At 38.7% G+C, this 72,089-nt stretch overlaps 1 protein-coding gene across 2 annotated transcripts; it reads left to right on the forward strand.

Annotated features, from left to right (window-relative positions):
• Positions 1-28,893: 28,893 nt before the first annotated feature.
• LOC113282189 (pentatricopeptide repeat-containing protein At5g24830-like) lies at positions 28,894-38,997 on the forward strand. 2 transcript variants are annotated; one of them, XM_026531153.1, is made up of 8 exons: positions 28,894-29,114; positions 30,439-30,537; positions 33,504-33,532; positions 34,309-34,380; positions 34,476-34,618; positions 34,923-35,111; positions 35,541-37,395; positions 38,614-38,997. In XM_026531153.1, the coding sequence occupies exons 4-7, from the start codon at positions 34,375-34,377 to the stop codon at positions 37,042-37,044; spliced, it is 1,842 nt and encodes a 613-aa protein (XP_026386938.1). In that variant the 5' UTR covers positions 28,894-29,114; positions 30,439-30,537; positions 33,504-33,532; positions 34,309-34,374; the 3' UTR covers positions 37,045-37,395; positions 38,614-38,997. The 2 variants fall into 2 exon arrangements, with proteins under 2 accessions (XP_026386938.1, XP_026386939.1); XM_026531154.1 differs by lacking the exon at positions 28,894-29,114 and having other exon boundaries at positions 30,436-30,537; positions 33,504-33,578.
• Positions 38,998-72,089: the final 33,092 nt, after the last annotated feature.

Here is a 72,089-nt window from a genome sequence, read left to right on the forward strand (position 1 = left end):
GATCTCTGGTCGATGATTATGTCTGAAAACCATCAGTTTTGTTCTTCTTAGGAGTTATTTTATTTTGTCTACGAAACTTCTTATGAGAATTTATTCTTGTGTTTTATGAAGGATAACTAGGGTTTGGAATAGCAGTTATTGTGAGTACACATAGCTGTTTCCAACGATTTTCATCTTGCAATGTTTTTAGATTTATTTATTTAAATTCTAAAGTTTATTTGGAAGATGATTTTGCAGTATTAATCTTTATTGGTCTTATATATTGCAAAAATTATTATGGGATATGTATGTTTGCGTCCATGAACTATGATTTTCCCATATATGTTAAAAGTTAAGCCTATTATGTCATTATGCAGATATTGATGGAAGACACGATGAACTTTTGATTGCAAACATTAAATCTATTATATGTCTTTATGTAAATATTGATGAAAAATAGAATAAATCTTTGAATATTCCGCAGTATTAATCTTTCCCTGATCCACTTTTATGAGAAAGTACTGTGTGGCTCCGTAAGTTCTCTTATGTTGGGCATTTCCGATGTTATTAATCATGGGTTCTCTTGTGGTTAATTTAATTGAGTTTTCTGGATACAAATTCATGTGTCATGTAATTTGTTAATGTCTAAAGAAAACCTTTTTTTCTTGCAAAAGTAAGGTCGCTCTTGTTGTCCTTTCGGGAATGACATTATATGGGGGAGAGTTCTTAATTGAACTTGTGCTTAATTGCCAAATCTTTGTGGGGAGTGCGGTTGTGGAATATTGTAGGAGTTTTCTTGTATCTTTATAAAATCCTTAACGAATACACTAAGTTTCGACTATGTGAAATCATCGAAACAAAGTTGATATGTTCTCTTTTAGTGATGAATTATCTCTATGAGAATTTCATTATGATCCCACTAGTTTTCGTACCTTTGCCAATTTATATTGACAAAAGGGGGGAGAATTAACGTGTAGTTCACACTACAAATACATATGGTTTACGGATCATTATGTAAGGGGGAGTGGTTTTCATGTGAGATGAAGTATTGACTAAGGGGGAGCGATACATATCACCATAGTATTGTTGTCAAAGTTGTGATACAATTGAACTTTAATAATGTGTAATAATACTATAACACTTTATAACAATGATTGAGAGATATTGTTTTCTCATTGTTATAGCTACGGATCTTCAACAACTATGATGCCGAGTTGAACACGTTCAGAATCACTAGAGTACTTGGAAGTGACGCAAATTTCGAGTAATGTTGAAGAACCAAGGAAATCAAGCATTTGGATGAGAAGCTACAAACTTGGTTTATTTTGTAATCTATATGTATTGATAGTTTTGTCACTAAAATTGACAAAGGGGGAGATTGTTAGAGCACTGCTCGGTCGAACTCGCAAGCGTTGCTATCTCAAGCTTGTTTGTCAAGTTTAGTTGCCAAAACTATAAGTCTTGATTTCTAATCTACTTATAGCTAAGTCTCGGATTAGGATAGAAAGTGTAGTTGAGCATTAGACATCACGGCGTTCATCGATTGAAGACGAAGAACTACTAAGGGGAGCTTGTGGAACTTCGTCAACAAAAGGTATATGAAGACTTGAACTCATCTATCGCTCAAAAGTATATCTACTCTATCTCCTATTTGAGACAAAATTCATATAACTATATAGAATTCAATTATACACATTTGATATTTTAAGTTGAATTTAACTCGCTTACATATTTCTCGAAATATGTGTTGGTAAGATTTCGCTTTAACCAAGTTCATATTATATTCTTGACGAAAGTCAAAAGATGATCATGTGAAAATCGCCTTGTAAAATCTTACATGATTTGTGTGAGACAGTCATTTGATGTAGACTCGGAATGTTTCGTATTGATCATTCGATCACTTGAAAATTTCTTTGAAGCTAATAATGTGTGTGAGACAGCTATTGTCGTCTTCCAAGAATGTTTCAATGATTGGAATGGAAGTTGAGAACAAAGAACCATGATTGGATATAACACAGTATGCGTACTTGTATGCTAACTGTTGCAAGTTATTCCAAGTCCGGGAACCATAGTATGCATGCACGTATGCGTACTGGTTGGTTAATGAAAGTCCGGGAACTTAGTATGCATACCAGTATGCGTACTGGCGTGAGTTTCAAGTTTCGGAAATTCAACTGAGTTTGGAAGGTGTGCGTACCATTCGTACACTTGCGAACCCTAACTTAGTCCGACCACTTAAGTATGCGTACCCGTTCGCATACTTGAGTAGTTTATGTTCTAAAATCGGTTTGTTCATGAACTAATACATTTATATAATAAGGAATGCAATCTTTTGCAAACCGTGGCTATAATGTTCATGAATTGATTTGAGTGAATCAAAATCGATTTTTCTTCAATTGTGTCTTGTATACTTCTATGAGAATATAAACAATTGAAAAACTCTATAACTAGTTTCATTTGATTCATTTTAACTAGTTATGGTTAAGATCAATATGGTTGATATGAAAGTGTTCGTATGGCTAACTTCGGTTAACTATTGTTGAGCCAACAAAGGTGTACACGTTTAGGTACGGTTACTCATACCTAAATGAAGTCACTTTTCATTTTTGTGTAACAAGCTAAGTTCGATCTAACGGTTGAAAGATATTAGCTTGAGTCTAATCAGGTTTTCATCTAACGGTGAATATTGAATGCTTTGTTACAAAGTTAACATTGATTGAAAACCCTGATTTGAAGACTGTATAAAGGAGAACTCTAGCAATTATGAAACCTAATACCCACACCTCCTGTGTGATACTAGTTGCGACTAGAGTTGATTCTCCTTTAACCTTAGGTTTTTCCAAAACTTCGTACGCCAACGACTTGAAGACTTCATTGGGATTGTGAATACAGATCCAACTATTTTCTTTGTAGTTGTGTGTTCTGATCTTGCTGTTTTCTATCGTGTTGAGTACTACATTCTCTAAGATTTTCTCGAGATTTAGTCTCCGATAGGCAAGATAAAAAGTAGTCACAAACATCTCCGTCTCATCGTTTGTGATTCCATAATATCTTGTTTCGCTACCATACGATTAAGATTGTTGTGAGGTGATTGATATTACTAGGCTGTTCTTCGGGAATATAAGTCTGGTGTATCAATTGGTTCATGTTCACCTTGATTTATCAAAATACGAAACAAAACTCATAGGTATATCTGTGGGAGACAGATTTATCTATTCAATAAACTTTTTTGTGTGAGACAGATTGGTTTATCAAGTCTTCGACTTTGGTTCGTAGCAACTCTTAGTTGTGGGTGAGATCAGCTAAGTGAATCAAGTGCGTAGAGTTCTGCTGGGATTCAGAGGCGTAAGGAACGTGACTGTACCTTGATCAGTGTAAGATTGGTTAGGGCTCAACTACATTCCAGTCTGAAGTTAACTTGGAGTGGGATAGTGTCTTTAGCGGCTTAATACAGTGTGGTGTTTAAATCTGGACTAGGTCCCGGAGTTTTTCTGCATTTTCGGTTTCCTCGTTAACAATTTTTTTGGTGTCTGTGTTATTTCTTTTACGTATTATATTTGTTTATATAATTGAAATATCACATGTTGTGCGTAAGTTCAGTCATTTGTGAATCCAACCTTTGGTTATTGATTAAATTGATTGACACTTGGATATTGGTTTTTGATACCGTCTAAGTTATTTCTTATATTCAATTGGGCTCGCAAATTCCTATTTGTTTGATTGCAGATTGAATTAAGAAATCGAGATATAACTCTTGGATATACTTTTCTTAAGATTGAGTATGACTGTCTAGTTGATTCTCTTGAAATTATATTGAAGTTGGTCCATACAGATTGCTAAGCGAAATATTGGGTGTGGTTGTTAGACCCCCGCTTTTTCATGACCGATCAAAAAAAAAATTTTCCATCGTTAACATGAGTTGTGGTTGATGAACCAATATTTGAAAGGATGAATAGAGCTATGTTTAATAAATTATCAGAAAAATAAAGTTTAATTTGTTGAATTTAAGGAGATTTATTATAGAACATATTAATCTTACAAATAACGTGTAAAGGAAACAAGAGAAATAGGAAGTTATCTCTAAACGTACACGTGTAGTACTGATAGTAAGAGAAGAATAACATAATACAATTATTACCAATTCAGAACAAACCTGATTGATACAAACTTGGGTGTTATTACCCTCCCTCAAACCAGAGTGGATTGGAGAATACACTTTGAGTTTATTGCGCAAAGTAGCAAATCTTAGACCAAGAATACCTTTGTAAAGACATTGCAACAGGACATCTGCAGAGCTTTGGATTGAATCAATTCACAAACAAAATTGAAACCAACTGTAAGGTGCTTCATCCGGGTATGAAGGACTGGATTAGAAGCAAAATATATGGAGCTCACATTGTCGCAATACATTTGTGGAGGAATTGGAAGAAATATGTTAGGCCCTTAAGTAGTGCCTATATTCAGCCTCAGTAGAACTGAGTGCCACTGTTGGTTGTTTCTTTGATGACCAAGAAATTGTATTTGGACTAAAAAAGATGTTAAAGCCACTGGTTGATCGTTTATCATCAGGGGAACTAGCCCAACCTGCATCACTGTAGCCATACACACAAACAAGACCTTTGGAAAAGTGAATGCCATAATCAATAGTGTGTTTGATGTACCTGAGAATGCATTTGGCAACAAGCAGATGAGAAGTTGTTGGACTCTACATATGTTGGCAGACTTGGTTCACTGAAAAAGAAATCTCAGGCGTTGTCCATGTTAAATACTGCAGCACACCAACAATAGATCGATACTCTTTGTTAGAGCATAGCTCGGTCGACCTCGCATGCGTCGCTATCTCAAGCATGTTTGTCAATGTTAGTGATCAAAACTATGAGTCTTGATTTCTAGTCTACATAGCTAAGTCTCGGAATAGGATAGAAAAGTGTAATTGAGCTCAAGGACTTCATGGCGATTCATCATACAACGACGAAGATCTACTCAAGGAATCGTGGAACTTCATCAACAAAAAGGTATGTGGAGACTTGAACTTATCTATCACTCAAAAGTCTATCTTTTCTATCTCCTACTTCTTATGAGACAAAAGTCGTATGCTATATAGATTGGATCATACACATTTGATATTTCAATCCGAATATATCTCGCCTATCTATATCTCGAAATCATGTATTTGTAAAGCGTTTCGCTTTGATTGTGTTTATCTTCACCTAATTACAAAAGTCATAATGTTTCAATCACTTTGAAAATCGCTTTGACGAGAAATAGTGTAAAAACTATATAACATCCTCTAAGAATGTTTCAATAGTTGGAATGAGAGTTTAGGTCTATATAACCAATGATGGATATAAGCATTGTGTGGAAACACATAGTGCATAAGTCCTATTCCTTAATCCGAAGTTTGCGAACTTTGTTGATTGAGAGAAACCGGAGGAATTGGCTTTGCCAAGTTCGCGAACTCAGTTTGCGAACTCAGTCCGCGAACTGACGAAAGTTCTCTTGCCGAGAATTTTTGCTGGGATTTTCCAAAAACAAGTTTGCGTGTTTAGTCCGCGAACTGGCGGAAGTCTCCTTGCCGAGATTTTCTGCTGAGTTTGGAAAACTCTGCCGGTTGTCTTAAGTCCGCGAACTTGTTTGCATACTTGAGTGGGTTATGATCTAAAGATGTGCTCTGAACATGAAACTTAAATTACTAAAGAATGCAGTATGCAAACTGTGGCTATAAAGTTCATGAGCCGATTCAATCGAATTGAATCATATTTGTTTCAATTGTGTCTTGTGTAGTTACATAAGATCTCATAGCAATTGAACAACTCTCTAACTAGTTCATTTGAGTCAATTGAACTAGTTATGGTGAAGAAGAACAAGGTTAATATGAAATGCTCATATGGTTGACCTTTTGGGTTACTATGTTGAACCAACATACACGTACATGTTTGGGCACGATTTTCACAAACCCAGTAAACGTATATCTCAAGTGTGTGTGACAAGATAAGTTTTCGATCTAATGGTTGAGAAATATTAGCTTGAATCTAAATCAGGTTTTCATCTAACGGTGAATATTGATTGCTTTGCAACTAAGGAAAAACCCTGAGTTGAAGACTATATATAGGAGACATCGAGCATTGGGCAAAACTAATCCCCACACGTCTGTGTAATACTAGTGCGCTCGCTAGAGTCGATTCTCCTCTAACCTTTGGTTTTCTTCTCTAAAACCAGGTTAACGACTTAAAGACTTCATTGGGATTGTGAAGCCAGACCGATACTACTTTTATCGTAGTTGTGTGATCTGATCTTGCATCTTCTATCGTACGAGTACAATCTTTGATTGGCTTGAGATCGTGAGAGTTCTCTGATAGGAAAGATAAAGAAGTCACAAACATCTTCGTCTCATTGTTTGTGATTCCTCGACGTCCTCTTGTGTATTCAAGTAAGACTGTTGAGAGGTGATTGATTAATCTAGGCTGTTCTTCGGGAATATAAGACCGGATTATCAATAGGTTCCTGTTCACCTTGATTTCATATCTTAAGACGGAACAAAAACCTAGGGTTTTTCTGTGGGAGACAGATTTATCCTTTGATAGACTTTTCTGTGTGAGACAGATTTGTTTAGTATCAAGTCTGCGATTTTGGGTTGCATCAACTCTTGGTTGTGGGTGAGATCAGCTAAGGGAATCAAGTGCGGAGTATCCTGCTGGGATCAGAGGCGTAGGAGTACAACTGTACCTTGAATTAGTAGGAGACTTATTGGGGTTCAACTATAGTCCAGTCCGAAGTTGGCTTGGAGTAGTCTAGTGTCTGTAGCGGCTTAATACATTGTGTATTCAATCCGGACTAGGTCTCGGGGTTTTTCTGCATTTGCGGTTTCCTCGTTAGCAAAATTTATGGTATCTGTGTTATTTCATTTTGCGCATTATATTGTTTATCTTTATAATTGAAATAATACAGGTTGTGCGTTAAAGTTTAATCGATTAGAGATCTGACCTTGTGGTTGTTGATTTCATTGATTAACACTTGGACATTGGTCTTTGGTACCGTCCAAGTATTCCTTGTATTTGATAAAGACTCGCTATTGTTTTTAGCTTGAGTAAAAATCAAATCAAGAGAGAGATATTAACTCCTTGAGATACTTTTATCTGGATTGAGTCTGATTGTCTAGTTGATTCTCTATCAAAGTATTTCGGAGTTAGTCCATATAGATTGCTAAGCGAAATATTGGGTGGTGTTTTTAGACCCCCGTCTTTTCACTCTGTTTGATTAGATAAGAGTTCACCGTCATCCTTGCTAAGTTTGAAGTTGGCTAGTGTTGGAGTCGAGCAAGGTTTAGCACCAATTGTTCCAGTTTTATAAAGAAAGTCAGTGGCATACTTAGTTTGAGAGAGAAATATTCCTGCAGAATTCCTCTCAACTTCCAATCCCAATAAGTAATGTAAAGAACCCAAATTCTTGACTGGAAACTGAAGTTGTAGTTAATCTATAATATGAGAACAAAAAGAAGCAAAACTCTCAGTTATGCGAATGTCGTCAACATACACTCGAGTAATTGTAATACCATCTTTATTCTTGTGAACAAACATAGAAGTGTCTTCCAAAGAAGTAGTAAAACCCAGAAAAAGTAGAGCCTTATGCAACTTATTGTACCAGGCTCTAGGAGCCCGTTTCAATCCATATAAGTACTTGTGGAGCTTATAAACATAGTTAGGGTAAAATGGGTCCACAAAACCAGGAGGTTGAGACATGTGGACTTATTCACTTAGGTCACTATGCAGGAAAGCATTACTCACATCTAATTGAGTAATTTACCAATTGAATTGAACAATAAGAGATAGAATTACCTTGATAATAGTAGGTTCTACTAACGGGCTAAAAGTTTCGTTGTAATCTAACCCTTATTGCTAATAAAATCCTTTTGCAACAACTCTTGCCTTGTACTTGTTCAAAGTGCCATCTGCATTCTGTTTTATCCTAAAAACCCATTTGCAACCAAGAAGATTCTGAGACGAGTCAGGTGGAACCATACTCCATGTACCAGCTGATCATGGGGCAGTGTATTCATTAACTAAGTAAATTTTTCATTTTGGATCCTTTGTAGTGGTATACACATACAAATGACTTATTCATCACATTCAGGTGATAAACAGAGATAGATTCGAATTGAAAGGAGGAGAATAAGAGTTGCAGGGGAAGAAGATAAGAATTACTCAAAGAAGAAAGTAGTTGAAGATAACAAGAGAGAGAGACTTTTTTCTGCTAATAATTCATGAGTATCTAACGGAGTGCTGACAAGATATTAAATACACAGTATTCATGTGAACAACTATAAGGACACCTGAAATCTAACTAACGACAACTTCGGTGGCCCTTAAGAGAGTATGTCATGACTAGCGTTATAACAAATACCCTCTACTCCACAGGATTCTTGACCTCAAGAATCAACTTAGGAAATCTCTGTTGCATAAGAGCAGTACATCCCATGTAGCTTCAGCAGCTGTGGAGTGTGCCCAATGAACCAAAACTTGATGAACTAGCTGCATGTTCTTCTTAATAACAAGAGAATCAATTACTTACTATCGCTGAACCTTCAAGCTTCCATTAGAATGCAGAGTAGTTAAAGTAGTCTGAGGATCAGAGCCAAGTCCCAGTTTTGGTTTAAGTTGAGAAACATGGAATACTGGGTGGATTTTAGAGCCAGAAGGAAGCTGTAGTTAGTATGCCATTGTACCAATCTTAGCAATCACCTGATATGGCCCAAAGAACTTTGTTGTCAGCTTTAAATTTATGCGCAACTGTACTGAAGTTTGTCTATAAGGCTGGAGTCTGAGATAAACCCGATCACCTACTTCAAAAAACCTCTTAGTTCATTTTTTTATCTGCCCGTTGTTTAATCCTGTGTTGGGATTCCTCCAAGGTAGACTTAATAAAAATTCCCATAGCTTGCCTTTGCTGCAAATTGTCTTCAGTAGCAGGCTGATGAGCAAAAAGACCAAACTGTGGTGGAGAATACGAATACAAGGCTTGGAAAGGGGTGAATTTAATATTGGTGTGGTAATTGGTATTAAAAAACCATTCTACAAGAGCTGACCCATTTAGTTGGCCTATAACTGGTCATACTTCTTAGATAAGACTCCAAACAAGAGTTCACCCTTTCAGTTTGGCCATCAGAATGTGGATGATAGGCTGTACTCATGTGCAGAGAAGTGCCCACTTTAGTAAACAATTCTTGCCAAAAACTTCTTAGGAAAAAGCTATCTCTGTCAGAAACTATGGACTTGGGCAACCCATGCAGCTTGAAAATGTGATCCATGAACATCTTAGCTACAGAAAAAGCAGTAAAATGATGGATACGAGCTATGAAATAACTGAATTTGGTGAACCTATCAACCACTGCTAGTATGACTTCTCTGCCTTCAGATTTAGGCAACCCACTGATGAAATCCATGCTAATGTGTTGCCATGCTTGGTCAGGAATTGGTAATGGATGTAAGAGATCGGCTGGTAAGGAACTGGTCCCCTTATGTTGTTGACAAATGTCACATTCTTTTATGAACTTAAATAATTCATTTTTCATGCCCACCCAATAAAAATAAAACTTTGCCTTTTGGTAACTAGCCTGAGTGCCAGAATGACCACCAATAGAAGAAGAGTGAAGTGCAGTCTTAACTTAGTGTCTTAAGCTACCACCAGAACCAATATAAATTTTATTATTGTATCTAAGAATACTCTGTGAATATGAATAAGGTGGTTGAGCTGTAGGACTTACCATCAATTTTGGATTAAAGAAGTGGCCAAAGAGTCTGTGGCATAATTCTTAACAACTTCTTCTAGCCAAACTGGTTGTACATTTGAGATCAGGTGACAACTAGGCCGTGGCATTCTAGAAAGATCATCATCAACCTTGTTCTCAGAGCCCTTCTTATAAACTACTGCATAGTCATAACCTAATAACTTGGAGAGCCACATTTGTTGTAGCATAGAATGAAGTCTTTGCTCCATAAAAAATTTGAGACTCTGATGGTCAGTAAAAATGGTGAAGTGATTATCCAATAAATATGTCCTTCATTTGTTTACTGCTAAAACAATGGCCATTAGCTCCTTCTCATAAGCTGATTTAGATGAAAACCTTGAACACAAACCTTCACTAAAATAAGTTATTGGCTTCTTCTCTTGCATAAGCATTGCCCCTACTCCCACATCACAAACATCAGTTTCAAGGTCAAAGAGTTTGGAGAAATCTGGTAAACTCAGGACTGGGGTGGAAGTAACAACAACTTTGAGTTGATCAAAAGCAGACTGAGCAGTTGAATTCCATCCAAAACAGTTTTTCTTCAATAGAGCAGTAAGTGGCTTGCAAATGATACCATAATTCTGAAGTTAGTTTGTAGTATGCTAGTGCCTGTAGGGCTTAATACAATGTGTGTTCAATCTGGACTAGGTCCTGGGGTTTTTCTGCATTTACGGTTTCCTCGTTAACAAAACTTCTGGTGTCTGTGTTATTTCTTTTCCGCATTATATTTTGTTATATAATTGAAATATCACAGGTTGTGCGTTGAATCGATCAATTGGGAAATCCAACCTTTGGTTGTTGATTGAAATTTATTGATTGAACATTGGTCTTTGGTACCGTTCAAGCGATTTCTCTTGTATTCAATTAGACTCGCAGATTTCTATTTGCTTGAGTAAGTATTGAATCGAGAAAGTGAGATATAACTCTTTGATATACTTTTATTAAGTTTGAGTCTGACTGTCTAGTTGATTCTCTTAAAAGTATATTGGAGTTTGTCCATACAGATTGCTAAGCAAAATATTGGGTGTGGTTGTTAGACCCCCGCCTTTTCACTTTCTATAATACCTAGTGTGACCCAAAAATCCCCTTAACTCCTTCAATGAAGTTGGAGGTGTCCATTTAAGCATAAAATCAATCTTTGTAGGATCAACAGCTACCCCCTCACCACTGATAATGTGTCCTAAGTACTCAATTTAAGGTTGGCAAAAAATACACTTGCTGATCTTGGCAAATAAGGAATGTGTTGTAGAAGGGAAAGAACAATATCCAAATGGTGTAGATGAGAAGTCATGTCAGGACTGTAGATTAATATATCATCAAAGAAGACCAAGATAATTTCCTCAAATAAGGTGCAAAAACATCATTCATGAGGGTTTGAAAAGATGTCGGTGTATTAGTTAGCCCGAAGGGCATAACCAAAAATTCATAGTGACCTTGGTGAGTCCTAAAAGCAGTTTTGTGAGTATCAGGAGGATAAACCAGAATTTGGTGGTGAAAAAGCGGGGGTCTAACAACACCACCCAATATTTCGCTTAGCAATCTGTATGGACTAACTCCGAAATACTTTGCTAGAGAATCAACTAGACAGTCAGACTCAATCTAGATAAACGTATCTCAAGGAGTTAAAATCTCTCTCTTGATTTTATTTTTACTCAAGATAAAAACAATAGCGAGTCTTTATCAAATACAAGGAATACTTGGACGGTACCAAAGACCAATGTCCAAGGATCAATCAATATCAATCAACAACCAAAGGTTGGATTTCCAATTGATGATCACGAAGGCACAACTTGTATTATTTCAATTATATAAAATATAACGCGGAAAAGAAATACACAAACACCAGAAATTTTGTTAACGAGGAAACCGCAAATGCAGAAAAACCCCGGGACCTAGTCCAGATTGAATACACATTGTATTAAGCCGCTACAGAAACTAGCCTACTGCAAACTAGCTTCGGACTGGACTATAGTTGAATCCCAATCAGTCTCCCACCGATCCAAGGTACAGTTGTACTCCTACGCCTCTGATCCCAGCAGGATACTGCGCACTTGATTCCCGTAGCTGATCTCACCCACAACCAAGAGTTACTGTAACCTAAAATCACAGACTTGATAATAAACAAATCTATTCACACAGAAAAGTCTATAAAAGGATAAATTTGTCTCCCACAGATAAACCCTAGGTTTCGTTCCGTCTTAAAATATAAAATCAAGGTGAACATGAACCAATTGATAATCCGGTCTTATATTCCCAAAGAACAGCCTAGATTAATCAATCACCTCTCTAAAATCCTTCCTGACTACACAGGCGGTTTGTCGAGGAATCACAAACAGTGAGACGAAGATGTTTGTGACTTCTTTATCTTTCCTATCGGAGAACTCTCACAATCTCAAGCCAATCAATCGATTGTACTCGTACGATAGAAGATGCATGATCAGATCACACAACTACGATAAAGTAGTATCGGTCTGGCTTCACAATCCCAATGAAGTCTTTAAGTCGTTAACCTGATTTTAGAGAAGAAAATCAAAGGTTAATGGAGATCGACTCTAGCGGGCGCACTAGTAGCACACAGACGTGTGGGGATTAGTTTTGCACAATGCTAGATGTCTCCTTTATATAGCCTTTAAATCATGGTTTTGCCTTAGTTACAAAGCAATACTTATTCACTGTTAGATGAAAACTTGATTTAGATTCAAGCTAATATTTCTCAACCGTTAGATCGAAAACTTAGCTTGTCACACACACTTGGGTAGACGTTTACTGGGTTCGTGAAAACCATGCCCAAACGTGTACGTGTATGTTGGTTCAACATAGTAACCCAAAAGGTTAACCATATGAGCATTTCATATTAATCTTGTTCTTCTTCACCATAACTAGTTCAATTGACTCAAATGAACTAGTTAAAGAGTTGTTCAATTGCTATGAGATCTTATGTAACTAAACAAGACACAATTGAAACAAAGATGATTCGATTCGATTGAATTGGCTCATGAACATTATAGCCACGGTTTGCATAAAGCATTCCTTGGTAATTTAATGTTTCATGTTCAGAGCACATATTTAGATCATAACCTCTTAAGTTCACAAACAAGTTCGCGGACTTAAGTTAATCGGTTGAGTTTTCCAAACTCAGCAGAAATTCTCAGAAAGAGAACTTCCGCCAGTTCGCGGACTAAGCACACAAACGAGTTTCGGAAAATCCCAGCAGAAATTCTCGGTCGAGAACTTCCGACAGTTCGCGGACTTGGAAAGCCAATTCCACAAGCCTCCCGATTTCTCTTGATCAACAAAGTTTAAAAACTTCGGTTCAAGGAATACATGGTTATGTAATCTAAACTCTCATTTCAATCATTGAGACATTCTCAGAGGACGCTATGTAGCCGTTATTCACAGACCGATTCACGTCAGAGCAATTCTCAAAGTGATTGAAACTTTTCATGACTTTCGTCACTAGGTGAAGATAAACTTGATCAAAGCGAAACGCTTTACCAACACACGATTCCGAGATAAAAGATAAGCAATGAATGCTCATCTCGAAATGTCAAATGTGTATGATCTAGTCTATATAACATACGACTTTTGTCTCATAAGAAGTAGGAGATAGAAGAGATAGACTTTGGAGTGATAGATAAGTTCAAGTCTCCACATACCTTTTTGTTGATGAAGTTCCACGGTTCCTTGTATAGATCTTCGTCGTTGTATGATGAATCGCCATGAAGTCCTTGAGCTCAACTACACTTTTCTATCCTAGTACGAGACTTAGATATGTAGGATAGAAATCAAGACTTATAGTTTTGATCATTAACATTGAAAAACATGCTTGAGATAGCAACGCATGCAAGGTTGACCGAGCTATGCTCTAACAATCTCACCCTTTGTCAATTTTAGTGACAAAACTATTAATACATATGGAATACAAAAAAGATAAACTTTAGTGGCTCCTATTCCATAGTCTAATCTTCAACGTTCCTTGAAATCTTCGTCCTTCCAAGTACTCCAATGATCCCAAAGATTGTAAGTTTAGCACCATCGTTGTTGAAGATCCGTAGCTATAACAATGAGAGAAATCGAGATTCTAGATCATTATTATACAATGTCATAGTATTATTATATAATATCAAAGTCCAATTGCATCAAGACTTTAACAATAATACTACAGTGATATGTATCACTCCCCCTTAGTCAATACTCCATCTCGATCATGGAAACCACTCCCCCTTACACAATGATCCGAAAACCATATGTATTTGTAGTGTGAACTACAATATTTCTCCCCCTTTTTGTCAATAAAATTGGTAAAGGTACAAGAATGGTATCATAATGAAATTTCCACAAGAGACATTTCATGAACAAAAGAAAAATACATACCATCTTAATTTAGATGCAATCTAATAGCCGAAGCTAACAACATTCATCAAGGAGTTTTAAGATACAAGATAACCCCTATAAAATTCCACAGCCGCACTCCCCGCAAGATATTACCATTAAGCACAAGTTCAAAAGAACTCTCCCCCATTTGATGTCATTCCCGAGAGAACAACAAGAGCGACCTTAATTTCCAAATAAAAGAAGGATTTTTTATTGGACACCAAAAATCATAGGAATGATTTTTTATATCCAAAGCTCAACCAAATTAACCACAAGTAAACCCATTATTAATTCAATTGGAATACGCAACTAAATCAAACCACAAAAGTGATCAATTTAATTGAAAGTGCTCAACATAAGTAAACTCACGGAGCTACGACTAAGTCACTCATATGGAAATGACTAACTTAACCGTTTAAATACTCAACATAAGGAAAACCTTACGGAATATATGACTACATTAACCAAAGAACATGATAGTGTAGCCTTTTATATACTCAACACAAGAACTTGTGGAATATATGAAAACTCAACTAGATTAATTACAAGAGAACCTATAATTAATCTAATTGAAATACAAACAACCAAACTAATCACCGAAGTAATCAATTTAATTATTTTGGGCTCAACATAAGAGAACTTATGGAACCCCGACTAAGTTCATCATAGAATATGACAACCTTAACCGTACATGTACTCAACATAAGAAAGAAGACTTATGGAGTACTAACTAAATAACCAAACTAGTTGATTAATTTAGTTCCTAATGCTCGACATATAGCATCTAATAGAACGACCAACAAAGCCAAGGTAAATCGACTTAGTTGTAAGGTGCTCAACATAAGACACACAATGGAGCCTTCACGGTAAAACACAATAAAATGGATAACATACAAGGATCTATTCTATTTTCCATCATAACGACATAATAGACTTTATCCTTGTTGAATAAAAGATTTTATCCTATTTTCCATCAAATACATGACTTCATAGGCATAACTTTTGTATATGTCAAAAGTCCATTCGTCCTTTCATCAATACGAGTACCGACTCATGAACGACTTTATTTTTGACTGCAATATGGGACCTTCAAGTTCACGGACGTAAATAATACATATCCCATAAAAATATTGCAATATCACAAACCATTAAAATACTGTAATAAACATCATCCAAATTCAACAATTCTCATCTCCATTTTGAAGGGAATTCAATAAGGAAGAGAATGCAAAAAGAATGAGGTAAATCCGAGTTCGGACGAAGAATTTACGGCCAAAACAAGTTTACCGAATATCGACGTCAAGTATGCATACGGGTTTGCGAACTTAAACCCCTGGATTTTGATTTTGAATGTTGTTATGCACACTTGGTATGTGTATTATGTATCCAAACATCCCGAACTATTATTTTCGAACCTAAACATTTAAGAACCTTAAACACAGATCAAGTTAGGTTGAAATGAACGATAAGCAAGATTATTATAAGTATTCTAAGCACATAAAAGTACAAATCTTGCTCAAGTTTATAGACATACATTTTTAGATGAATCCAATCGAGTTCTACCGCCTTGCCGAACATAATCTGTGTGCCCCAATTCTTGTGCTTCCCTCACCGTATACAAAGCAGGGCATTCTTTGGTGAGGATGCACTTCCAACACAATCAAGTTGCGTTGGGGTGAACAAAGTCTTGCTCACCACAAGTGACTTTTGGATTATCATGAAGGAGATCGCTTTTAGAACCTTTCACATCCAAATTCATCTTCCCAAAGAACTCTTTAAGTTCCAGCATCATGGATAGTGCTTTCTCCATAGTCATGGAACTTTCTGCGAGATCATTCCTTTTCACACTCAAAACATCATTGACTTTCTTTGGTATCCACTTTTGAGTGCGTTTAGGAACGACCGAAACCTTCTTCCCATTACTCTCTTCAAGATTTTCCGGAAGAGAATTGGATTGACTATTCTTTTGCAAGTTAGTCTTTCTCCAATTGGGAGCATCAGATCTTGTCTTCGTCTTTACGAAGTTATCCTTTTGATAACCATTACGATTGTGAAAAGGCTTCGTATGACATTTATAGGAAAATATAGGATTATCACAGCACTGATTCTTTTGCCTAAAGGTTGGACGTTTACAACCCCTAATTTCAAGAGTGTTAGCCTTAACATATGATCCCGGTTTAATAACTTCTTTTGACACCCAAACAAGAATGTCATGAAGTTTTTCATTCCTTATATGAAAATGACATCTCCTTTCCAGGTTACCTTTGTTTCCACAATAATGAAAAATATAAGGAACGTTCTTACCCGGATTCATGTGTGCTGGTTTTGGAGGTTGATATACTTTGCTCTTTTGAACCTTAACTGCGGGTGAAGGTATTTCACTTTTACCATCAATGGAAACCTTTTGTTGAGAAGAATCACTAGCCTTGACAAATTTTACCTCTTTGCTAATACTTGGAGCATCTATTCCCTTATAGCCCAATCGTCGTGTATCACGATGATTTTTACTTGCTCCTAGCATAGTGGTTAATTTGCTTGAACTAGTATTGAACTTTTTCAAGTCATCTTCCAACATCTTGATTTTATCAAGAGCATCAGCTAAATCAGCCTCAAGGCGTTTTTCTCGAGTGAGATAAGCGCTTTCTCTGTCATCAAAACTTGTTTGCTGAGAGTTAAACCTTGCTTCAGATTTGACAAGTTTATTTTCCAACAAAAAGTAATTTTGATAAAGATTATCACATTGAAGTGACTTCATACGTAGGTTTTCCTCAGAATCCTTGAGGATCGATTCGCAAGAACGATTCGAAAAATAAACACCTGCGTAACATCTTCTCAATTTCTTGTTTTCTCGACAGAGAGGAGTCAGAAGAGGTGAGACATGAGAAGTTGTAATCTTCTTCATCTTCCACGAATCCAAAAACTTAACATACACTGAGACTTCCTCATCAACATCTCTATCAATATCTGAATCACCTTCATCAGAAAGTTTATCCAACTGTTCTTCTAGGAGAGTTTCCCAATCAAGCTTAGATGTGACAGTTCTCTCAGGTGAATCCAAGCTTTCAGAATCATCTGGTAATTTCTGAACTGGTACGTTATTAGAGATAGACTCGTCCATAATCAGATCGCTACAAACACAGACTTGTAAGGTCTTTAATATGTTTGCCTTCTCAAATACCAATTGAAAAAGCGGGGGTCTAACAACACCACCCAATATTTCGCTTAGAAATCTATATGGACTAACTCCGAAATACTTTGCTAGAGAATCAACTAGACAGTCAGACTCAATCTAGATAAAAGTATCTCAAGGAGTTAATATCTCTCTCTTGATTTGATTTTTACTCAAGCTAAAAACAATAGCGAGTCTTTATCAAATACAAAGAATACTATGACGGTACCAAAGACCAATGTCCAAGGATCAATCAATATCAATCAACAACCAAAGGTTGGATTTCCAATTGATGATCACGAACGCACAACCTGTATTATTTCAATTATATAAAATATAATGCGGAAAAGAAATAACACAGACACCAGAAATTTTGTTAACGAAGAAACCGCAAATGCAGAAAAACCCCGGGACCTAGTCCAGATTGAATACACACTGTATTAAGCCGCTACAAACACTATCCTACTGCAAACTAACTTTGGACTGGACTATAGTTGAACCCCAATCAGTCTCCCACCGATCCAAGGTACAGTTGTAATCCTAAGCCACTGATCCCAGCAGGATACTGCGCACTTCATTCCCTTAGCTGATCTCTCCCACAACCAAGAGTTGTTGTAACCCAAAATCACAGACTTGATAATAAACAGATCTGTCTCACACAGAAAAGTCTATAAAAGGATAAATCTGTCTCCCACAGATAAACCCTAGATTTTGTTCCGTCTTAAGATATAAAATCAAGGTGAACAGGAACCAATTCATAATCCGATCTTATATTCCCGAAGAAAAACCTAGATTAATCAATCACCTCTCTACAATCCTTCCTGACTACACAGGCGGTTTGTCGAGGAATCACAAACAGTGAGACGAAGATGTTTGTGACTTCTTTATCTTGCATATCAGAGAACTCTCACGATATCAAGCCAATCAATCAATTGTATTCGTACGATAAAAGATGCAAGATCAGATCACACAACTACGATAAAGTAGTATCGGTCTGGCTTCACAATCCCAATGAAGTCTTTAAGTCGTTAACCTGATTTTAGAGAAGAAAATCAAAGGTTAATGGAGATCGACTTTAGCGGGCGCACTAGTAGCACACAGACGTGTGGGGATTAGTTTTGCACAATGCCATATGTCTCGTTTATATAGTCTTCAAATCAGGGTTTTTCCTTAGTTACAAAGCAATCCTTATTCACCGTTAGATGAAAACCTGATTTGAATTCAAGCTAATATTTCTTAACCGTTAGATTGAAAACTTAGCTTGTCACACACACTTGGGTAGACGTTTACTCGGTTCGTGAAAACCATGCCCAAACGTGTACGTGTATGTTGGTTCAACATAGTAACCCAAAAGGTAAACTATATGAGCATTTCATATTAACCTTGTTGTTCTTCACCATAACTATTTCAATTGACTCAAATGAACTAGTTAAAGAGTTATTCAATTGCTATGAGATCTTATGTAACTACACAAGACACAATTGAAACAAAGATGATTCGATTGAATCGGCTCATGAACATTATAGCCACGGTTTGCATAAAGCATTCCTTGGTAATTTAATGTTTCATGTTCAGAGCACATTTTTAGATCATAACCTCTTAAGTTCACAAACAAGTTCGCGGACTTAAGTTAATCGGTTGAGTTTTCCAAACTCAGCAGAAATTCTCAGAAAGAGAACTTCCGCCAGTTCGCCGACTGAGTTCGCGGACTTAGCACACAAACGAGTTTCAGAAAATCCAGCAGAAATTCTCGGTCGAGAACTTCCGACAGTTCGTGGACTTGGCAAGCCAATTCCACAATCCTCCCGATTTCTCTTGATCAACAAAGTTCGAAAACTTCGGTTCAAGGAATACATGGTTATGTAATCTAAACTCTTATTTCAATCATTGAGACATTCTCAGAGGACGCTATGTAGCCATTATTCACAGACCGATTCACGTCAGAGCAATTCTCAAAGTGATTGAAACTTTTCATGACTTTCGTCACTAGGTGAAGATAAACTTGATCAAAGCGAAACGCTTTACCAACACACGATTTCGAGATAAAAGATAAGCAATGAATGCTCAGCTCGAAACATCAAATGTGTATGATCTAGTCTATATAGCATACGACTTTTGTCTCATAAGAAGTAGGAGATAGAAGAGATAGACTTTTGAGTGATAGATAAGTTCAAGTCTCCACATACCCTTTTGTTGATGAAGTTCCACGGTTCCTTGTATAGATCTTCGTTCTTGTATGATGAATCTCCATGAAGTCCTTGATCTCAACTACACTTTTCTATCCTAGTCCGAGACTTAGCTATGTAGGCTAGAAATCAAGACTTATAGTTTTGATCACTAACATTGACAAACATGCTTGAGATAGCAACGCATGCGAGGTTGACCGAGCTATGCTCTAACAGGTGGTAACCAGACCTTAAGTCTATCTTGGAAAATATGGTATCCCACTTTAACTCATCCAAAAGCTCTTCTATGACAGGAATTGAATATTTATCCTTGATGGCAATATCATTGAGCTTCCTATAATCCACACAAAATCTCCAACTCCCATCTTTTTTCTTGACAAGTAATATTGGTGAAGAAAAAGGAAAATGACTAGGTTTAATAACACCAGGTGATAACATTTTTTGTACTAGTATTTCCACTAATTCCTTTTGTACATAAGGAATTCTGTAGGGTCTTTGATTTGGAGGTAATGAAAACGTCTTAAGAGGAATGTGGTGGTTATGTGATCTTGTAGGAGGAAGTGATATGGGCTCTTGAAAAATGGACGCATAAAAATCAAGTAACTGTTGAATGGGTGTTGGTATTATAGTTGGTGGAGGTTCAACAGAAATAGAAAATAGATGTCCTACCAACCCATGCTTATTCTTCTGAAAAGCTTTTAAAAGTCAGTCTCAGACATACAAGATAATCTTGTTGAGTCAGGTTGAACTTGTAGAAGAATGCTAGCACTATTAGTGGTGAAGGAAACAATGAGATTTTTAAAATAAAAAATAACAGGAATGTTCTCCTTCATCCAGTCTACACCCAACACCATGACACAACCACCTAATTTCAACAGTCTCATATCAAACTGAAAGGTATGATCCTGCATCTTCCACTGGAAGTCATGGAATTTAGCATCACTAACCAAATTGTTACCATCAGCTACAACAACTTGTAAGGCAGCAGTGGGTAGTATTGTGGCACCACACAAATTAGCAGCCTTAGGGTCTAAAAAACTATGTGTACTAACACTATCTACAAGTATAGTCAACCATTGTTTCTTAACTGTACCATGAATTTTAATTGTGGAATGAGAAAAATTACCAAAGATGGCATGTACCGAGACTTCTACCTCCTCTTTTGTTTCATGGTCCAATTGTAAGCGTGTAGCTGGAGATCTAACTTCAGGTGTAGTACCTTCCTCTTCATCAACTGCTAACATGAACAACTGTTTCTTGACACACTTGTGACAAGATGAGAACACATCATCACAATTGTAACAAATCCCTTTTTCCCTTCTAGCTCTCATTTCTGCATAGGAAAGTTTCTTGATGGGAGGTATTACAGACTACTTTCCTGTGCTGTTTGTGGAAATTGGTTTGACATGAACTCTGGGTTAGTGTTAGAATAATTTTTTTTTGCTAGAGGCAGTGTGGGATGGAACATATAGTGGTGGTGGTTTATGAGTTCCTCGACTTTTTATAGAAGCATTTTCCAATACTGCTTCTTGCATCTTAGCCAAATACATAACATGATCTAATGTTGTTGGAGAAAACATTTGTACATGCATTCTTAGATCTTCCTTAAGACCACTAATGAAACTTGAAGTAAAATATGCTTCATTCAAGTAACGGTTCTTGGCTAACATAAGAACTTTTAATTCTTCAAAAATTTCCAGGTAGTCGTTAACAGTACCAACCTGACAGAGTTTGTTAAATTTTCCTACAATATCATCATGTCCAAGCTCTTGAAAACGTTTACAAATATCCCTAAGAAATTATTCCCATATAACCACTGGTTTATAAGCTTGATAGTCTTGAAACCGTACGTCATCCTTGCCATCTAAATAAAAAGAGGAAAGATTTACCTTTTGGTCATCGTCCATAGGGTGGATCTGGAAAAAAATGTCACTTCCTGGTCCAAACTAATAGTGACATTACATAGATCTCGGAAAGTTAGATTATTTGAACGCATCAATCGGACACCATATGAGAAAGATATCACACTCGGAAATTCAGATATCAAAATTTGACTAAAGTCAACCGGAGTTGACTTGACCATTGACCATCTGACCTTTCCATTGATTTCTATTGACCAAACCTATTTTTGATTGAACCTCTGATTAGAAGAAATTTCCCCTTAGTGTTAGCTAGAGATGAAATAGTAAGTTAAATTATAGTTTTTTAAAACAAAGAGCAATGTTGTCCCGCGCAGCTGCGCGGGACGTCAAGGTAAGCAAGCTGGTTAATCACCGTTGAATTTTCTTATGTACGATTGGATGAAGTTGAGTTTATCTTTCCTTGAAATGAACGGCTGGGAAACTATTGATATTATAACTAGGTCCTTTATTTATAAAATATAATAAAACTAATCCTCACTTACATATTTATTTTTTTGAGAAGTATCATCGAAAAGTCGATGATTTCTTGCTTGAAAAAAACAGTTCCTTTGTTCACGGTAGTTTTGATAAAGACCCAATACAGAAAAATGTGGATAGTTGAAGCTCATCAATCACACATAGATATGTTTAGGAAATGATCGAGTTACATATGATAATGAAGATTTTTTTTTTGTGTGCATATAAGATGATAATGATCAGATTTTCTGGCTCTTTCATTTGTTGTGTACGTATGTCATTTAAATTAAGGAAATCTGATTAGATCATAATCTGATCTTGGGGATATCGGGATACATTAATTTTATCATTATGTAAAAACTTAAAAAGCAGATAAATTAGGAAAAAATTGGCGAGATCCGGTTATGTTGCTGTATAATTCTGTTTTTTCTTTTTTTTAGTTGTTCAAAATCATGTATCAATCTTTTACTTTCTAGGCAAGAATATAAATCTGCTCTCACTGTTAATGTTTGCCTCCTTCAATCATATACTGTAAGTCCATGGCATAATGTATGTTCGATATGATAATCAAAAGGTTACTGCATTTTTGATCAGTTAATGAGACGATAATCGTTGAATCTATTGGATTTCAAAAAAATTATCACTGACACTGCTTCTCTAGGTTGACCGCATCTTACTAGACAAAAATATATATTCAGCATCACCAAATCAAGGAAAATCAAACAAAACAAAAACAGTCTGACGTATTAAAGAATCGTGGGAAATCACTTAAGAGGAGAAGGAGAAGAAAGAAATGGTTTTCTTTTTTCTAGCAGGTCTGTATCTAAGTAGAAGAAGATCCCATCATTTTTTTCCTTCAGATATACCAAGGATTAATAAACAAAAAAAATGAAGATTAAAGCAAAAAGGATATAAAAAAATGAAAATAAACTCTAGGGATTTATCTCTAATATTAATAGTTTGACATCTGTTCATTTCAAGGAATGATAAACTCAACTTCATCCAGCCGTACATAAGAAACTTCAATGGTGATTAACCTGCTTGCTTACCTTGACGTCCCGTGCAGCTGCGTGGGATAGCACTGCTCTAAAACAAAACCCATTGGAATTCTTAACTTCCTCACGTGAATGAAGGTGGTGGCGGGAAGTTATGGGAGAAACAGAGAGATGGTGATGTAGTTGATAAGATTTGGAACTCATTTTTAATGAGAAAATTTGGAAGATTAAACGTATTAGTAGAGAGACTTGAGAGAGGGATAAAAAGTGATGGAAATAAATGAGAGGAAGATTAGTTGTTGTTGTTGATAATGATTATTTTGAGAGTTTATGATTAAGAGAGAGTTCTTATAAAATCAGTTGAGGGTTTCTTTGTTGAGAGTGAATCATTTTGTATGATGCATGAGAAGCATGATGATGAGAGTTGGTGAAGTTCTTATTAATGGTGACGAAAAAGATGATGATAATGTTAATTATAAGGATGATGATGGAAACACCTTTAGATGATTTAGGTAACCTTACTAAATGATTCTAGTATGTGTTTGAAGAATTGGGTATGCGTTTTATATGTATAATATTATTAAACCAATCCATGATAGATTAATAAGAATCATGAATTTATGCGGTGTTATGTTCACTGGCCATAATCTAGAGATTGTTATAGGTGCCTTAAAGAACGAACTAGACTTAGCTCTACAAACATAATTTGTAGCACGCTGGGTGAGGATTTCGAGGATATGAATTTTGTTCAATTTGGTCAAGAAACGGGTGAGATATCGAGGATCGAAAACTAATCGACGCAGCAAATACCATGTGTAAACAGTCACGATGATCAATAAGTTAGAGCTTTTCTAGATATGTTAGATCCTTATTTGGAAAGCATTCATTAAGCAAAGGTTGTATATGATGTTTTCGTGGTTCTAGTGGATATTATTTGTTCTATTTGGATTTATATCGAGTAAACTAGAGAACTTCGAAGTAGACCACATGAGCTGTTTTCTAGTGAAACAATTATAATATTTTCTGAGTTTTTGGTGAACAAGATGACTGAGTCAGACAACCGACTCAGTTTATCCGTCTGACTCGTTACGAGTTAGACAAGCTCGTGGGGTTAGGGTTATCAGGTTGGTCAACGGTCCAGTTAGCGGTTTGGTTAGAGTCAGACCACGGGTTAGCGGGCCGATCTGGCAGGCTGGGTTATGTGAAACCGCGGGTTAGGGTTAGGGCAAGTTTAGCTATTTTGCGTTTTTGGACCACTCTTGGTCCGAATTAGCTTTCGGTTACTTCTGCAAAGTTGTAGGGTTTTTCGAGGGCTTTCCAATGACACCCAAGCTGACTATATTTGGATAAGTAGATATAGTTTTAAGGTAAGATCACTAAAAACCAGGTTATAGAACAATTGATAAAGCTAGAACCGTTAGTTACACTTAGCCCATAACTGGAAACTTGTATGATATTGTGCTATGAATGTTTTGTGAATATTTTAGCTAAATCCTTAGAGTGCTTGTGTGATTAACAGTTAATCTGTTTTAACAACGATCGATTCAAAGGAAGATCATGTGGATCGCGAATGTCGAGGTAGGCGTGGATTTTCATCAATATAGGTGGGAATCGATAACGAACTCTCTTTTACTCATTATTGTGAGTTTTACGTGGTCATATTTTCTTGTATGCTGGTAGTTCCTCAATATTACGGGTGTGCGCGACCCGATATATAGGCCTTATATATACTTTAGGGACTTCCTTATGTTTGCCGGTGCAGAATGGTGCCGAGGCCCGGGTTTTCCGGGTAGTATTTATTATTTTTATTATCTAGAGGAACTTCTAACATATGAGTGAATGTGTTTTCTCGGTTTTCATCCGACATGTATTATCACTTTTGTGAATGTTTGAAAGTTTGTTATATATTTTTTCTGAGCACCCCTTTTGGGGATGATGTGCTCATTCGTTCCCACTCTAGTTTCAGATAACATTCATGTTAGCGCTCTCAAAAATGATCAAGATTGGATGATTCTGCTTTATTTATTTATATGTATATACTTTGTTTGAGAAACAAAACACTATTACATATGTATCATTGGAGAGTGATTCAATATTATTCAGAGGGGGTTTAGATTCGGTTTGTCTTATTTTAGAACTTCTTATTTATTTCTTAATTACATATTTTAGATCCTTGATGCCTCAGATTGTCTAATGTTAGCTTATATTTCTAAGTAGGTGGACTTAGAGGCGTTACATTCCGGATTGTGAGGTTTGACAACTTTGTCTATTGCAAACAGTAGATGAAGATTGGTATCAAAAGTCTCCACATAGGTTGAAGCAACTCTCAGGTGATGACTGTCGTAAGTGCAATCAAATTGAATAACTTATTTCCACACAATTAACTAGTAATATAATGGAAATAAGGATCGTTCCAACGAAGAGCAGTGAGTTTTAGTTGTCAAAGTGTCACAAATGGGGGTTTGTTTTATATTTTGAATTAAGTACATAAAAGCAATTGAAAATATTAAGTTGTAAGCAATACATAGAGATATGATCGAGGAATCCTTCTTCGTTAATAAACTGTCAATGAGTTCATATATTCATTTATTCATCATTAATCATAGATTATCACCAACTGTAGAATAACAAGTACGCTTAGCTATTCTCAAAATTCCTTAAATCACTGGATAACATGTACGTTTAGTCATCAGATTCTATCTGTCTGAGCCACCTTGAGGTACGCTTACAAGATGTAATTCAATCGAATGCTTTAGGGTTTGTGAATTCAGGTTTGATCCTAGTAGTTAGACTCAGTACGCTCGGTCTACTTGCTAGGGTTGTGTCTACACGCGATTGCTTTACAGAATCCCTCTGCAAGGTTTCACGTTCTCTACTTGTGTAAGGAATTATTCAACAATTAAGGATATCCCATCCCTTACTAGCAATAGATTAAATAAATAAATATATTCAGTTATCCACCTAAACAATTTATCAACCAATCATAAGTACTTTAATAGTAAACACAAACGATAATCTTATGAAGAAATCAAAATAGATTCATATATTAAATCAAATCAAGTTTACAACTTAGAATTCATTCTCAATCAATAGGTGTTTAGATACTCATGGATGTAAAAAAACCCATGATATACAAGTTAAGAGAGATCGTTACGATTGATGAACCGCTCCGAAACCGTAGCTTTCGCTCCGTGTGTTGTTTCTTCTCTCCAAAACTTACAATTTCGTGAATCCTTGATGTCCCCTTTCACATGACCTAATACCCATTTATATAGGTTTACATTGCTTGACCTTCAAGTATCTAAGTCATTTAAGGAACCCGACCCTAAGTTATGAAAGAAAGACCTTAAAAATAGTTCGGTAATTTTGGCTCTCATGGTTCGCGAACACAGTTTGCTAACTATTCTACAAATAAAATTCAGGGACTTTTGTTCCCGAACACTGTTCCCGAACTGGTCAGTTCACAAAATCCAGGTATGCCCGTTCCAAAACACTGTTCCCGAACTGGTCAGTTCACAAAATCCAGGTATGCCCGTTCCCGAACACTGTTCCCGAACTGGCCCGTAGACGTCGGTTTTTGATAACTTGTTTTGGCCGTAACTTCTTCGTCCGAACTCGGAATGACTTCATTCTTTTTGAATTATTTTTGTAATTGAATTCTCTTCAAGATGGTGATAAGAAATCCTGAATTTGAATGAGTTAAGCTTTGTATTTGGCCCGTGTCTTTATTTTGAGCATTTTTGCTCCGTTTCGTCACACTTCTTCCACTTCTCTTGGACTTGGTCACTTGGATACTTGGAGTACTTCTCTTATTAGCTCTTTTCAGTACTTTGAAGCTACTTTTTGGATAATTCACCTAATAGAAACAAATAAGAGAAAACAAGAGTAATAATACGAAAATATGCAGGAATAATAGCTAAAACAAGTATGGAATGCACACTAAAATCTTATGAATTATGCACTTATCATCAGGCTCTGTAAAGGACGTCAGCTAAGGGAATCAATTGCATAGAGCCTTGTGAGGTTCAAGAGATGTAAGGAGCGCGACTGTAACTGAATCACTTGGAGGGTGGATTCGGTCTCAACTACATTCCAGTCCGAAGTCTGATAGTAAGCTAGTGTATGTACCGACTTAACATAGTTCGGTGTCCAAATATGGACGAGGTCCCGGGTTTTTCTACTATTGCAGTTTCCTCGTTAACAAAACTTCTGGTGTCTTGTGTTTTCCTTTCCGCAATATATTGTTTATCTTTATAATTCGATTTACTTGTCAGAAAAACATACTTGGAAGAATTCTGATTGGATTATTTGGATACGACTAGATTGATCTTGGATATTGATATTTTGGATCGTCCAAGTACCCTTCTTAACGATCAGGTTCACAGATTTAATTGTCTAGACTTTCTTATTGAGAAGAGTTAGAGATATATACTCTATATACATATTGTCAAGGATCATTAAGTTGGTCTACTTGCAATTGTATTAGGTTTGTCCATACAATTGTATAACAATTGTATTAAGTTTCATACTTGGTGCCTTCTCCTTTTCAATACGCGAACTAAAGAGTAAGCGAACTCAAGGGAAGATATTCGAACGGTAGTAAGCATCGCGAATGAGCGTGACTCAAATTAGGCTGCCACGTCGCAAGATTTATCAAGCAGGATGTTCTAGGAGATATCAAAGTTTAATGTATAAACACTTTGCCAATAAATACTGAGCATAACTCAAAAGAAAGGAGAGATTATGTTTTGGAAGAGCAAGTGCTCGATCCGAGTTTTACCAAGAGTTTATAAGTATTCCAATTCCTTCTTGTAACGAGTTCTTCAATATTAATAAAGTTTAGATTCAAAGTGGATGTAGGTAATAATACCGAACGACTATATACTCGAGTTCATTTATTTTCTTATGATTATGTTTACGACTGTTTAATATGAGTTTTACATCTTGCATCTTATAACTTATAATTTGGTTATATGGTTCAGATCTATGTTATTATATGGCTAGAAAAATAACTACTACAAAAAAGTTTCAGACTTGTAAGATGGCTCCTATTGGGTTCTTGATTAACTATGCAAGCAATCTTGAACCCAATAAGCAAGCTTGTTCCTTTGCCACAATAGGTGTGTGGTAATTAAATACCGTAATCAGCGGCGGAGCCAGAATTTAAAAATGAGGGGATTAAACCTTTCATATAACAATAGTAGACTAAATATAAAATTATCGGACTAAATATAAAATATATGATCCCAACTTGTTGCTAGGCTTCCGACAAGTTTCTTGTAATTTTTTTTCCTTTTCATCAAATAAAGTGCTTTTTTTTTTTTTTTTTTGTAGTCAACCCTGGTTCCGCCCCTGACCATAGTGTGAGTAGCTAGGAAGCAACCCATGTATGTTGATTTTTACAGTAGACTCGGGGAGGTGACCAGCTTTTGCAACATTGCTAATTGGGGGTGTCAGATTACTGAAGAGTGTACCAAACTCCATATAAGACAGAGGACTTTCTAGTTTGTTTTATATGAGTTTTGATACCCTCTTGAGTAAATTGGTACCCCTATTAGCAGTTATGAGCTTTTGCATCGATCCGTAAATGAGTTAGGTTGAGTAGCAATGTCACCAGGATTGATGGCGTCTTATCTGAACATCTTAAAAGCCATAACCAGAGCACTGTTAATGCAAGGCTGCTAATAGGGGGTGTCAGGTTAAGTGGGGATGTACCAAGCCAAGGCAAAACTTGTTCTATCCTATATGAAAACTCGTTTTGTCTTATCTTAATTTTGATACACCCCCATTTAATCTGGTACCCCTATTAGCAATCTTGTGTTAACGGATCTACCTTCGGAAACTAAGAAATTTTATTGCCCACAGAAACGACTGCCATCTAGAATAGCTCTTTGGACATGACGTTGTTTCTGATCAAAAAAAGAAAAAAAAAAGACATCACGTTGTTCCCATCCAAAACCCGTTAATAAGGGGTAACCTAACCTCATCTCATCTAATTTTTATTTATTTTTTCCTTTCTATTCATGTGCATCGTCTTTCTCCCCTCTCCTTCAATCCATTTTCCTCCTCTCCTCTTCTTTCTGGTCACTTCCACTACCACCACCATTCCGACCATAATCACCACCGGTCGCTGTCACTCCGTTCAAAATAAGGGATTTCTGACAGTCAATATCCTCCGAAAAACGGCGGTTCACTCTAAGACAGCTCCAAGGTTTTGGAGATTGGATAATTTAGGGTTTATTTGATCAGGCAAGTGATTCTTTAGTTATTTTTGATTGATTATTTGATACTTGTGGAATATAAATTTTCGTTGTTGGTTGTTAATTTTGGCTTTGAATTAGTTTATTATGCCTTGTATTGTGAAAACTTCATTAATAGTAATAAACACAAAGTTAAAACAGATTGCAATGAAATTAGGGCAGCAATGCTGAAATAGTTATTCTATGAGTGGGTCTAGTCTGATCAGTTTTCATTTGCTAAATACATTTAGGATGGAATTGTCTACATTTTCTTATGGATCCCCATTGGCTGATAAGGTGAATCAAGAAACATGTTTAGGAGTTTGAAGTGTTTGAACTTTTCATTTTTTCTATTAGTATACACTTACGTTTTCTTTTCTGTTTTGTTGCTCGGTGAGTTAGAAGTTTATGTAGCTCGAGCTAAACTTATTGTCAATGTATGTTTACATCAAGTATTCTGGATTACCTCAAATGACTAGATACAGTTTACAATTATTCTTTATAAGATTTTGGTCGGTGACCTATGTTTAACTCTGTAATCACGCGAAGGTTTATTCGTTGTTTGCTTTGTTGTGTTTGTTCTTAATCATGATCTGCATTTAGCAAAAACCATCCTAAGTACTGTGATTAAAGATTCTCCATGATCTTTGGTTTATTAATCTTTATAGTTTATGACCTTAGAGCGACTGCAGTGGTGCGAGTATAACCAAAGACCAAAGAGGGAAAAAAAGACCAAATTTTGGGTTTAGTCTGGTGTGTGACGCTACGGTGGAAAGAATAAATTTGGTCAGACGTACATTATACGTTCGTCTGGTGTGGGGCGTGGACTATACCAACGCCTGGTGTGGGACGGGGATTATACGTTCGCCCGGTGCAGAGAAATTCAAAAAAAAAAAAAAAAAATGAAGAAAATGGGGAGGAGGTATTAAGCCCGCCCCATGCAATTGAAAGTTTTAAACAGTGGGGCGTTGGTATAAACCACGCCCCACACAAAAGAAAAAAAAAAGAAAAAATCAGGCGTGCACTATACGTTCGCCTGGTGTGGGACGTGGACTATACGTCCGCCTGGTGGTGGGGCGTGGACTATACCAACGCTCGACTATATTTGTGTTTAGTCTTGGTCCCAGACCAAATATACTCTGGGTTTTAGTCGTCGATCAAAATTTGATCGATAGTACGTTCCACTACATCTGTTCAAAAGACCAAATATTTGGGTTTAGTCGCCCACTGTGGACGCTCTTAGAGTCTTAGATTGGCCATTTATGTGTGAATTAGTTATCAAGATCTAAATACTTATAGCGAAATATTTACATATGTTATCTGTGATTTTACAGGTTCTTCGTCATTTTGGTCGCATTAGCGAGACAAAAATTGGGCATCGTGTGATCTTCCTCTCAAAACCACTGTGATTTGCGGCATTCTGATTTTTCACTGTAAGACTTGCACAATCTTGAGTTCTAAGAGAAAGGTTTAATCTTATTACTGCAGGATGTGTGCTTTCAATTTTAACCACACATGATTTACCTGAGGATTGGTTTGTTCAGTTTGTTTCCCTGAAAGTAATCTATAAGTATAACATATAGATATGAAAACTATTGCTGTTCATTGTCTGGGTTCTCTAGGGCTCTCTTGTAAGAGATAGGGGATGTATGGGATAGGTCATGCTGCACCATTCAAGACATTGGAAGTGAAACTAAATCAAATTGACTATAACAATAACTGACTCAAATTTGGTTTCGTACCTTGACAAAAATGTCTTTCATATTATTAAGCTGGACCTAAGTGATTTTGTTCTGTTTTCTCCTATTTGAGATCTGAAACAGGAATAGTTACAAACTAAAATTATTTGCATCAAATCCTGTTTCTGAATGCACAAGCTGGAATCAACCAATTCACATCCAAATGCATTTTTTGTGTACTTAAATTCGTGTCTCCAGGATAGAAGAACCTTGGTAATCATGAGTACTGCCGTTATTTGTTGTCGTAATTATCTTTTTTCCTTTTGTAAAACGTTTGTGCTGGAAAGATGGTTTCAGACAATTAGAACGAGACTTATAAGAATGCCACTTTTAGAAAACAGGGTACAGGTTTCTTACGGACATAATAATCTGGGAAATTAGTATAAGAAGAATGTTACTACAAAAAAATTCCAGGTTTGCTAGATAAGTCCTTTAGTGAAGTCAATATTGGTGCCTATGGGTTAATTTGTGCCTATCATTGTCTTAGCTTTTTTCTGAGCGCAGCTGATCAGTATGCCCCTTATTAAGAACTCATCAAAGCCAGAATGTTTTAGAGCTTGTCTCGTACGCTCACCCAGCAGTTGAGATGTTCAACTAAAATTTCATCTTTTACGTACAACTAACCATGTAGTAATATCCTCCATGCCTTTATCTGACCGTGAGTGTTTGATGTACGAAATTTGGTTTCAAGTAGCAGAAAAGAGTATCAGTGATTGGACAAGGTTTCCACGCTGAACACTTACCAACAGTCTTGAATGTCTTCTTAGCTGTCGATTGCCTCTCTTTTGCCTTTGAATCGTTTTTTTTCTTCTCTGCCCTGGTTAATTCTTTTGCATTTTCAAATCACTTTACTTGCAAAGTTTTTCCTGTTGATCACAGCCATTCATTATCAATATTCAAAAATCAGGAAAGATCAAAACTTAAAAGACAACCCTTTAAGAGCAAATGTATATGTACTTCACCTCAGTTTCTCTCATGAATTTTGCTGCTAAATCAAACTCTTTTGACCGCCTTGTATCTATTGAAGTTTTATTACATACACATATTATTAACAGTTGGACTAGATTTACTTAACTTAAAGAGCTTTTTGTAGCTAGATAGAGCAGCAAATGATCAGCCTTGTGGTATACTTACATGTTAAAGAGTTCAGCAGATTTAGCTTCCTTCCGGTCGTTAAGTTTCACCTAAACCTTTTTTTGGCTGATTCATGGAGGAGGTCGAGGAAGTCTATGTTTCCTTTTTGCCTCATGAACTCCCTGTGGTTATCGAATCTCCATATATGCTTAGAAAACTCGAATCACCGCGGAATGAGACTAATAAATTATTAAATTAGTTAACACTATGAAAACTAAAAATTTTATACAGCATGCCTGATTACAAATCATATACGTAAATATGAGTAAAGAGATAAAACGTCTCAAAACGTACGATCTCTTGGAAGTTGGAACTGAGCGGAAATAACTCACTGATATTTCGTCAGATTGTTTACCATGTTTACGAAGAACCATTGGAGATTTCAACATTGAATTAGAATCATAATAGTGATCACTACTAGTAGCACTCCTGCCGTTTTTGTTTGTGGTTTTGGTATCTTTAATGCACATTGTACAAGTATCTGGTTTTTATGTCTTTTGAATTTCATGAAAGTAAGTTACAAATTGAGATAATTGAACAAATTTTTCAAAGATTTCCTTCAACTACTATCAGAAAACAAATTTTCAGTTCAAACTTCTTCGAAATTTACTTTACATCGGTCGGAATCAATTCTTAATTAAAAAAACAGAGGAACATCTGTAACAGAGAAGTTTCAGATTTTTGGAAGAAGATGATCGATGTTCGGGTTGGGTTTCTGCAACTGAACCCACATTCCCGACCCATCCTACTTCTACCCGTGATTCGATTATTACCCCCTAAAACAACATGAAAACATAGATTAGAAAATAAAAAAAAACTTCTGTTTTTAAATTCACCTACTGCAAATTCTTCCATGACATACAGAATAGCAAAAACGACATCAGATACCTCAAACTTTTTGACTTCCAACCACTTACAATTAGAGAGAAAATGAAATAAATCTAAGGAAATTGAAAGGTATGGGGTTGTTGACCAACATCCTTGCTGATTTCTATTGTTGTGAGAAGTGATAAATGTTACTTGTATCCTAATTTAAGCAAATAGGTGATTTTGGTAAGTGTGTTAAGGATTTTATGTACGTACAGAAATAGGTCGTACACTTATAATTTATTTTCCCATGTTCTAATTGTCATGGAACTAATGGTTCAATTTTATTAATACAAGCTTTTTATCTCTTCTATCATGTTTTGTGACTCCTCATCCACCAAATTTGCTCTCATGCGTCTACAAATAGAAAGGACATTGGTTTGATCTATTCCTGTTTGATAAAATGCCTCAAAGAACTAATTGTCATGTGCCTGAAATTTGATTGTAGTTTTAGGATTATAAAGAGATTTTGATTGGTGAGTTTTGTTTATATACGTTTTAGAGTAATCACCAATTGCTGCGCAATACTCATAACATCCAGCAATAGATTTTTTGTTTAATTTTAAAGATGGCAAGTGTTACACATATCTCTGCATGCAATAAACATTTTGGATTGTCTGGTCGCTAATAGATATCTTCTGTCTGTTCTATTGATACAGTACCAGGGGACTTGGAAAAGCACTTGCCTGTGAGTTTCTTCTTTCTAGAGATCGTATTGTTATTGCTTCCTGCAGGTGCCAATTCAACTTTTTTTCTTTTCTACAAGAGTGCAGTAGATGCTGCATGAATATGACAAGGTTAACTATTCAAGTTTGAACTTTGAAGCTTAGATCCTGGTCCAATAGCTAAAGTAGGAAACTTGGTTCAGCTAGGGTGCAGCGGACAATTAGTCGAGTGTTCAGAATAAAATAAAGAGACGTCTTTTGAAATCATGCACATGGATGCTGATAAACCTTTTGTATTTCATATGATAACATATGAATTGGAACCTAGAGACCATAATCACCACCGTTCGCGGTCACTCTTGTTCAAAATAAGGGATTCAATATTCTCTGAAAACGACGGTTCACTTTGAAACAGCACCAAGGTTTTGGAGATTGTATAATTTAGGGTTTATTAGATCAGGCAAGTGATTCTTTTGTTATTTTTGATTGGAGTGTAAACTATCGTTGTTGGTTGTTGATTTTGGCTTTGAATTAGTTTATTATGCCTTATAATGTGAAAACTTCATTAATACTAATAAACACAAAGTTAAAACAGATTGCAATGAGATTAGGGCAGCAATGCTGAATTAGTTATTCTAAAAGTACTAGTCTGATCAGTACTACCACTAATGCTGTTTTTATTTGTGGTTTTGATTTCTTAAATGCACTTGTATCTGTTTTTATATTTTAGGGTTATGTTAGCTTGAGATTTTGAACAACTGCCATAACTGATAAGTGTATATTTCTGTAAATCTTGTAGCGCTCAATGTGGTTGGGCCCAATGTAATTTGGGTAGCTTAGAGTGAAGAAGCTAGATAGGCCTGTAATGGTGGTAGGCCATCTTTCCTCTCTCTTGCATATCGTTTTTGGAGTTCTATTCTCCATGTTTTTAACCGATTCTATTCTAATCAAAATTTGAAAATTCAGTCAATAGTTTTGACTGAAGATTTCCAGATTTTTCTACGAATAATCAACAACACTAATGTCAGAACTGCAGCCTTCTTTGATGGAATTAGTCGAATTTTTGCCAACATTTTCTGCAACAAAGCCAATAGTGGGTTGTGGCAAAGGTACTTTTGTTCCTTGATTTCTGTTATATTCATCTGCTTTTAACCCTTTGATGCTAGTGGCTCTAATGAATGGTGAAGTTTACGGGTTCGTGCAATAAACTCTTGAGTTTTGGGAACACCATTCAGCAACATTAGTTACATACATTGAAAATTACATGCCGTTGCCCATTCTTGTACCTCTAGAATTGGGATCAAACTTCTACCTTATTTTGTATACAATATGAGGCACAATCAGTAAATTTAGATTTTTAGTTATTTTATTGTCTTCTTTTTATTCTTATATGTTCTTGTTTCAATCTTGTAGGCATGATCCACTATCGCCTACTGTGCTTGATGAGGGGATTGTGAAGGTTGATACTCCCCACTCTATCGTAGCCCAAGGTTGGTCTTTAGAAAGGAATAGGCAACATAAGGATAATGGGGATTCTCAAGCTGTTTTCAACGCATTGGAGACAGTGCTGAAGGACAGCTTGGAACGTCTAAAGACGAGAAGGCATGTTGACTAAACCAAAAGTTTATATTCCAATTTTTTTTGCCATATATTAGGTTGTAGTTAGGAAACTGTGTTACTAGAGACACTTAGTTATTCATATCTTGCGTTTGCATATTGTAGTCTGGAAGAGGAAAAGGTACCCTCCACGTGTTTCTTCACCTGATCCAAGAAACAGTTGAATTCTATGTGATATGACATGACATGTATAGTTGTTGCACATTTTGTCGGAAATATAGTAATATGATACTCCCTCCGTTTCTGGAAAAGAGGTACTATCACTTTTTCATTTTAGCCTAAAAATGGGCCAAATTGAAAAAGCAATAGTAACTCTTTTCCAGAAACGGAGGGAGTATATAATGAGTTTCACTACATCCTCTGATTGTTTTTGGGCTGTATATCTTCTAAGTCTACTTCCATAAATTACTGCAGGGAAAGCTTTGCTGGAAGTGACCATGCTGCCCTGGTTAGGGCTTTGTGTGTAGATGGTAAGGTTGGAGAAGCACTCCAACTTCGGAACAAGATGCTACAAAAATCTCTATATCGAGATGAGTTTCTTAGTGTTTTTACGTACAATCATCTTATAAACGGGTTTTGCAAGAAGGGGGAAATGGAAAAGGCCACTTCACTCTTGAAGGAGATGTCTGAAGTGGGCTGCATTCCGAATCGAGTTACATACAACACCTTGATTCATGGTTACTGCCGCCTAGGTAATGTAAATGAAGCTTATCGTGTTGTCCGTTTTATAAATAAGCCTAACAAAGTTACTTGGAATACACTCTTACATGCACACTGCAGAGAAGGTCTCTCAGAGAATGCTAAGAAAATTTTGGCAGAGAAGTTAGACAAGAGTAGTTTGAGCAAAGAAAGAAAAGAAAGAATGAGTGATAGTGAGAGAAAATCAGATAAGATTACCTCAACGATACTTTTAGATACTTATTGTAAGGAAGGAGACATGGATCAGGCTCTGAAGTTATGGACTAAGATGTCCCAAAAGGGTTCACTGATAGATGTTACTGCCTACAATGCCCTCATCCATGGGTTCTTGTTGAAAAATGAATTTGGGGATGCTTATGCGTATCTCTGTGATATGCTTAAGAGGGGATTTCATCCTGACTTATTCACATATAACACCCTTATAAGTAGGCTATGCATGTTAGGAAAGGTAGACGAAGCTTGTGAGGTTCATAGTGTGATGTCAAGAGTGGGGGTTAAACCAGATCACACATCTTATCAAATGGTCATTCGTACCCTTTGTCTATATGGGAAGGTTACCAAGGCTAAAAACATTCTCATTAGTATGTTGGAAAATTCAATCATACCCAAGCCTTTTATCTGGAATGTGATGATTGGCGAGTATATAAAGTGCAAAGATCTCGAAAGTGTTTTAATTCTTAGAGATCAGATGAGAGCATTGGGTGTTGTACCAAATATCTTTACTTATAACGCATTGACTCATGCATTAATAAAGGGGGGATACATCCGTGAAGCTCTAGATCTAAGGCACGAAATCAGGTTAAATGGACTTCTTCCTGATATTGTTACCTACAACATGTTAATAGGTGCTGCATGCAATACTGGTGATCTTCGTTTCGCACTTCAATTGCTGAATGAAATGTCAGTAGACTGCACCCCAGATATTATAACCTATACTGAGCTGATTCGAGGTTTTTGTAGGAAAAAAAAGATGAAGCATGCATTAGAACTATTCCGTAAGATACAGACAGTTGGTTTACCCACCAGCGATGTTCCATTTCAGATACTCATCAAAGCTTACTGCAAAATGGGAGAACCCGAAAAAGCATTCAGTATTTACCAGGAAATGGTCAGGAAGGGGCTGACTGGTCGCTATTCAACTTATCATGCCCTATTTTCTGAGCTGTTGAGGAAAGGATTTAAAGAGGCAGCAGAGCATGTGTTCACTACCCACATGTAAATATTGTGGTAGCATTTGTTACCAGCTCTGATCTTTCTGCAAGTCGACATCAGTTGTTTAGTGTGGATGGAAAACATATTGTTCTATACTGAATGTAACTTGGTGAAGAAGCAAGATACAGTTTGGTGTTCAACCGCATTAATTGGCTGGTGGCATCCTGGGATTAAACCCTCTACTTCGTGGTAGCAAATTAGACTCCGGTCCAACCTACTGGTTTGATCCTCTCGAAATTTAAAGGCAGGCGTTTCTACTTCCGTCATTTCAGATAATGAGAGCTATAAACTCTCTACAGATTGTGCAAGCACTTGGAAGATGTGGATTTGTTCAGGTCATTGCCGTCACAAATATCTGGTGAGTTTCTGTATCTTATGTGAAGTTATTTCACGAGGGGCGAGGCCCTATTTTCTTTGGATGATATGTTTGTTGGTTGTTAATTCTGGCTTTGAATTTATTTATTATGCCTTGTAAAGTGAATACTTTGCTAAAAATGTGTGGAAATTCGAATGCAACAAAATTAGGGTACAATGTTGTATTTAGTGAATAGAAAAAATCACGTGGTATAGTTGAATTAGGTATTTTTAGAGTTGGGTATTGTCTGATCATTTTTATAATTTATATACTACGAAGATCTTTTTCTTTCATCCAAGGACACAACTTTCTAATTCATTCATTTGCTAAGCATAATTTGGTGGAATTGTGTAAATCTTTTTATGGATACCCGATAGGCACAACTGATGACTCTATTTAACCAAACATGTTAAGGAGTTTGTACTGTGTTAGTTTTCTATTGGTTGCTCACGTATGTTTCTTTTCTGTTATGTTGCTAGGTATGTTCCCAGTTTATGTAGCTCAATATTATGAGTTAAACCTATTATTTGGATCCATTTATATTTAGTATTCTAGCTTACCCCAGTAACGAGTTACAGTTTACAATCATTCTTTATACTTAGTAGTAGCAGTAATATGCACGCATTGGATTTTAAAAATGATTCGTTTTTTTCCACTTTGAATATTTTATTGAAAGTCTATGGCTATAAGTTGTTATAGTTGGGCATGGGGATGGGATGATTAGTGAACTACACTAGGTTTCTACTGGGTATGCCTTTTGTGTCATACTGCTTAAATTTGGCTTGGCTTATTGTAGAAATCACTACGTTTGTGCGATAAATGGCGCGACTTGTGGTGTTCTTGATATTGTGGAACTGGTTGGTTTTGTCAAAGCAGAGAATCTCTTACATGTTAATGGGAAAAATAAGATAAGAAAGTAAAGTTTGTTATATTTTCACCTAGCAAACAATATCTGTCATCTTTGCGTAAAGCTACCAACACAAGCTCATTTACTTATTAAAATCGGAACCATATTACTTTGTCTTGATTGCTTGTTACTTTTCAATGTAGTATATTAAACAAAAGGTTTCTTTCTCTTTCTGTTTAGTTCTTAATAGATTCTAAGTTGGTTAGTATTATCTATGGGTATTCTGTTCATTAGTACCTGGGTTTTGACCAGGACCTGTAAAAGTCTCTATTTTTCAATCTTTAGGCTGGAATCTGATTTTTTTTCCCCTGCAGGTAGTAGTCTAGCAGAGCATCTTAAACAAAGAAGGTTCTGCGGAGCTTGAATCTGGCAGACAAGTGCTTCTCATGGGATAAGCTGAAGCTTTCTCAGGGCCGGACCTGATGTGGAAGCAGGGAAAGGCTAAAACGTTAGGCACCTAGTAGAGCATCTCTAACAGCAGGAAGAGGAAAAGGTTTCTTTTTTTTTTCTACTGGTTTAAATATTTTATGTAAAACAATAATTAAAAAAAATAGTCAAAAAACTAGTCAGCAGGGAGGTAACCGAAGGTGTAGTGAAGACTTTTTTTTAACACCTTCACATTTAGTATCTTACCCCTCCTAGTTGGTACGATCTAACTATTAGAGATTGAGTTTATGCTAAATAAGGGTCTAAAATCCCGTATCATGAAAAAAAAAGTCTCATCAAAAACAAAACTAGTCATAAAAATCCAAGGTGACCAAACTTGTGATACAAAAATCCCACTCAAATGTTGGGATCTAATAAAACTCTATCGTAAACAAATTTGACACAAAACTCCCAAAATTTTAAAAATTGATATAAAAACCCTTGGTTTCATCAAATTTTATTTTGGTTTTATTTAAATTTGGGGTTTTTGTGTTAATTTTGTTTTGATGGAGTTTTTGTGTTATTTTTGTTTTGATGGGTTTTTTGTGGAAGGATGGTGACACCTCTGAAGTTATAACTCGCGGACCGCATTAAAAATAAAAAAATAAAATAAAAAAATAAGTTGTTTCACCCTCTATTTGAGATTCTCTCGATGAGTTATTCAGAATATAGGGACATAAGTAAAACAATTTTAAGAAATAAAAATGTTTTTTTATTCTTTTGCTTTGAATAATTTTACGGTTTCATCACAAAAATAAAAATAAATCCAAGATGGTATTGGAGTAGTAGTTTTTTAAGATTATACTAGCGCCTGCCGATGCTCTGTCTTTGGGAATAATAGAAGTCAGTACTACGACATTGTTTTGAGTACAATTAAATCCCTGAAACTGGACCAATTAAAAATGTAAGTGGACTAAATTGAAAAGGTTTCAATTGTCAAATCTTCCATAGAGTACCATTCAGGCTTATTCCTATAGGTATGTTAAAAAAAAAGCTGTTCGGCATATCAGGTGGCATGGCAAACCAATTGTGCCATTATGGGAAAACCAATAAGCGACAGAGATTCTAGCAATCGATATTAAGAATAACGCTGGCGATAATATGATTATCGCAGGCGTTATACATTATGCCGAGCGATATAAATAGTATCGCTGACGCTATTGATTATATCGACCACTGGATTCTTTTCATCGGCTATTTCCACCCTAATGGTTCCAATATATACGCTCTCATATTTCTCCAAGGTACTCACACCTACTTCAACCTATATTTCACCAATTTCTCTATCTCTATTCTCATTTCAAGTTTCAGTGGCGAGATCCAATGAAGAGAGGAATATTATTATGAATCAGTTTAGATTACAACAAGAAATGCATCGAAGGAGGATGCAACAACTTGACAATGAGGAAGCTGAAGATAATAAACTCGTCGACATTTTGATGCTAGTACATACGGGCCAAATACCGAGAGTTCCAGAGCCACAAGAAGTATTCTCAAGAAGGTATACTTATCGAGGGAGGGAATTTTACCATCAGAAGCTGATGCACGATTATTTTATTCCCAATTGTGTGTACTCTGATCGAGATTTCCAAAATAAGTCGCCTCTGTTTGAAGATTTGAAGCATGGAATTTCTCCCCAGGTTCGTTTTATGATAAACGGCCACCAGTACACTCATGGCTATTATCTTGCGGATGGTATCTACCCAAAATGGTCCACCTTGGTTCAATGCTACCGTCAGCCTCCTGCCAGTGCATTAGGCTGTTCATATCGACATTTTAACGATGCCCAAATGGGAGCGAGGAAGGATGTGGAACGCGCTTTTGGAATTTTGAAGAGGAAGTTCGCTATCACTTGTGGCCCATGTCGTGGGTTGAGTCCTCGTGAAATGCACAAGACTATGCTCACTTGCATAATTCTTCATAACATGGTAATTCAAGAAACCCATCGTAATCCGGAGTTGACTAACTATGACGATGAAGATTTGCGACCGGAGATTCAACCACAAAGAGGAGTCCCCGCAAGGAATTATGCTCAAATGACTAATTACATTCAGAACCGAAATTTGTATAACAATTTAAGAGATGATCTGAGATTGAATCTTTGGGCAGAGCATGGAAGACAATGAGTTATGTATTTTTATTTAGAGGGATTTTGTGTTTCCCCCTAAAAAAATATAGCTATTTTGCAATACCAACTTTTTAAATTAATAATTGGTGAAACCCCCTTTTGGTTAACTTTGCCGTGACTGCTTAGTTAACTTTGCACGTGCACCGTACGTGCATCACACATGTGTCATAATAAAAAAATGAATTCTCCATGAGACATAAATACCCTTGTACAGCTAATGATTCTCAACCTTTAAATTTTTCTGCCTCAAATCTGACGGTCCTAACCAGCTAATAGTGTCAGTTTGTCGCATATGAAGACATGTGATCACGAGAGAACCACCACAAGTAATAGTTATTACTTCTTCGTCTTATTCATTCTCATTTTTATGCTTTAGTGAAACAGACTAAAAAAATGGATGTATTTTGGATCTGGTGGTCATGGTTAAGTTTATTGAAGGAGTAAATTTCAGATTCAGGGAATCTTGCCGATCAATGATAGATTTGTTATTCAGAAACTTGTTATATTTGAAATGGGTTTTTCTTAAGTTTTGTTATGGTTGAACTTTGATTAATGGCTTCTTTAACATAGCCAATTGAGGTTTTTCGTCAAGAACAATGGATATACAGGATTACATTTTTTCTGAATATTCTTTAGGTTAATTGGATTTGAATAGAATGATTTTTTAAATAAAGGGGGATTTTGTGTTTCCCCCTCAAAAAATATAGCTATTTTGCAATATCCCTTTTTAAATTAATAATTGGTGAAACCCCCTTTCGATTAACTTTGCCGTGACTGCTTAGTTAACTTTGCACGTGCACCGTACGTGCAGCACACATGTGTCATAATAAAAAAAATGAATTCTCCATGAGACATAAATACCCTTGTACAGCTAATGATTCTCAACCTTTAAATTTTTCTGCCTCGAATCTGACAGTCCTAACCACCTAATAGTGTCAGTTTGTCGCATATGAAGACATGTGATCACGAGAGAACCACCACCAGTAATAGTTATTACTTCTTCGTCTTATTCATTCTCATTTTTATGCTTTAGTGAAACAGACAAAAAAAATGGATGTATTTTGGATCTGGTGGTCATGGTTAAGTTTATTGAAGGAATAAATTTCAGATTTAGGGAATCTTGCCGATCAATGATAGATTTGTTATTCAGAAACTTGTTATATTTGAAATGGGTTTTTCTTAAGTTTTGTTATGGTTGAGCTTTGATTAATGGCTTCTTTAACATAGCCAATTGAGGTTTTTCGTCAAGAACAATGGATATACAGGATTACATTTTTTCTGAATATTCTTTAGGTTAATTGGATTTGAATAGAATGATTTTTTACATAAAGGGGGATTTTGTGTTTCCCCCTCAAAAAATATAGCTATTTTGCAATATCCCTTTTTAAATTAATAATTGGTGAAACCCCCTTTCGATTAACTTTGCCGTGACTGCTTAGTTAACTTTGCACATGCACCGTACGTGCAGCACACATGTGTCATAATAAAAAAAATGAATTCTCCATGAGACATAAATACCCTTGTACAGCTAATGATTCTCAACCTTTAAATTTTTCTGCCTCGAATCTGGCGGTCCTAACCAGCTAATAGTGTCAGTTTGTTGCATATGAAGACATGTGATCACCAGAGAACCACCACCAGTAATAGTTATTACTTCTTCGTCTTATTCATTCTCATTTTTATTGTTTAGTGAAACAGACAAAAAAAAATGGATGTATTTAGGATCTGGTGGCCATGGTTAAGTTTATTGAAGGAGTAAATTTCAGATTCAGGAAATCTTGCCGATCAATGATAAATTTGTTATTCAGAAACTTGTTATATTTGAAATGGGTTTTTCTTAATTTTTGTTATGGTTGAGCTTTGATTAATGACTTCTTTAACATAGCCAATTGAGGTTTTTCGTCAAGAACAATGGGTATACAGGATTACATTTTTTCTGAATATTCTTTAGGTTAATTGGATTTGAATAGAATGATTTTTTAAATAAATGAATAAAAGCTTGTCAGAGATTAAGAATCCTATTGCTTGAATGAAGAAGGAGAATAAAAAATTAACTCACCATTGAATTGATTTGCAATTTTGGGTTTAAATCTCAGATTCAACTTGCAGGGTTAATGGCGACCCCTCTTTTCTTTCTTCTCTTTCCAAACAAAGAGAAAAATTGATGGGCGTCTGAAAAACGTATGAAAAGTATAATACATGTGAGGGTACTTTGGGTAATGCACCGAATTTTTTGTTTAATCCCCACCACGTGTACCCTAATACTGAGTCAGCTAACTAGGTGGTCACGGCAGCTATAACAGAAAGGGGGTTTCACCAATTATCGATTTAAAAAGGGGGTATTGCAAAATAGTTATCTTTTTTTGAGGGGGAAACACAAAATCCCCCTTAAATAAATGAATAAAAGCTTGTCAGAGATTAAAAATCCTATTTCTTGAATGAAGAAGGAGAAGAAAAAATTAACTCAGCATTGAATTGATTTGCAATTTTGGGTTTAAATCTCAGATTCAACTTGCAGGTTTAATGGCGACCCCTCTTTTCTTTCTTCTCTTTCCAAACAAAGAGAAAAATCGATGGGCGTCTGAAAAACGTGTGAAAAGTATAATACATGTGACGGTACTTTGGGTAATGCACCGAATTTTTTGTTTAATCCCCAGCACGTGTACCCTAATACTGAGTCAGCTAACTAGGTGGTCACGCAGCTATAACAGAAAGGGGGTTTCACCAATTATCGATTTAAAAAGGGGGTATTGCAAAATAGTTATCTTTTTTGAGGGGGAAACACAAAATCCCCCTTTTATTTAAGTTTTATGGATGCAACAACATTTCCAAACAATCAACTTTTCATTTCAACATATCAAATTAAAATGCAACAATAACAGTGTCATCATTTCAACATTTCAACAACAACATATCAAATTAAAATGCAATACTTTAAATTAAAACTTAATTTAATACATCAATCATTTAGAGGAACTACTACATCAAACTCATCATCAGTGCCATCATCATCATCATCACCATTGTTGTTAGTAAATCCAGCTTGTTGTTCAATCTGTGCTTGAATTCTATCAAATTCAATTTGACACACATGTCTTTGTTGGTCGTTCATAATTGAAGTGTTAGCTTGAAGAATGTTATGCTTATCATAGTCAAACCCAAATTTTTCTTGAGAAAGACGACTTTTTTTACTCTCCCTGTTTTGAAATTTCATATCAAATGCTCTTTGCTTCTCAACGGTCTTTTGATGTTCCATAAACTCCGTCATGTTAAATCTGCCGGAACTCCCTCCTTCTTGAGCTAATTTTCTAGCTAGTCTTGCATTGTTCCTCCCTGGAAATTTTCTCTTACCACCATCCTCATAATTATTAAAAACTAAGTTACTGTTTTGGTTTCTTGCAGAATCTGGTGTTGAGGGAGAAAAATTTGGTGTTGAGGGAGAAGAATTATATGGTGACCTTTCAGGTACTTGTTGATTAGTTATTAAGAAATCTGGATTATATTTGTTCAACACCTTCAAAATATGATAACAACTTTCGAAAGAGAACTGTTTACCATGTTTTCGTTGCCAATCTAAACGAACCTTTGTTTCAAAATCAACATCGTTCTGACCACTCTCCCTGCTCTCTTGGCTTGCATTATCAATGCAACATAAGCGGCTACTTCCATGTTGATTACAATGAAGTGTTCTGCCAATCCTTTTGCATCATGAGAATTGATGTTCATGGTTTTTTCTTCATATTTCAAAAATATATTATCCCACATGGTGTTACCATGTTGTTGTGCACCATCGATACAATCTTGGGTAAAATAAACATAATTACGACAAATGCATTCATCCTCTATCAGTGTGTATTTTGCACCACGGACTTTGACTATTTTAGCTTTGCCTTTATCTTGACTTTGAGATTGTTAATCCATATTACAAGAAATGAAAAAAACTGTAGAGAAGATGTGATTGTTATAGATTTTAAGAAGAAGATTGAGAAATTCTAGAGAAGTTTAGAAATTCTGGGGTGAGTTGATATGAAATTGAAATTAGGTATTTATAGGGGGGGGGGGAGAAATACTAGTCGTTGGATTAAGATATTGTAAGCGATGATCAGACCACCGAGCGACAACTTGACTAGCGCTGACGACTTAATGACCAACGAGCGCTGGCTTGAGCATCGAGCGATGGACACTCTATCGCTCGCTGGAAACTCATTCGTGTATGCCTATATGTTATTCCTGGCATATTGGCATATGAGTTTGGTACTTTGGCATACCCATAGTGGGTGCATATATGCTAAATATATGAGTTTGGCATATGCATAGGAATAGGCCTCATGAATGACATCGTTACATCAACTTATCTTAATACCAAAAAGACCGATATGATGAATGTTGTAAGATAAGAAACACATTATGAGTGGTTTGAGAAGAGAAATACAGTGATCAATTAGAGCAACTCCAATTATGAACGTGAGCCTCGAAAAGTAGAAGAGACGCTTATAAAGATCAATGAATCTGCAAAGTTTCAACTAGCTGTTTGAGGGTGAAAACAATTTCTGCTGATTTTGGTAATTTTGGGTGTGTGGGTGAGAAACAAGTCTAAACCCTAAACAATGTACTGCAAGGGAGTACTTCAGATTCGAGAGATCAATCTGTACAAATCCGTCCTAAACCAAGAGATGGACGTTCCAGACTTGCTTCGGTCACAAAGTGGAGGAGAAGGGTTGGTTTTGGGGAGGGAAGCGAAGAGAGTGTTGAGACCAGAATAGTTGATTCTGGAAGAGTAGTTGTTTTACGACTTGCATCAGAAAGTGGGAAGCTAATAGATGGGAAAGCTAGCAAATGTTTTCTGAGTGTTGTATGCTCCTGACCAAAACTTGTCGTTCGGTGGAAATATGTAATGCCTATTTATACAAGTCGAAGTGAAACGTACTCTGGTCTCATTAAGAAATGGAAAACGGGTGAGTAAATGTGAGGAGGTGGTAACCGGTAACGCCTAGAATTGATGTTCCATAAAAGAAAGCGTTTCACCATTACTCCCTGTATTTACTAACCGCCTCATCCTTATGACACTTTCTTATAACGGGCATAGCGTATGCCGCACGCTATAAACCGCCAAACCAATACCCAATGAAAATCCCCCAGTTTGTGACATGCATTGATGTCTCGAGTGTTTTCATGGAAAACATGTAGCACGTTGTTGTTGTCTGGAAAGTTGATCTTGGGAGACTTGTCGGCTCGGTGGTGACCTTCGACGGTCGAGATTTTGCATCTTAAGAGGAAAGGTAGCCATTGATTATTGCAGCCCTTCGTTTGGTAGCCAGTGACATGAAAGCATGATCAGTATGGCTTTAATATGGCCTAGTTTAGGCACGGCCAAAAGTTAGGGTTTTGGCTTTGTTTAGGCGCAACCAAACTAGGGCCAAAGGTTGCCATGCATTAGCTGGTAACCTTGGACGGCTAAGATCTGCACCTTAGATGAAAGAGTGGCCGCTGATTGTTACAGGCCTTCGTTTTGGTAGCCGCATAGGGAAGTCCGTCATGGTATGGCGCGGCAAAGTGGTTGGAATGCCATTGGCACATGTGGCATGGCATGCCTTGGCGCGGTTTGGCGTGGCCAAAACTAGGGTTTTGAGCCAAAGGTTACCATGCGTTGTTTGGCGACCTTGGACGGCTAGGATTTGCATCTAGGATTGAAGGGTGGACGTTGATCGTCGCACACCTTCGTTTTGGTAGCCGCATAGGGAAGGCCGGCATGGTATGACGCGGCAAGGTGGTTGGCATGCCATTGGCACATGTGTCATGGCATGCCTTGGCGCGGTTTGGTGTGGCCAAAACTAGGGTTTTGGGCCAAAGGTTACCATGCGTTGTTTGGCGACCTTGGACGGTTAAAATTTGCATCTAAGGTTGAAGGGTGGTCGTTGATCGTCGCACACCTTCGTTTTGGTAGCCGCATAAGGAAGGCCGACATGGTATGGCGCGACAAGGTGGTTGGCATGCCATTGGCGGGGCCAAAACTAGGATTTTAGGCCAAAGGTTACCATCCGTTGTTTGGCGACCTTGGACGACTAGGATTTGCATCTAGGATTGAAGGGTGGCCGTTAATCTTCGCACGCCTTCGTTTTGGTAGCCGCATAGAGAAGGCCGGCATGGTGGGGCCAAGGCAAATGGCGCGGACGGCTTGGCATTGTGGGGCCAAGGGTTTGGCACGAACGGCTTGGCATGGTGAGGCCAAGGCAAAGTGTGGTTGGCTTGGCATGGTGGATCCAAGGCAAGGTGCGGTTGGATTGGCATGGTGGGGCTAAGGGTTTGGCATGCCATTGGCTCATGGTGCGGCTAGCATGGTTGGGGCCAAGGCAAGGTGCGGTCGGCTTGGCATGGTGGGGCCAAGGCAAGGTGCGGTTGGCTTGGCATGGTGGGGCCAAGGCAAGTGCGGTTGGCTTGGCATGGTGGGGCCAAGGGTTTGGCATGCCATTGGCGCATGGTGTGGCTAGCATGGTTGGCATGCCTTGGCGCGGAGATGTGGCTGGCATGGTTTGCCATCGGCACAGTGGTGCGGCTGTCATGGTTGGCATGCCTTGGCGCGGAGATGTGTCTGGCATGGTTTGCCATTGGCACAGTGGTGCAGCTGGCATGGTCGGCATGCCTTGGCGCGGAGATGTGGTTGGCATGGTTTGCCATCGGCACAGTGGTGCGGCTGGCATGGTTGGAATGCCTTGACGCGAAGATGTGGCTGGCATGGTTTTCCATCGGCACAGTGGTGCGGCTGGCATGGTTGGCATGCCTTGGTGCGGAGATGTGGCTGGCATGGTTTGCCACTGGCACAGTGGTGCGGCTGGCATGGTTGGCATGCCTTGGCGCGGAGATGTGGCTGGCATGGTTTTCCATTGGCACAGTGGTGCGGCTGGCATGGTTGGCATGCCTTGGCGCGGTAGCACGAGAATTAGGGTTTGGCATAGATGATGTCAGTCGATGTTAATGGTTCTGCCGTGGAACATGACCCATAAAAAAAAGGTACCCCGGTAATTCTTGCGTGGGCATGCTGATTGATTCAATAAATGCGCTAATGGTCGTAGTTATGTCATATCATATGTACAGTTTTACGATTTTGACCCTAAGCTAAAAACCACCATCAACATTAAGTCCACTACTTAGCTCGGAACATGAGCATTGTTGCGAGGTAAGCATAAGATGGTGACATGCAAGGACAAAATCAAAATGGCAAGTCATGAAAAGATGGCCAGGAAGACCCGGCTAACCTTTTTCGAGAGGTAAGGAGAATTCGTGATTCTTGTGTTGGCAGCCTTGCATAGATTCTACTTGTGGTTTTGCTGGCTAGGCCGTGAAGTGGTGAGATGTAGAATGTTGGATTGTCTTGGTCACGCGTCATCTTGGATGGGTAGGGAACGCGGAGGTGCTGGCTCAGCAAGTTGTTGGCGTTGGTCGGCTCGAAATGGGAGCCGTAGGTATTGTGCGACTTGGAATGGAGTCGCATGCATTATATTGGCTTGGAATGGAGCCGTCAACGTTGGTCGGCTTAGAATGGAGCCGTCAGCGTTGGTCGGCTTGGAATGGAGCCGTCAGCGTTGGTTGGCTTGGAATGGAGCCGTCAGCATTGGTCGGCTTGGAATGGAGCCGTCAGCATTGGTCGGCTTGGAATGGATCTATCTTGAGTTCCTTGGAAGGATGACGACTGGCTTCAGTTCCGTAGGATGGAAACTTTGTCTGAATTAGGGTTTGGCATGCCGAAACCCTAATTAGTGCCCTTTACTAGAATCGCTGTAGAATTCTCGTACGCACTCAGATTTTGATGGTCCGCCCCTCCATTCTGAACGGAAAAGAATTTCCTATCTCCCTACGCGGGAATATGTAGGTTTTGAGCTCGATCGGGAGGTGAAACAGTTCGACAGTAAAATTCAGGAAGAATTGCGGGCCCGTGGAATGATGACAGCTTGCTTTAGTTCCGTGGGAGGATGATGACTTGATTTGGGAAGATAACAACTGGCTCTAGTTACGTGGGAAGATGATGACTTGCTTTGGGAAGATAACAACTTGCTTCAGTTCCCTGGGAAGGTGACGACTGGCTTCGGGAAGATAACAACTTGCTTCAGTTCCCTGGGAAGGTGACGTCTAGCTTCATGAAGATAACAAGTTGCTTTAGTTCCGTGGGAAGATGATGACTTGCTTTGGGAAGACAACAACTTGCTTCAGTTCCCTGGGAAGGTGACGACTGGCTTCAGGAAGATAATAACTTGCTTCAGTTCCCTGGGAAGGTGATGACTGGCTTCGGGAAGATAACAACTTGCTTCAGATTTTAGCATGCTGCAACCCTAATTAGTGCCCTTACTAGAATCGCTGTAGAATTCTCGTACGAACTCGTATTTTGACGGTCCGCCCCTCCATTCTGAACGGAAAAGAATTTCCTATCTCCATGCGAGGGAATATTTAGGTTTTGAGCTCGTTCGGGAGGTGAAAACAGCTCGACAGTAAAATTTAGGAGGGATGTTGCGAGCCCGAGGTGGCGTAGTCGCGCCCAGTTATCCGTTTCATGGAGCAAGAAGGTATCTTTATTTTGTTCAAACTCTAGAAACTCCATCCGCATGAAAAGAGATATTGACCTTCTTCTGTTTTCTGTTGCCCGTCCGGATCCGCGCCTTCTTCTGCAGTGTCTCTCCAATGGATTCCAAAATTTACCGAACTCCATCGCATTCTTGGGACCGATGGATGAAATATGTACTCGCCAACGACCATGTTAGGGCTAGTATTGGAGATTGTGGTTACGTTGTCGGTCAATTCTCGGTTTTAGGTTGTTCAGTGCCTAGAATTTCTGACCGTGATGATGATGTGCTGTGAATGCTTGTATGGTCGAAATATTCCGACGCCACTTGATAAAATAGATGAGTTGGGAGACGTTCCGTTGCCGATGTATTGCTATGAAAGTCTTCAAGGACTTTGTTCCAAGCGACATCCTTCAAACCATCTTCTGAATCTTGGACTATCCTGGTTGAGGGGAATGAAAGCGTCCCATGTTGGTAGTCCCCATGTATAGCATACTTTCATTGCATCGCCTTGAATCCACGTCCACGGGATTCGATGCAAGCTTATTGTACTCTTCTGGATGTGATGCCGGGATGCTCAGAATATCACATGGATGAAATATTCTGGGTAGCGAAGAGGTAGAAAATGATAGAGTTATGTTGTTTATCGTGGCTCCCTCTGTTTCTTCAGGAAAATGTTTCAGCCGCGTCTCTGGAGTTATCTCACGAATCTTTGATGGTCGTCGGGATGGACTGCGATGATCGTGGTAACAAGGTAGGTTGGATGGAATTGTATGGGCATACATGGAAGTAAAGGTATTGGCCGGATGCGTTAGCGAGCAAACTGTCCATGATCACGAGTTTTGGCAGGATGGATTAAAAGGCGGCCATGACTATGAATAATGACTGGCTGTGATCATGATCCTTGACACGGGGAGCGTGGTGGTATGATCTTTTGCAAGAAGAAGCGGCGTTGAAGCAGCTTCGGCCCTTGGAGAGGATGTTGAAACTGAAAAATCCAAACAATGAAGCTTCGGCTTCGGATCCTAGAGCAGCTTTTGGAGAGAACGCTGAAGCGGAGCGGCTGCTGGAGCGAGTGTTGAAGCGGAGCCGCTGCTGGAGGAAGTTGAAGTGAAGTGGCTGTTGGAGCGAACGTTGAAGCGGAACGGCTGCGTTAATCAGTGTGTTGTCAAACTGGACACCCTTCAAGCGAACAATGGTTAGGAGTACCCAGTTCCATTAGTGCATTTATTGAATCAATCAGCATTTATTGAATCAATCAGCATGGTTGGCATGCCTTGGCACAGAGATGTGGCTGGCATGGTTTTCCATTGGCAAAGTGGTGCGGATGGCATGGTTGGCATGCCTTGGCACGGAGATGTGGCTGACATGGTTTGCCATCGGCACAGTGGTGCGGCTGGCATGGTTGGCATGCCTTGGCGCGGAGATGTGGCTGGAATGGATTGCCATCGGCACAGTGGTGCGGCTGTCATGGTTGGCATGCCTTGGCGCGGAGATGTGGCTGGCAGGGTTTGCCATTGGCACAGTGGTGTGGCTGGCATTGTTGGCATGCCTTGGCGCGGTAGCATGAGAATTAGGGTTTGGCATAGATGATGTCAGTCGATGTTAAGGGTACTGCCGTGGAACATGACCCATAAAAAAAGGTACCCCGGTAATTCTTGCGTAGGCATGCTGATTGATTCAATAAATGCGCTAATGGTCTTAGTGACGTCATGTCAGATGTATAATTTTACGATTTTGACCCTAGGCTAAAAACCACCATCAACACTAGCAAAATAAGAATATCTCAAAAATAAGAAGCGAAACCCTTATCAACCATGAACATTATGGATTCAAAAAAGGGTATATTTATTAAATACTCATAGTTTTGACACCTAACAAATATACCCTTATACAACAATAAATATACCCCTATCATTCAAAAACCTTATCCATATAAAAATAAATTACCTTAACACCCTTAGTAACATAACATATTTGTTTATTCCAAACTACAACTGAACAAATATACCACCACTTCACTGCAACCCCGCCATTCCACCACCACTAGCACCACCAACATTCCACCACCACTAGCACCACCAACATTCCACCACCACTAATATGCCACCACCACTGGAACACCACCGCCACCACCACCATTGCCGCCACCATAACTGTCAGTCCGCCGCCACCACCACTTTCGCGGCCGTCGGTACATCGCCGTCGCCATAGCGCCACCGCTGTCGCCACCACCGGTTGTGTCAACAAACAAAGTTGATCCCTAAAAAAATCAAAAAATAAGGAAAAACAATATGGTGTTGTAGATGAGGAAAAACAATTTGCTGGTTTTCAGGGAAATGAAGAGACGAGCGTGCGGACGAGACTCCTCAACCGAGCAAACTGCTTAACCTCACACAGATGCACTGCAATGGAGTTCTTAGTTTCGAGAGATCAATCTGTAGGACTCCGACCTAAACCAAGTCAATGGCCGTTCCAAAGTCAATTCAGTCACAAAGAGGGAGATAGGTTGATCTATAGGAGGGAAGCTGAGAATTGTGTGGGATAAATGATGATCAAGGATTGTGAGTGTGTTGAAGGTTTCTGCAAAATTGATGAACTGCTGAATGTTGAGTTCGAATAAGTTCTGGTTGATTGATGGAATTTCTGAGAGTGATTGCTCGAAAAATTGTTATTGTTCAATCGTGGATCCAGAGACTTATTTATATTGTCAGAATAACGAACACATTGATCCCAGTAAGTGTGATGGTTTCATGAGTGGAAGAGTGTGAAAGTGGGAGATCGTGGTAAAACCAATTCCGTGTCGTGCTGAGACTTGGTTGATCGTCCACCCACTACTTTGATAACTCCTTCAACCGTTTGCACGACTTACTCACATTTCTCATCGTGGATGAATCCACGTGCCGTAGGCCTCCAGACCAAAACCCTAATTAATATCCCCCCATGTGACATGATTGATGTCTCACGAATCGTGGAGTCTGCATGACAGACGTGTGCTAATTAGTCAGTTGTTGACTGATTAGACAGTGAGTCTAAGTTTTGTTGAATTGAGCTGTGATTCATGGATTGAACATACGTGTTCTTATGTTGATATTGCTCGTATTAGAAAAGATTGGAAATTCGACGATGAATTAATGAATATTGATAGTTGGATCAATATTCAAGCAACTGAGAAAGTATTGCTCAATTCGACAAATCACTGAATATTGATAGTTGGATCAATATTCGAGCAACTGAGCAAGTATTTCTCAATTCGACGAATTACTGATAAATTACTGAATATTGATAGTTGGATCAATATTCGAGCAACTGAGCAAGTATTGCTCAATTCGACGAATTATTTATTGGTAACGTGATCCAATAAAATATTAATAGACTATCGACTATTATATAATCAATGCAGGTGTTGATTGCTGGATCAACATAAATTTATTAGTGTTTGAACTTGATCAGAATGATGAATTCGTGGAGCGTTTGTTCGAAACCCTAATTTTTGATCAATTGTTCGACCATTGATGAATTGCTGAAAATAGGTCGTGAGTGAGGGAGGGACCAACCACATGGAATAATGGATGACTATGTGGTGCCCGAGTTCTCGAGTGAGTGTGCACCAGGGTCCTGAGTTGACCGTTTGGTGAAAGAATGATTATTAAATGCCGGTTTCATCATTTATTGAAATAGTGCTCGATTGTGCATTAGGTGATAAAACCTAATTATGGAAAAGTGAGGGACCGACCAAGAGGGCATGAAACCGGCCCTTGGTGGTCATGGGACCGACGAATGGTCGTTTGAGCAAATTCCAAGTTGGTTGGAAAGAGTTTGGACCCAATATGAGCAATTGAACAAATTAGGTCAAAATTATAAGAATATGTGGGACCGGATCCTTGTAAGACTTAGGGCCGGCCTTGGTCGATCAAGGAAGCATGCCCGTGTAGTCACAATGTCCGCGTCTCAGTTCTGAGAGTTTCGGTATTTTCTGATGTGCGTTTGAGCAATATTATGGATTTTCAGAAGGGTTTAGTCTTGACTGAAATTCTTGATTTTTTTGCTCGAATGAGCGTGTGTGCTCGTTTGATCAATATTTTGCGAATATTAAAATGAGGATATTTTAATATTCGTATTATTGTGAATATCCTAGCCGGTCGTGTGACCATGTTGACTTTTGGCTTTTTCGTGGTTTTAGCAATATTTGAGAAAATATGAAGAAACCATGATTTTTGCTCAAACTGAGGAGTTTCATGAGATGAGAGAAATAATAATTCTGAAAGATTAGGGATTGTTAGGTGTGCGACCAACCACGTCTAGGCCATGGCCGGCTGGCTAGGTTGTTGCCCGGTCTCGGAACACCTTTTCCTATTTTATGTTATTATTTTTCATGAAACCGTGAAACTATGGAGAAACCATGAGTTTTGTTGAAACAGAGAAGTTTCATGAGATTAGGGAAATAATAATCATGAAAGGACAAGGGATTGCAAGGTTTGGGACCGGCCACGGCCAGAGCATGGCCAGCCGGCTAGGTTGCCCGGTCCCGCGACACCTTTCCCTATTTTATATTATTTTTCTCATGAAACCATGAAAATATGGAGAAACCGTGAGTTCTGCAGTCGAAAAAATTTTATTTATAAGATTTCATGAAAACCAAAATTTATTTTCAAAGCATGAACTTTCACAAATACTTTTAGGAACTTAGGTTCGTTCGTAGTAGAAGTAATAAATAATGATCCTTAGAGTTAGAGGAATTTTTGAAAAGACCTATAGTCCATGATAGAGTTTATTTGTGAGTTTTCAAAATTTTATTTGGAATGTGCAGACTTTTGCAAAAATATAAAAGACTCTCGTTTGAGCAGAAAAAGTTATTTTTTTTTTGTTTAACTCACGTCAAAAAGATTTTTTTTTTTAAAAACGCATGTGAGTTTTTTTATGAAAAATGAAATAGCAAATTTTGAGCAATTGTTAGAGATAGACAATTGTATTTCATGATTTTATGATGTGTGTTTGCGGCATAAAATCATGGAGCGTTCACATGGAAAGTTTATGTGAACTGTTCATAGTTTCGTGAAAATTCAAGTGTTGACTTTTAAATGATGAGTTTTGCTCGGCTTTGCAGGTTTGAAAGGACGAGCAAGTTTTCGGAGTTTTACATTGCTATCACTAAGTTCGTGAAACTGTAAAAAGGTAAGAGTTAAGGATTATCGTTTTTGTTATGAATTCGATATTAGCATATTTGTAACTGTGCGCTTCTGGTTTCAGATAATGGTGACTTCCAACAACAGTGATTATGATTATGATTATTCCTCTAGCTCTTCTGATGAGGATTCCAAGGTTCCATAATAGGATTTTTGCGGTAGAATCTCGCGCCAAGATGGACCAATCATTGAAGAAGGCTAAGGAAGCCATAATAGTCATGTCTCTTGATCAGCTGAAGACTTCCCGTGATAGAGTCTCGAAGAGGATAGCCGAGGATGAGATAGTAGCTGAGTACCGGGAGAAGAGGCTTCGAATTCCGCGCAAACGGTTAGCCGCCGAGTAGAAGCTTCGCTCTCGTCCTGATGGTGTAGCCTCGGATTCAGACGCTGAAGAAGAAGAACCCGTATGGGAGCCAAGGGAACGCAAAATTAAGCCACACCGGCTTACCAGGGAGATTGAGCGATTAGTTGAGGCTGATCTTGAAGATGAACGCAAAAAAGAAGAGTACTGGGATGCAATGTACATCGTTCCTGATGAGAGAGAGGACTTTGGTGACGATTCTAACAGTGATTCTGAGGAAGATCTTGAAGAGGATTCTACGGAAGACGATGATGGTGATGACGAGTCCGACGATTAGTGTTGCTCGCGAATTTTCTCCGTTGAAATAGATATTGCTTTGACTGAGCACTTTGACTATAGAGATGTTGCGTCAGAGATTATTATTATTATTATTATTTTTGAACAATAATCTCTTATCGTATTTTCTGCCAAATCTTCTTCACGCCTCTAATTGGATGAAATTGACCAATCTCCATATAGGTGCAAATTGACCACGCAATGTGATTGCACAAGCAGACACGTGATCTTCCAAATGATCAATCCGTCGCAACGTTAACCTCTTGAACCGTCAGTCTCCATTGCATTTCTCCCACATCACTATGTACTCTGATTCGATATTTAGGGTTTTAGTAGAAACCGCAACTGATTTGACTACCCGTTATAGGATAAGTAGCCACATATTGACCTTCAATGCTCAGGACATTGTCTGCTTCCCCTGTGTATTATCAGAAGAGATTTTGATCACGATCATACCTCTCATCACCATGCCTGGAAGTAGTGTTTCTTCTCGAAATGGATCTCAGGCGAAGCATGATGTGGAAGTGTCTGTCTCGGTGAGTTGCACGTTTTTGTTTATCTCCATTTGATCAGGATGACTGATCAAAGAAAATGATTTATTGCAGGATAATCAGAGGAATCGTCCTTTTTCTTGTAGTTTGAGACCCAAGCGGACTGTTAAGGCTCCTGCCTGGTACATGTCTGATCGTACTGAAGCCGGAACATCCATGAGTAATTCTGTGATTTCCCGACTGAAGTTTCATCACGTTTTATCCAATCTTTATTTGAAAGTGAAAACTTCTTCATCGCAGGTTGATGTTCATGTCGTTGTCGATGCTAGGAAGAGGAGGAATGGGAAGTCCGTGATCGTGGTTGATGATAATGGCGGCAACCGTGTTGATGAAAACTCTACCAATTCCGTGAAGACTGGAGTCAGAGTTCATGCTTCTGAGTACCCAACAGCTGGACTCCCGTTTGAAACTCCCATAGTTAATACTTTCCCGGACGATGATATAGTTGGTGGTTTCATTATTCCCAAATGTCACACGTCCCTGTATACCAAGATTCGGAGAAGGTACAGAAATATTGCTACGACCGAAGTGTGGAGAGGCTTTCTTCCGACCCTCCTGACTACCGTCGCTGGATTACTACCAATCATTGAAGAGATGATCAAGATGAATTTGCGAGACGTTAAGAATCATGAACTGCATATATGGGATAACATGATTTCGAATTGCGAGACCTTGTGATTCAACATAGGCTGGCTTCGTCGTCGGCTCGAGATGATCAAAATTGACAGTGCAGCGGCTGCTGCTGATGCGATTTCTGCTACAACTGCCATCTTGGAAGAAGAGAAGGCACTTGCCTTGGAGTCAACAAGAGTTGAGAAAGTTGTCCAGGACTTGAAAGTGAAGACTAAAATTTTTCAGAAAAGGCTTGACATGGCTTTCTATAAAAATTATCCATTGTTGGATGGTCTACTCTGAGTGAGCATTTGAGAGAGATTTTTCTCGTGAGATTGAGACTTGTTTAATAAAGTAGATGACTCGAAGAATTTTGTGAGATTCATGAAAATTTTGAATTTGAACGAACATACTCTTTGAAGGAATGAAAATTACATTTTGAAAATTTAACATATAATTGCTTATTGATCGTTTAAGCATAATATGCCTTGAGCCACTTGCCATTGATGATGTTCCCTTCCACTCCTCCATTGACAGCTAAGATTTTGTAATATCCACTGGATATTGCCTTGATAATTACGTAACACCCTTCCCATTTCGGAGAGAACTTGGGAGCAGACATGTCTTGTTGAATATGCTTTGTTGTTTTCAAAACCAAATCTCCTACTTGAAATGTTCGAGGTCTTACCATTTTGTTGTATGCCTTGGAAACCCTTTGTTTGTAGGTTTCCACATATTTTTCCACCTTGGCCCTTCTTGAATCGAGCATGTCCAATTCATCAATTCTTGAATTAGATACTTCAGCTTCATCCCATTGCACTCCGCTGGCCGCCGCGATTCTTGCAGAGGGAATTTTGATTTCAGCTGGGAGAATAGCGTCAGTTCCATAAATGAGAGAATACGGTGAAGTCCCAATTGAGATTCTTGGTGCGGTACGGTAGGCCCACAAATCCATTGGTAATTCTTCATGCCATGTCCGTGGATTGTCATGAACTGTTCGACTAAGAATCCGGATCAAGGTTTTGTTGGTGCTCTCCACTTGTTCGTTTCCTTGGCGATAGCATGGTGTAGAGAAAATCTGTTTGATTCCGTATTCCTCGAGCAATTCTGCAACATGTTTGTTGGCAAAAGGAGTTCCATTATCCGTGATGATATGTTTAGGAACGCCGAATCTGCATATGATGTACTCTTTGATGAAAGCTGCAATTGTGACTCCAGTGGTGCTTCGAAGAGGAATAGCCTCGACCCATTTGGTGAAGTACTCCGTTGCTGTGATGATGTATTCATGCTGCTTCGAAGATGCTGGATTGATTTTTCCAATGATATCCAGTCCCCATCTGTAGAAGGGCCATGGACTGCTCACAGAATGTAATGGAAGACAAGGAGTGTGAATGAGGTTACCATGAACTTGGCATTGATGACATCTCCGAACATAGGCAGCTACATCGTCTTCCATGGTTGGCCAATAATATTTCTCGTGGATTTGGAGAAATAGTTTCTTCTTTCCTTGGTGTTCACCTTCGTGCATCTCTTTCAAGATTGTGGTAATTTCATGCTCGGCCAATCATCTCAGGAGGTTCCCACCAAAGCTTTTGCGATACAAAATCCCTTCCAAGTAAACAAAACGTTTGGCCCTCTGGACGAGTTTGATTGCTCATTTCTTCTCCGATGGTAGATCGTTGTCATGAAGATATTTTATGTAGGGTTCTCTCCAGTCCCCAGTGTGGTGAATTGTTAGAACCTCCAAATGATGAGGTGGTATCTGAAAATTGGGACATGACCCTTGTAACTTTCTCGATTGAGCCTCTATGGAAGGCCAATAGTACCCGAGTCTTTGAAGACTTCTGTAAAGTGTGACTACCTGGGTTTGTCCACATATTTCCTCATGTATAAGTTTGAGTTTCTCGCTTGCTTCTTCATCTCCAAGGCATCGTGACAAGGATCCATCAGGATTGCAATAATATAATGCTCCATGCAGCAGAAAAACGTTTTTCAAATCCTTGAGAATGATTTTCCCTTCTGTAAGAGAACTGCTCAATTCATGAATGATGGGTGCCCGCCAGTCGCTTGATTGAGCATATTCAACTTGAATAAGCCAGGTAGATGATACAGAATGTCTTTGCACGGTGATGGATTTCTCTGACCCTTCAAACTGCATCTTGGACGTAAGAGTTGCTAGACAGCGTGTCTGTTGTTGGTGCGGCCAGTATGCACAATTGTTGCATCATAGAAATGAGCTAATAGTCTTTGTGCTTTAGTCCTAAATGGAGTGGGTGTTACTTCTTTGAGAGAGTATACACCATTCATTTGATTGACCAACAAATTTGAGTCTCTTCTTATTTCCAGATGCTTCGCTCCTGCTTGCTTGGCCAACGATAATCCCAGGAGGAAAGCTTCATATTCTGCCGAATTTTTGGTGCAGTGGAAATCCAACTTGAATGAATGTGACAATACTTCACCGGATGGAGATACTAGCACAATTCCCGCACCACCGGTATCATTTCTTGGAGTGGCGGATCCATCAAAATACAGTAGCCGTGTTTCTTCCTGAATGATTGAGATTTCTGGAAATTCACCGAGCACTTCTTCATGTAGCATCGTGATATCTTCTTCAGAGAAAGCAGCAAGTAAATCTGCAACTGCTTGTCCCTTGATTGCTTTAGGTGGGACACATGTTATTTCAAACTATGACATCTGAAGTAGTCACTTTGCTGGCCTTCCGATCAACGCAAGCTTCGACAGTAAGAACTTTATATGATCAGCTTTGGCCGCCAACACAACTCTGTTTGACAAAAGATAATGCATGAATCTCTGAATTGCGTGAACCAACGCTAGGCATGCTGTTTCAGCCTTTGGGTATCGGAGTTGAGCATCCCTCATTGTGCGACTGAAATAATAGATCGGGCGTTCAATGTCTTCTTCATCTATAAGAGAGGAGTGACCCAATAGCAACATCACTGGAGGCTGTGTAAATTATTAGTGGTCGTCCTTGCACCAGAGATTTCATGACAGTGGGTGATAGTAATATCTGCTGTATTTTCTGGAACGCTTCTTGTTGAACGGTTGCCCATGTAAACCTTGCCCCTTTCTTCATCAGAGGAGTGAATGAAGCAATGAGTTGGGGCAATATGGGAATGAAACGCCGAATATAGTTTACCTTGCCCATGAAACTCTGGAGCTCTTTCACATTTCGTGGAGGAGGCATGGTAGTAATGGCTTTCGTCTTGTCTGGATCGACCTTGATTCCTTCTGCAGTAACCAGAAATCCAAGGAACTTTTCAGAAGGACACCGAAGCGCACTTTAGAGGATTCATATTTAGTTTGTATTCTCTGCATCTCTCAAAGACCCTCCTCAGGATGTCTAGGTGGGATGCTCGAGTCTTCGATTTCACCACCACATCATCAACGTAGTCTTCTACTTGCTTGTGCATCATGTCATGGAACATTGCAGTCATGGCTCGCTGATAAGTGGCTCCTGCATTCTTCAGTCCAAAAGGCATCATTTTGTAGTGAAAGTTCTCAATGGGAGTTCGGAATGTGGTCTTGTTAGCATCATGCTCGTACATCTTGATCTGGTTGTATCCGCTGTAACCATCCATGAATGAGAACATGTCATGACCACTGGTTGCATCAACAAGCATATCAATGTTTGGAAATGGAAAGTCATCCTTCGGGCAACATTTGTTCAGGTTCCTGAAGTCCACACATCATCAGATTTGACCATCTTCTTCTTAACTGGGGCAATGTTCGCCAGCCATGTTGGATGTTGAATGGGTTTGATGAACCTTGCTGTTAGTAGCTTCTGGATTTCGACTTTGATTTGTTCCTCAACGTCATGTCTTAACTGCCTGGGCGGTTGCTTGACAGGTTTGGAACCGGGAGTGATGTGCAGATGATGAGTGACTAATTTGTCATCTAGGCCGGGCATCTCTTCCTATGTCCAGGCGAAGATATCTTGATACTCTTTCAACATACCTATCAATCCTTCTCGTTCCTCAGCAGAGAGAGCGAAACTGATTAGAATCATCCTTGGGTTTTCATATGTTCCGATGTTGATAGTCTCGAGGTCAATAGTTGTGGAATCTGTGCCATCTTGCAGCTGTCGTGGTGCATCTCGAATTTCTTCATCAGGCCACTGCTCACTCTGGCATGATTCTTCAGGGCGTGGGGACTTTTCATCGACCTCCCCTATTAATTGCTAATCTTTACGACAGAGATAAATGACTCCCCCTTCCGCATCATAATCAATAATAAAATTGGACTTTTTATGAGCCGTACCTTGACCCTGACGACGCTTGAGTGGTGTGGTAGACGGTTTGACTAATTTAGCAGCTGTTGATGATGGTTTGTCAGCTTTCTCAATAGCTTTCCAACTTGGGAATGGAGTACCGCAGATCTTGCTTGGAGGTTCGGGGATACTCTTTGGAGGTTCCAAGAACTCAGCATCATAAACTAGAACATAAGGAGACATCAAGGCTGGGATGCGAACAACTTTGTTGTTGAATAAAGCTTTCATACATTGATGGTACGTCGAAGGAACAACCTTATTGTCATGAAGCCACGGTCTCCCGAGTATCATGTGATAATCAGGGTCTTTCTCGATCACATGAAACTTGACAGTGGATTGAATTGTCCCTACTTTAAGATCCACATAGACATTGTAGATGGTGGATTTTCAACAAAGGGCAAAAACGTAAAATCATGAGGCATGTTTTGACACGACTTTCAGGCATGCAATGATTCATATTTTACGAAGCCATGCCGAATATGTTTTCGAAAAGCCTCCACTAGCTGAGCGTTCGATCCCTGGCATTTCGTCGTTCCCTTTATGCAGAATAACGTATTTGGGCGGTTCTCCGTAGATTGAGAACTTAACGCCTTCAGGACGTCGGTGATACTCACTGTTCCGTGACTGCAGGAGAGAGACCCACCTCCACATAGAAGAATAGTTGGGCGGCGGACGCCTTCAGAACGTCAGTGACACTCACCGTTCCCTGATTATGTGGAGAGAGTGTATAGATTCAGGCGGTTCTCCGTAGATTGAGAACACTAACGCCTTCAGATCGTAAACAACGTCGTGACTCCCTGACTGTGCACCATTCAGAATGGATGTGACGCTTGAACTGGCTAATATCTTTTCTGAAATAGATTACTTCTGTCGTGACATTCACTACTGAATTCCCAGAATAATCTATCATTGCTCCTATTCCATGGTCGAATCCACGGCCTGATCCCATGAAATAGCAATAACATTTCTGCTATTCCATGGTCGAATCCACGGCCTGATCCCATGGAATGGCAATAACAATTGCTCTGGTTCTATGATCGAATCCAAGACTTGATCTCATAGAATGGATTCTCCGTTTCAACAAAAACTCATGGATTCTCCATATCTTCAAGGATTCTCCATAACTTCAAAGATTCACGAAAAAATAATATTAAAAAATAAGGACAGGTGTGCGGGACCGGGCAACATGGCCGGCCGGCCATGCCATAGCTATGGTCGGTCCCACACCTTGCAATCCCTAATCCTTCATAATTATTATTTTTCTCAACTCGTGAAACTCCCGAATTTTAGCAAATTTCATGATTTCTTCATATTTTCTCAAATATTGCTCAAATCACGAAAAACCAAAAGGCAACATGGTCACACGACTGGCTAGCCTCCCACGGCAATTTTAAATATTAAAACACATTTATTTTAATATTTTCAAAATATTGATGAATTGAGCATACATGCTCATTCCACCAAAAAATCGAGAATTCTCAGTCAAGGTGAAACTCTTCTGAAAACTCACAATATTGCTCAAACGCGCATCAGAAAATACTGAAACTCTCAGTATGGAGACGCGGGCATCATGGAAACACGTACATGCCTCCATAACCGACCAGGTTGTTCCTAGAGCTTTCACGAAGCCGGTCCCACATGTTTTCGCAATTCTGACCTAATTTTCTCAATTGCTCATACTGGCCCGAGCTCTCTCCAACTAACTGGGGATTCTCCAAATGACCAACAACTGGTCCCGTGACCACCAAAAGCCGGTCCCATGACCCTTGGTCGGTCCCACCTCTCATACTTAGGTTTTACCACCTAATGATGAATCCATGAATATTTTCAGTAAATGGTGAAACCACCATTTAATCATCATTATTTCACCAGCTCTCAAACTGAGAACCCTGGTGCGTGCTCACTCAAGCACTGGGCATCACATGGGTGTTCATCATCCCATGTGGTCGGTCCCTCTTCATTCATGACTAATTTTCAACAATTCGCCAATTGATGGAGGATTGATCGAAAATTAGGGTTTCGAATAAACGCTTTGTGAAACCATCATTCCGAGCAATTTCAAACACTAATAAATTTATGTTGATCCACCAATCAAAATAAAAATTAGTTATACAATATTCGGTAATCTACCAATATTTTAATTAATATTTTATTGGGTCACGTCACCAGTAAATAATTCGCCGAATCGAGCAATACTTGCTCAATTGCTCGAATATTGATCAATATTCGGCAACTCATCAGTAATTTGTCGAATTGAGCAATACTTGCTCAGTTGCACGACAGACTATCAAAAATCACTAATTTGGTGAATTGAGCAATGCTTGCTCAGTTGCTCATCAAATCCTCAATATTCAGTAATTCACAGAATTGAGCAATACTTGCTCAGTCACTCGTCAGTAATTCATCAGTGAATCAACAATACTGACATCCCTTCAGAGAACTACATGTTCAACCCGTGAATCGTTGAGCATTCATCATTCATGCTCGATTCAACGAAAGTCAGACTCATTGTCAATAATTGACTAATCAAAACACGTCTGCCCTGCAGACTCCACGACTTGTGAGACATCAATCACGTCACAAATGGGGGGATATCACGTAGGGTTTTAGTCTGACGGTCTACGGCACGTGGATTCATCCACAACGAGAAATGTGCGTAAGTCGTGTAAACGGTTGATGGAGTTAGAAAAGTAATGGGTGCACGATCAGAAGTCTCCACACGACATGGAACTGACTTTACCATGATCTCCCACTTTCTCACTTTTCACTCAAGAAACCGTCACACTTACAGGGATCAAGGTGTTCACGACTCTGACAATATAAATAAGTTTCTGAAACCATGATTGAACAGACAGGCTCTCGTCTACGTAGAATTTCTCGAGCTATCACTCTCAGGAATTCATCAATCCATCAGAACTTATTAGAACTTATCAGTTCACCATTATTGTAGAAACCTTCAACACACCCACAATCCTCGATCATCACTGATCCCACACAATTCTCAACTTCCCTCCTACAGATCAACCCATCTCCCTCTTTGCGACCGAATTGACTCTAGAACGACCATTATCTTGGTAGAAACAGGGCAATTCGTAGGTTCAATTCCTACAGGATGTAAGTTCAATCGCCCATCTTTTATTAGACTATGCTGTAAATCAAAATGCTGGAAGTACTTTATTATAGGCCGGAGTCATATAAATTGATTTCCCGAATCTAAGCACCCCCTTTGCAGCAGTGCATCTGTGTGAGGATTAACATTTTTCCCGGCTGAGGAGTCTCGACAGCACGCTCGACTCTCCACTTTCCCGAAAATTGGTGACCCGTTTTTCCCCATCCACAGATTGGCAACCACAGTGGGAGATTAATCTCTCGGTTGCAATCTCTCATTTTTCACAAGATGGTCGATCTTAGGTCAGGTTTAGTTACAAATTCCAACACCAACAACGCTAGCACTAGCAACAATGGTGGTACTCCAGAAACCATTCCCGCTTCCAACACTAGTGTTGTTGATACCACTCCTCCTCAAACCAACATGGGAAGCAATCCTCTTTTCAGACGGTCTCCCGAAGAAATCAGGGAAAATCCGCCTACCGTAACCAACCTCATGAAGATTCAGGAAATTCTCGCCAAGAATCAAATAGAGATAGAAACAACACAAAAGGAACTATGTGCTCATCTCAAGGATCTTACAGACAAATTGTCTCCTGAGCAATCTCAACCCCGACGTCAGTCAAAGAAGGAGAAAAAAAATCCAAGGAAGCATCTCCAACTGTTGATCCTAAAGTTGTTCTAGTCTACGTGGTTGAGGATGATGAAATCCACAAAACTACAGAACCTGCCGGTTTTATCACTCGTGAAGATCTAGAATGTTTTATGGAGGATCGAGAAAAAGGCCATGTACCGTTTGTACACCGTCATCAACCTCCATACCCTGCTGCTACGCAAAGGATCCCTCTCCCTAAAGGCTACACTTCCCTAACGTTCACACTCTACAACGGAACAGGGAATGCTCGAGAACACGTCTCTCGATTCTTGGAGGCAGTAGGAGAGCACAAACACAACCATGTTGTTCGTATGAAGGAATTCTCGAAATCTCTGACGGGTCGAGCATACACCTGGTACAACAACATTGCACCTGGGAGCATCGCTAATTGGGGAGAAATAGTTAATTCCTTCTACCGAAAATACTTCTTCGTCTCGGAACATATTACTCTCTCTGATTTAGGAAGAATGTCTCAGAAGAATACTGAACATCTGAACGACTACGTGAAGAAGTCCAGAACCCAAGCTATGGATTATCATGATCCGAATGTCACTAAACAGCAGTCAGTGGACTTGTGCATCAACAAAATGATTCCCGTCTATAAAGCCTTGTTGGAAAATCTCCAGCTCCAGACTTTCTCAGAACTTCATGAAGCAGCCAACCGATCAACGACTACTGTACCTGCTTTACTGGGAAGAGAAAAATTTGCAAGGTCGAGGAACCTCGAAGCAGCCGACGCCTAGTCAACAATTAATATGATTTCCAGTCTTCAACAAACATTGTTGCTGAAAGGAGTGAAAGGATATCCAACATCTCAGGCTCCTCTGAAGCAAATAAAAGATAACCAATCCCAAAGTACACAAACCTCGACCCTGCATCAACGAATAGGGAAATGATCAGACAGACTCAAACTTCTCTCTTCTGGAAGTCTGGGTTCTAGATGGCGTAATCAAATTGTCGTTCATCAGGAGAAAGCCAACTGAAGAAGAAATGGAGAATCCCAGGTACTGTCACCTTCATAGATTCATCAATCATCCAACAAGTAACTGCAATATTTTGGAGCACATCTTCAAAGAGAAAGTTGATCCATAATAACTTCAATTGGGGACTGAAAGAGTACACGAGAATCCTCTCTCAGTTAGAACCTTTACCCTCTCTGAACAACCAGTTCAGGAAGCAGTTCAATCGTTGATCGAGCATATATGTGAATTGCTCTATCCATCAAAGGCACAAAGGAAAGACATGTTCACAACACCGAATCATATTGTGTCAGACGTCTGTCCATCCTGGAATACTCCTTGAACCTTCATCCACAGACAAGGAGATGCACGACTGGGAACTTCTTACCGCGGTCCATATCAAAGGAAACGAGTTCGGGAGAACGTTGGTCCATGCTGGCACCGCTATCAACATTTTTCCACTGAAATCCCTCAGAGTCGCAGGCATCACTCGACAAGAATCTACTCATGATCTCATCTCAATCATAAACCATGAAGGAACGCTCATAGATACTTGTGGCTACATCACTCTCAAAGTGAACATAAGTTCAACGAATCAAGTTTCACATAATCAGGAAGATCCAGGATATAACATGGTCTTCAGACGAACGTGAATCCACGCTGAAAACATGGCTACTGACAAAGCGCTTAGTTGCACATCTATCCAACAAAGAAAGTTCTGATCCAGAAGATTTGGCGAACATTCCATTATCAGAGCACTTGGAGGAATTTCAAACTTTGACGAAGTTGAAGCAAGAACCTGCAAAAGATGCATAGACATTCATCAAGAGGTTCTGCACTCAGGAAAGTCTCACTTCATGTTTATGTCATTTATTTCCTCACATGATATCCTATCATGGGGACTCAATTCTGCTAGGAACTCTGCAAGACGTTATGAGTGGTAGCTTCACCGTATTAGTGTTTTACCAAGCGGTTGAATCTGACGTTTTTCCGAATCGAGCATTGAGACATTCATTACTGAGATGATGTCCATGGCAAAGAACACTTCGGGCATTTCTCCATAGCCTTACAGGAATGTTCATGTGTGCCACAAAATCATACAACTCTATGTTTGCACAAGTGTTGAATTCCACTACCGCAACGAAAAGATGTTGAATCAACAGAAGATAGTTTGGGCCGAGACGATCAAGCCTAAGACATGCTTAACGCTCAAGCATCTAAGAAGCCCTAATATCGTACTCCCAATCAAAGAGCACACCTTCGATAATGGCGCCTCTGGCTGCATCACAAATACCTCGACACTGATTCAACACCAGCACGATCAAAGTGTAACTGAACTACAATTAATAAGTCTTCATTATCCCATGATAAGACTTCTAAAGTAGACACAACATCATTCATCCATGGATACACAAACTCCTTCAACATACACTGGGGACTTGATCTTATTGGAATTTGCAACCTGATGTGATTCCATGAAACTTCATCGACGGGACTTCTCTACGTTACAAATCACTGCACGGCTGAGGAACTTCCTCTCTTCACCACAATGAAGACCGGTGCTGCCGTCTTCCACAACAACGTCGATTCCAGGGAACTTCAGATGATCAGTACGCCTTCATATTTGGAATGCTCAACCCACCAACTAGTTCGTGAAGGTAAAGGCTCACTGGATGGAGGAGCAAAGATTATGTTGATAATCATGGTTCTAGTCTTTTCGGTCTCTGGAACAACTTCAACTACGGTATCAACATCGACAATAATCTCTAGAGGAACACCATACATGATCTCAGCATTAACAAGGATCTCTGGATTGTAATCACTCGTGATCTTAGCATCAACAACGGTCTCACGAGCAACATCCTCATTACCGGGCTTCATCAACTAACCATTCTCTGAAGTGTTACGCATGAAGCAGACTTCTCCAAGAACTAATGCTTCATATCAAGATGTGAATACATGATAACATGTTCACATGAAAGTCTTTCCGAAACTTGCACAACTGGCGGGCACAATCCCAAGCCTTCTACAAGATGTTCTCATCGTCTCTACAAATGGGATACAACATACTTCAGCCCATGGGTTTACAAAAACGTACCAATGGGTGAGGAATGGGACAATACTTCCTTAACAAAATATGTTCTTCTATGTCTCTTCTACAACATACCAAAAGGGCGCATCAATCGGACATACGAACTGAAAGATATGGCCTTTACTGTCAGGTCTATGAAATCTGAAAAATTTGTACGGGATTACAAATTACAAATGTGCACGCTTCGTTGGCTGATCTCTGCTACTCCAAATTGAGTGATTCTTGTCTCATGTGATAACTCATTCTCTTAGCTTCAAAAGTTGGGGTCAAGCACTGAATTCCGACATCCTATGAGGTTTCTACAGCTTTTAGAGTATACAACATGCAAACAACAATTCTTAGACGGGATTCATAACTTCCACAGACGATCGATGTCCACCACGTCTTCCCACTAAGTCCTTCATCAAGGTATCTCCAACTTTGACCATCTAGGTCTTTACATCAATTTCTCTATCTGGATCCTCTATCTAGGACTTTCCAGAAGAAAGGAAAACGAAAATGGGAAATTTCTCTACTTGGTTCTCTACTGGTGACTGACGGTCCACTGATCATGGCGATTAGTTTCACAGTCCAAGATCCATGGCACCAGACTCTCATGTGCTAATTTTTCATCATAAAAGTAATTCTACAACCAAGACATACACCAATGGTCATTACATCACCTCCTCTCTTGAGAGCAATCACAGTTATGGTCCCATGACCAGGGTTTCAGAAGAGATGTTTCTACGACTGACAGAAACAAGATGGCAGTGCAAGCACCATGCTCATATATCAATCAAGGGTCCTGATCTCAAATGAATCAATAACATTAAATCCTTCACCAACCGTTCAAGACACAAGCGAATGGTCTAAAAACACAACATGAGTGTTTCACAACAAGCTCGTCTGAGATGATTTTACACTGCCATGTACAAACCGATGAGCTGGGAGCAATTGGTGAAGCATTTGGGGATGGGTCATATACCATTCTCTTCGTATGGATGTCCTCTACAACATATCCAAAATTAGAAGCAATTGAAGAAACGAGCAATGAGATGTAGCCGAAACATTGGACAACATACAAAAAGGTTCTGAAAGTCTCCTGGAAGTTTACTGTTTCGCCTTTTTAAGGCCCTAAACATGCTCTTAAATCAAAAAGCTTCTATGTTAAATCTTGGAAATTTTCTGGGCTTGAAGATACATATGCAGATCGCGAAAATCCGACTTCGAACGAAGATTCTACGGTGTTTTTGCTAAAAGGCTGAAGTCTGAAATTTTCTGGTGACGTATTTCAGCAAAATTACTCGTATACTCACATGGATTCTCATTCATTCATTCACAAATCAGCACTTTCATGATTCTATGAAGAGATTACAGGAGATATACTTACTAGGGGAGTCTCTAAATCATTTGAAGGTTCGGCAATGCTGGAATCTCCATTGGCAACGCTGCTATCTCCATTCGGTTCGGGATTTCGAGAATTCTCCATATTCCCATATCCCAAAGAAGAGCACGTTTCATCAACGTGCTGCTTATCTACACGATTTCTTCCTGGATTTATCAACAACAATTATTATCATTTCATTCAAGGAGATACCACGATCACTGCATGAAAAAGATACTTACATCGACTTCTTCATCAGTGCTGGATTCATGAACAAGTTGAAGACCGTCAAAAGTATGAAAAGAAATAACAAACCTTGGTCTCGTTATCCCAATTGCACGGGAAAAGTCATGACACAAGAAGCGCTAACAACTCACCGAAGAAACGACTGGGGACTACACATTTGCTAACATCATGTAGTCCTTACTTCTGGGTTCTCCGCTCCCGTAGACTTTCTTCCATTTCCGTGAAGTCTACATTGATTTGGGATCTCACTACACGATCATCCTATGGTAAAGCTAATGAAATAACCAGGAGTACAACTCAGTATGAAGGATCTCTCACCATCACTCAGAGGTCCCACAAGTATCATTTCTTAAGGTTTCCTCTGTAGAGATGCTATCTCTGGAAACACCATCTTTAGAAGTGTCATCATGGGAGTCAGTCATTCTTGCAAAGTGGCTACTTCAGCACGTCGTTCATACAGAGCGCAGGATTCAACAAAACGATGAATCATGGAATAAAGGAGCTCACAACAGCGTCTACAAAAATGGTAACCATCCAACTCTTACCTATTTACAATTTCACTAACTGTAGTGATTACAATTTCGAGAATTTGTTCGCTCCTTTAAACCTGCAAAGACGAACAAAATTCATTATTCAAAACCATAACGTGATTGTCATAAAGCTGTGAACAATTCACGAAACTTCCATCATGTGAATAATTCACATAATTTTCACTCTGTGAGCCACTCCCACTAGGTGAACATTTCTGGGTTTTTGTCCACTGACAAATCACATAATCCAAACAATCAACATTTTATCAAAAATTGTTTACCTCTAACAATTGCTGAAAATCTTACATAAATTTTACTGTGTGAACATTCACTAATATTTCGAAAAATTAGACAGACGTCCATTCTACAATTGTGAAAACTCACATGCAGACATTATTTCACCATATGTGATTGTTTACTTTCAACAGTTGTTCAAATCAAAATATTGATTTTATATTTTTAACGTGAAACTCACGTAAATTTGAAAATGTATATTTTGCTCCCTCGTGTGAGCATCCATCTTTGAAACGAAAGTTTATTCCATTTTGCGAAATCTCACATATTTAAAATAAAAAATTTGGTTTTCGTGAAAGCTCATAGACAAATTTTTATCATTGGACTCAGGTCTATTTTGTTTATTTCTTAAACTAACGAAGAACGAACGTCTGTTAATAAAACAAGGATTTCCATTTTTGGGTTCGGCCCGTAAAACTTTAAACTGACCAAAATTGGACTTTCAACCGACTAAATCAGCAGTGCCTCATCTCTCCGTGCTCACGGGATGACACACTATCATACTATCAGGGTCCTCACCCGAACATTTGCTCGTACATGACATCATTGGAGCAAATCGAGGATTCTGAAACTACCTTTGTAGACCGAGTTCAACCACTGATCTCGTCGATTGAAAATCACCATTTAATACATTACTGCGGAACATGACTGTTCCTCACTAAGCAGGGGACTTAATGTAGATAGTGGATTTTCAACAAAGGGAAAAACCGTAAAATCATGAGGCATGTTTTGACACGGCTTTCAGGCATGCAACAATTCATATTTTACGAAGCCATGATGAATATGTTTTCGAAAAGCCTCCACTAGCTGAGCGTTCGATCCCTAGCATTTCGTCGTGCCCTCTATGCAGAATAACGTATTTGGGCGGTTCTCCGTAGATTGAGAACTTAACGCCTTCAGGACGTCGATGATACTCACTGTTCCCTGACTGCAGGAGAGAGACCCACCTCCACATAGAAGAATAGTTGGGCGGAAGACGCCTTCAGGACGTCGGTGACACTCATCGTTCCCTGATTATGTGGAGAGAGTGCATAGATTCAGGAGGTTCTCCGTAGATTGAGAACACTAACGCCTTCAGGTCGTAAACAACGTCGTGACTCCCTGACTGTGCACCATTCATAATGGATGTGACACTTTAACTGGCTAATATCTTTTCTGAAATAGATTACTTCTGCCGTGACATTCACTACTGAATTCCCAGAATAATCTATCATTGCTCCTATTCCATGGTCGAATCCAAGGCCTGATCCCATGGAATGGCAATAACATTTCTCCTATTCCATGGTCGAATCCACGGCCTGATCCCGTGGAATGGCAATAACAATTGCTCCGATTCTATGATCGAATCCACAGCTTGATCTCATAGAATGGCAATAAAACACAACTGTGTTATCTCATTACTCCGATTTCATGATCGAATCCACTGATCTCATGAAATGGTAATGGATAATTTTAATTACTCTGATTCTATGGTCGAATCCACGATCCCATAGGGTGGTAATGCTCATTTTATTATTCTGAATTCGTAGTCGAATCCATAGCTGATTCTATGAATTAATAATGAACAATTATTCATTTTTTATTACTCAGTTTCATGAACTATTCTCCACTGAATTTCATAAATTAGTAATAAATACTCAACAATCGGGCATCTGGACCATCACTGAGTAAGCCCCACAAAAATGGTGCGAGTGTACTCGACAATGATGCACGACTGAGCACCCGGATGCACGAACGAGCGTCCAAAAACATGAACTAATGAGGAATTCTACACAAAAATAGGAGAGAGAAAATAATAATAAAATAATGGAGAAGCGCCCATGGCCAGGCCCACCGGCCGGCCGGCCGTGCCCTAGCCGTGGCCGGTCCCATGCTTCCTCCATTATTTTTCCTTATTTTATTTTCATAAACTCATGAAGGTTTCTCCAACTTAGCAAAATTCCTTATTTTGTGCAAAACTTGTAAATTCTCCATGACATGGTGGATTCACCAAATAATATTATAAAATAAGGAAAGGTGTGCGGGACCGGAAAACGTAGCCGTCCGGCCATGCCCATGGCCGGTCCCACACCTCACAATCCTTAGCTTTTTATAATTATTATTCCCAATCTCACGAAACTCCTCTGTTTCAACAAAAACTCATGGATTCTCCATATCTTCAAG

This window comes from Papaver somniferum, chromosome 5 (genome assembly GCF_003573695.1).
Source record: "Papaver somniferum cultivar HN1 chromosome 5, ASM357369v1, whole genome shotgun sequence".
Classification (NCBI taxonomy): Eukaryota; Viridiplantae; Streptophyta; class Magnoliopsida; order Ranunculales; family Papaveraceae; genus Papaver; species Papaver somniferum.

Bases quoted from the DNA above. Each gene is read 5' to 3' on its own strand.
- LOC113282189 (XM_026531153.1), top strand. The intron at 34,619-34,922 runs GTACTTTTGTTC...TCAATCTTGTAG, and splicing joins AATAGTGGGTTGTGGCAAAG to GCATGATCCACTATCGCCTA. The intron at 35,112-35,540 runs GCATGTTGACTA...AAATTACTGCAG, and splicing joins GAACGTCTAAAGACGAGAAG to GGAAAGCTTTGCTGGAAGTG.